This window comes from Schistocerca nitens, chromosome 1, assembly GCF_023898315.1.
Source record: "Schistocerca nitens isolate TAMUIC-IGC-003100 chromosome 1, iqSchNite1.1, whole genome shotgun sequence".
In the NCBI taxonomy this organism is placed as follows: Eukaryota; Metazoa; Arthropoda; class Insecta; order Orthoptera; family Acrididae; genus Schistocerca; species Schistocerca nitens.
The window spans coordinates 1,018,085,193-1,018,157,281 of NC_064614.1; the positions used below are offsets into that span (position 1 = coordinate 1,018,085,193).

The following is a 72,089-nucleotide window of genomic DNA, read 5'->3' on the forward strand; positions in this document are numbered from 1 at the left end:
TATCATATCCGTTACACTCTCACCACTTTTCACAATAATGCAAAACGAGCTGCTCTTATTTGAACTTTTCCCATGTCCTCCCTCAATCCTGTCTGTTACGGATCGCACACCACACACCAATACCCTAGCAGCGGACGGACATAATCAGTCCCTTTAGCAGATTCGTTGCAGCTTCTAAGAGTTCTACGAATTAAACGCAGTTTCTGATTCGCCTTTCCACGACATTTTCCATGTAATGCTTCCAATATAAGTTGTTTATAATCGTAATTACTACGCACTTAGTTGATCCGACAACCTTTACATTTGTATTATTTTGTGACCGACATTTAACGGATTCTTATTCTACTCAGGTGTAGGTCTTCGCAGATTTTATTGTTCAAGGCCAATTGCCGCTTTTCGCGCCATACAGATATCTCGTGTCAGTCACTGTGTAATTCATATTTTACTTTTAGTGTTTCGTTTCCTGATCTGACACCCTCAGCATCGCCAGATGTAATTCGTCGATATTCTATCACCCTTGTTTTACTTTTGTTGAAATTCATCTTATAGCTTGGTTTCAAAATGCTATCCATTTCTTTCAGCTGCTCTTCCAAGTTCTTTGACGTGTCTGACAGAATTACAGTGTCATCAGTCATCAGCAAACGTCACACTTTTTTATTTAAAAAATTTTTTTTTTACACACAGGTGGAATAATATCGGGTACAGTCTGCAACCGTGTCTCACCCTCTTTTCAACTACTGCTTCTCTTTCATGTCCTTCATAAATGCAGTCCTGTTCTGTGTAAGTTGTAAATTGCGTTCCGCTCCTGGTATTTTATTCCTGTTCCCGATAAAATTTCCAGGTGTGGTCCAATCAGCTTTCTTTAAATTTGCAAATGCTGTTACGTAGGATTATCTTTCTTTAACCTGTACACTATGGTAAGATGTAGGCAGGACGCCATCCGGAGTGATGTGGCAAGTGGCATGGCGCGCGGCGTGGCACAAGGCACGCATCTAGCGAGCAGCTTCAGATGAAACCATACACGGGTAAAGGCGCATCTTTTACTGAAGCCTGGCGCTATCTTACCTCACCAAACGTCAAAAACTTCGTGTATGGTATTACTACGATTTTCTGAAGCGAAATGAAATTGTAAAGTTTACGAAGTAGTCTAAAGAAGTTTCGCAGTTGAGATAATATTTGCATACTGGTTGAGTTTCACGTATACATTGTAGACTCGTGTTATGAGAAGAAGATATATATACATCTTTAAAGCTGACTGTAGTTTTCGAAAGAACACTCAAATGAAGAAAGACACTTGTTATTAACGATAAACAGATCACTTTCTACTTATGGGAACACTTTCATAGCGAGCATACTATTCGAAGAAAAGAAAAGCTGAATTTGTGGGAAACTGGCATCAGATTAATAAACCCAGTAACACCACTAAAGCAACGCGACTGGTTACTGTATGTATCAGAATATAATGAGAAATAAAGAATAACGCAAGTTTTATGCACTTACATTTTTAAAATTTTTCATAGACATTAAGATACTGAAGCATGTCTAGGTGACCAGTTCTCTCTGCGAACTGCTTTAACCAGGCACTTCGTAGTAGAACTTTCATTCTTAGAAATCTGAAATGTCGAAATAATTACGAGATAAGAAACAAAAATAACATAATTAACAGCAAGGTGGTTGCGTCATTGATTAAAAAAACATCATTCAGTTACGTCTGACAAAAAGAAGTTTGTTTAAATACTTAAAATAAACTGTGGTATTGAAACACTGGTGGTATTTCGGGTACGACAAACTGCAACGCAATTATTTAGACTCGCATACAGTACAAAATTAAGCAACATTGTTTTATCACTGCACAAAAAGTTATTTACACGTCCGTGAGACTCGTAACATGGTTGCGAGCGCAATGTGCGGCCATAGTGACACCAGTTATACTGTGTAGGTATTAACAGTCTAGTGCTGTACTCTTCTGCCTGTGGATGGACCACACACAGTCTAACGAAGCTGCATCAACTGACGCGACCTAACTGACAAGGGAACATTCCCAAGTCTAAATAAACTATCTTAATGAAACTTGGTAAGTATGTTCAGGTGGAAAAAATAATGCAGTACGTATTTTTTTGTATGTGCCAAATTTCACTTTTGAAGGGTAACACACCCCGACAGGTAATTTGGCAGGTTACGTTTAGAGGAAATGTAATCGAAACTTAAGTATAAAAATGTTTATCATATAAAAGGTGACATATAATTAACGTTTTTGAAAACTGTATAATCCAGTTTTTTCTAATTCGAAGTTTTGCAAAATGTCCCACCACCATTAATTAATTTTGGAAGATGAACACTTTTGTCATAACATAAATTAAAGAAGCTTTCGAACTACACACATCCAAGAGTACTTAAGCTGGTTTCTGAAACACCATTTCTGGAAAATATGCTGTACACACTGCGCTGTCAAAGTGTTTTCAACATACCTAATTAAAAAAATCTAAATGTTAACCATTATTATAATCATTTATTTTACTTGTGTTTATTTTAAATTGGTATTTTACGTTTTACATTCAATTTTTTATTTTTTACTTTACCATTTCACTTACATATATTTTATTAGTAGGAAATAATTAGTAATTCATTGTTATGATAAAAAATCATTAAAATAATGATGCGCATAAAATGGGCGAAATTTCTTCACATAATATACGCGATGTAGTAAAAAATATAAAACAAAAATCGGCAGGATTTCAAATTGTTGCGTGTGATCATCTAAATATCACTATTTGTATCAGACACATTTCTGTACATTGGTAAGCCTTGGCGAAGAGTACTGAGTATGTACTGGTGACAGGTTGAAGGGGCTGCACCGTGATTACATTGTTTCTCAAATGGAGATTGACACACAACAATTCAATAGAACTAATCTGACAGTCTTTTCATGAAGTTCTTCCAACATCGAAAGCTGTATACACCAACGGCTGTTTTTGCGCTGTCGAGCCCTTTTGGACCCCAAAGGGCTCATCAGATGAACAAGTTCATCGTCTTCAGGTACGATGCTCTAAACGTTTCTTTCACTTTGACTGCCCCAAGAACCTAACAATATTACAGCTTTTTCTTCCTCAATGGGACGAAAACGTCTTTCAAATATCATTTAACCTGGTCAGAGGTTTGTTTACCAGATTTCTATGCTGTCACAGGGACATCAGAGGCATCAAAAAGAAGATCTCGATACAAACTCAACATTATCTTTTTTTTAAAACTAGAAAAAGGCGGATGGTCTGTGTGAAAGAACCGTTTTGAGCGCCGTATCCGAGAACAGGGAGCTTGTTCATCTGGCGATCCCGAAGGGATCGACGGCGCAGGAACAGCCATGGTTACGTATAAGGCATTCGATCTTGGAAGAACTTTGTGAGGAGATTTTCACATGTGGTTCTGTTGAATGATTATGATGTCAGTTTCCACTTGAGAAAAATATAAGCTATAGTTACTAGCACACAATCAATTCTCTTCACCAAGGCTTAGCAATGTACTGAAATATACCTGATACAAATAAGGATATTTAGAGGATCTCCCGTGAAAATTTGAAATCTTGCTGAATTTTATTCCTTATAATTCACACCATCGTGTATATTAGAGGAAGAAATTTCGTTCTATTTATGTGTATGGTGTCAAAAAAGTTATGTTTTAACCATTTCTTCAGAAATTATGGCCATTGTAATGATTTGGTATCATGAAATTAGTTACTTATTATTTTTCATTAACATCTGTATGATTACTCATCAGTTAAGTGCTCGCAGGGGATTCATCGAACCTTCAAGTTATTTCTCTAGCGCCCCACTCAAGAATACGCGCGGGACAAATGAACATTTAAATGTTTCCGTACGGGCTCTGATTTCTCTTATTTTACTTTTATGATCATTCCTCTCTATGTAGGTGGGCACTGACAAAATATTTTCACTTTCTGATGGGGAAGCTGGTGATTGAAATTTCATGAGAAGATCCTCCGCAACGGAAAACACCTTTGTTTTAATGATTGGCAGCTCAATTCTAATACCATTTCGTGGCGCTCTCTCCCCTATTTCGCGACCGTACAATACGATCTGCCCTTCTTTGAACTTTTTCGCTGTCCTTCGTCGACTACCTGGTGCAGATCCCGCACCGCACAGCAGTAGTCCAGAGAGGGCAGACAAGCGTAGTGCAAGCGGAGAAGTTACCTGAGCGCATCCGACGTTACCTGAATGACACCATTCTAGGACGTAGGATGGAAAGAGGAGGAGCTGAAGATGAAATTCATCACCAGTGGCCTCCCAGATCTACAGACTCCACACTTTGTGACTTTTATCTGTGGGGTAACGTAAAAGATCCCCCTTTGCCTGATACTCTTGAATGTCTGCGACATAGCGTTGTTGAAGCTGTGAATTTGATAGCGAGAGTCAAGTTGCCTCATGCCTGGCAGGAAACGAGACACTGCTGTAATATTTGTAGTGTAACACATGGTGATCACATTGAATGCATAAAAATTTGAACCTTTCTCTTTCCAGGAATGTTGGAACTGAGTTTCTATCTTTTGTAGTTTCTAGGGAGTAAATGTTTGAAATCTGTTCCTTCTTTTTGTTTGTGGAAGAGAATGAAGAAATAGAACTAGGTAGACTTAAATAAGGTGGCTTTGTAAGAATACGTATGCAAAAATGTCGACTTTACATCGTAATGGATGTGGGAACGCACCATGTGATGATTTGCAATTATAAATAAGTCAGCTTTTTGTTAAAAGGAATGGTTTTAATTTATTTAATGAATTATCGTTTTCTGGACAGCCAGTCCCAGCTTCATATGCATCTTGAAATAAACATATAATCGACATCAGGTAATATTTTTCCTGGATGACAGCTGGCTGTCATCACCGAGCAACAAACGAGCTAGACCCGCGTCCTCATCGCGACTCAAAGTGACGTCGAGAGCAGACTGCTGTCTTTCAGTAGTGTATGTACATGCAGCAAGCTGGTAGTTATTTTCAGTGCAATTCCTGAAATCAACTGTGCGCCATCTCGAACATATACACCATCCGATCAAATTATCGGGACATCCCAATGTAATGCGGAATTTGCTACTAGATATCACTAGATGCAGACGCTTCAGATGAAATTAGTAGGTTTGCGTTGTGTTGTCGTGGAGAAGCAGTAACAGGAGAATGGGTCGTAGTGACTTAGAACGTGGAGTGGTCATTGTAACAGATCCATCATGACATTTCAACCCTTCTAAACCTGACCAAGTCGACTATTGGTGATGCGATTTCAAAATGCAAAGGAATAAACAGAACTGTTCCAGGGCCAAGGAGGCTCCCTCTACTGGCAGAGAGTTGCAAAAAATTGCACGAAATAAGTGGAAGGAATCACTCGTGAGTTCCGAAGTGTTACCAGCGGTCCAGCTACCAAAGTGGATGGGCGTAGGGAGTTAAAAGGACTGGGGTACAATGGTCGATCAGTTCCTCATAAGCCACGCATCTTTGTAGACAATGGTAAGCGATGTCAATGCTAAGCGACGCTTGACATGATGTAAACAGTGTGGAGTGGATAACTGGAAACTAAAGATTTGGAGTGATGAATTGCTCTATACCCTGTGGCAGTCTGACGGAACGGTTTGGGTTTGGCGAATACGTGGAGAATGTACCTGCCATCATGCGTAGTATCAACAGTGAAATACAGGCGGAGGTGGTGTTACGGTGTGGGGGTGATTGTCAAGATTAAGGTGTGATCTCCCTATTGAGCTTATGGAAACGCTAAATGCGAAAGAACATGAACAGAATACAGAAATAGTTCGGAGACGGTGGCTGTAACAGCATGAGAATGCACCCTGTCATAGAGCACCGGCTGTGAGGCAGTCAGCTGTGGAGAATAACATTCCTGAAATGGACTGGAGTTCCCAGAGTCCCGAACTGCAAGTAAGGGAACATACTCGAATTCGCTCCAGATCCCAGCGTCTGCCATGTCTACCTTCTACAGTTTCGTATCTTGAGGAAGAATGGGCTGTCATTCCCCCACAGACTTTCAGACACATTATTGAAAATATCTCCAGCATAGTTCAAGCCATCATGAAGAAGAGGGTGGACACACACCATAATAATACCCACTACTAAGGTGTCTGGATACTTTAGATCAGGTAGTGTACATCGGACGACGCAGACAGCAAGCACCTGCAGACACACTGTACTCGTGTGCTCAGAGTTCTATACTGAGATAGTACAGAGATCACTGCACACTACACACGTGCATCCGACGCTCAGCTATAAAGGTTTGTCGATAGGCGGTATCGCAGACTGGGGGTCGCAGTGGTCAAGGATAGGGACGGCACGACTGGTGTGGGCTTCTCTGATAGCCGTAACGTGGATGGCGCCTCCTGCCGGAGGGAGAGCGCAGGTCCATCCAGTCTGCAGGCAGCGCCGGCAACTACTGCAAACACACTGCTCACTGCTCACTGCTCACCAGCCTCTGGACACTCCAAGGTAAGGGCGCTGGCTGGCTAACCGCGTCTAGCTGAGGCTGCGTGCAGACCGGTCTGCGAAACTAGTCGTGCGTCGTGCGCTCTGAGACAGGAGCAAAACTCAGATCAGGTAATTATTTTCATAGCAAGGGCATCGCAGGAGGCGACTGGGAAGAAGAGGTGTTCCATAGCTTTATTGGTTTACTGCACGGGCCGCGGCTTACGAGGGCTTCGCCCACCCGAGGAGAGGTATCACTCATCGTCCACAGCACCAGTGAATGACATCCTTCGTTTCTTTCCGCATTCTAGGAGCAATGTTTTTTTCTACGATACGCTGCTCAGTACTCCCTTTTGGAGTGTTTCAGTAAATAAGAACTGTTAGAAATAGCAAAAATAAACGTGTTAAATGCTGCACCCAAAATTCAGTCGCGTAGTTGTTATAAACATACTACCAGGAAAAAAGCACGTGCCTTAAGCTCGCGACGTCGGAGAAAAGGGGTGGACAAAAGATTTGGAAACATTGCGAACACAGCACAGTACCATGCCTAACACGGTTAAAAGGGAGTTTAAAGGGAGTTAGAAAAAAAATTTGCAATTCTCGGAATAAAATGATGTATATATTACTTATAAACTCTCATGGGAAATATTTTACTTTATTTTTTAAAATATAATCTACACCGGTTGAAAGTGTTAAAATTTTTCCGTGCATTACTTCAAGATCTAATAAAATCGGTAATTTTTATATAGAAGGCTGTGGATTGCTGTGTTATATAGGTCATGTCCAGAAGAGGATGGGCACCACGTTGAGGAAGTTGAAACAAAGTTTGAGAGACAAGAAACTTTCTGATGGTAAAACCATAAGAGGCAAGCTGACAGACAAAATGATTGATGAACTACAGCAGTATTATGGGATGGCCATTAGAAATAATACTGAGGATTTGTTGAAAATGAAGCAGGCAGTAAGGGCTACCTTCTTCCACAGACTGTCAACTCATGAAAAACCAGTGCACCACCATCCTGGACCTGATTCATGGTGCAAATAACGCAGTGCCCAGTACTCAAACAGTTCATACAGCCATAAACATTCCTTCCCAGTTGCAGTCATGGATATCATAAGACCTATTTACAGAGACCTGGTTCAAATGGCTCTGAGCCCTATGGGACTTAACATCTGAGCTCATCAGTCCCCTAGAACTTAGAACTAATTAATCCTAACTAACCTAAGGACGACACACACATCCATGCCCGAGTCACGATTCGAACCTGCGACCGTAGCGGTCGCGCGGTTCCAAATCGAAGCGCCTAGAACCGCTCGGCCACTCCGGCCGGCTAGAGACCTGGCAAATCCTGAATTACTGAAGAAGTGTCTACACAGTTAGACTCAAAATCCCAGTGAGTCGTTCAATAATCTTACCAAAAAATGTTTTTGTCGGAATAAACACACTAAAGTGGGGGGCCAGTGAAGCAGTTACTACTTTTAAAGATTACAACATTGGCAGGGCGAAATTGCATCAGAGAACTTGAACGGATGGACTAGATTCACATTGATAAAGCAGAGTATGCAACACAATGGGCCACTTAGGAGTCCAGAACGAAGAAAAACTTGGAAAAGATGTAGAGGATGATATACAGTATGGTACAGGGTACTTCTGGGTACTAAAAATAAAAAATTAAACATCTATTAAGTGAGTTACAGTCTTTTGAAACTTAAGAAGCCGTTTCTGAAAATATACATTTTATGTTGCATTTTTCTCTAAATCTGAGTATTCACATTTTAAGGGAGTAATAACATACATATCCTGAGTCTACTAAACTAAAAGAAGAACATAATGTTATGTATTATTAAAATTATTTAGAATAACGTACAAAAAAGTACACAAAATTTTAACCATCTAATTAAAAAATTGTATTCCCGAAAACAGTGGCTGAAATGTAATTATTGTAGTTCAGTAGACTCAGAGCATACAGTTTAAAGTCCTGTAAAAGTTTCATGACAGTGGCTACAGTGGTTCCTGAAATACAGGGAAGCCTAGTCACTGAATTTAACATTATCGGGGTAGGGCGTTCCAACTCCCCTTAAGAAAACTGCTGGCATTCGAAACAGCTTTCTGATGTCTCGGAATGGATAAATACAGGTCCTGTATGATTACAGGTGAATCTTATACCAGTCATCCTGCAAAATAGTGGCAATTTTGGGTAACGATGATGGAAGTGGATAGTGATCACGCACTCTTCTCTCCAAAATAGATCACAAATCCTCAACAATGTTGAGATCTGATAACTGTGATGGCAGGGGAGATGCGACCATTTATCCTCGTGCTCATAAAACCAGTTCTGGGCGACGCGATTTGTGTGAACAGGGGACCTGTTGTCGTGGAACGCAGCATCGCCATTTGGGAACAAACATTGTACCAAGGGACGGACCTGATCAAGCAAAATGATCATACATTCTTGGCAATAATGTGAGCTTGCAGAATAAACATGGGGCTCATGGAATGCCAAGATATACACTCCTGGAAATTGAAATAAGAACACCGTGAATTCATTGTCCCAGGAAGGGGAAACTTTATTGACACATTCCTGGGGTCAGATACATCACATGATCACACTGACAGAACCACACGCACATAGACACAGGCAACAGAGCATGCACAATGTCGGCACTAGTACAGTGTATATCCACCTTTCGCAGCAATGCAGGCTGCTATTCTCCCATGGAGACGATCGTAGAGATGCTGGATGTAGTCCTGTGGAACGGCTTGCCATGCCATTTCCACCTGGCGCCTCAGTTGGACCAGCCTTCGTGCTGGACGTGCAGACCGCGTGAGACGACGCTTCATCCAGTCCCAAACATGCTCAATGGGGGACAGATCCGGAGATCTTGCTGGCCAGGGTAGTTGACTTACACCTTCTAGAGCACGTTGGGTGGCACGGGATACATGCGGACGTGCATTGTCCTGTTGGAACAGCACGTTCCCTTGCCGGTCTAGGAATGGTAGAACGATGGGTTCGATGACGGTTTGGATGTACCGTGCACTATTCAGTGTCCCCTCGACGATCACCAGTGGTGTACGGCCAGTGTAGGAGATCGCTCCCCACACCATGATGCCGGGTGTTGGCCCTGTGTGCCTCGGTCGTATGCAGTCCTGATTGTGGCGCTCACCTGCACGGCGCCAAACACGCATACGACCATCATTGGCACCAAGGCAGAAGCGACTCTCATCGCTGAAGACGACACGTCTCCATTCGTCCCTCCATTCACGCCTGTCGCGACACCACTGGAGGCGGGCTGCACGATGTTGGGGCGTGAGCGGAAGACGGCCTAACGGTGTGCGGGACCGTAGCCCAGCTTCATGGAGACGGTTGCGAATGGTCCTCGCCGATACCCCAGGAGCAACAGTGTCCCTAATTTGCTGGGAAGTGGCGGTGCGGTCCCCTACGGCACTGCGTAGGATCCTACGGTCTTGGCGTGCATCCGTGCGTCGCTGCGGTCCGGTCCCAGGTCGACGGGCACGTGCACCTTCCGCCGACCACTGGCGACAACATCGATGTACTGTGGAGACCTCACGCCCCACGTGTTGAGCAATTCGGCGGTACGTCCACCCGGCCTCCCGCATGCCCACTATACGCCCTCGCTCAAAGTCCGTCAACTGCACATACGGTTCACGTCCACGCTGTCGCGGCATGCTACCAGTGTTAAAGACTGCGATGGAGCTCCGTATGCCACGGCAAACTGGCTGACACTGACGGCGGCGGTGCACAAATGCTGCGCAGCTAGCGCCATTCGACGGCCAACACCGCGGTTCCTGGTGTGTCCGCTGTGCCGTGCGTATGATCATTGCTTGTACAGCCCTCTCGCAGTGTCCGGAGCAAGTATGGTGGGTCTGACACACCGGTGTCAATGTGTTCTTTTTTCCATTTCCAGGAGTGTATATAGCTACAACTTTTTCCAACTCTTACAGCGAATGGCTCGGCAACCAGTCTTGCAACCATGACTGTTTGTATCTTCACACGTAATGGCTGCCCAAATCGTCATGGAACCTCAGCCACGTTTCATTCTTGGGACGAAAACTCGGCCAGAAGTTGAAAACAGTGTGAAACAAGACTCACCCCACCAAATGACATTCTTCTGTTGCTCCATAAACCAAAACTCCGTCCGAACAGGCCTTGATGGCTCAACGGTACCGACCGGCCTCCGTGTCATCCTCAACCCATAGGTGTCACTGGATGCGGATATGGAGTGGCATGTAGTCAGTACACCGCTCCCCCAGCCATATGTCAGTTTACGAGACCGGAGCCGCTACTTCTCAATCAAGTAGCTCCACAGTTTGCCTCACAAGGGCTGAGTGCACCTCGCTTGCCAACAGCGCTCGGCAGACTGGATGGTCACCCATCCAAGTGCTAGCCCAGCCCGGCAGCGCTTAACTTCGATGAACTGACGGGAAACGGTTGCTCTACTGCTCCATAATCCTGCTTTATGGCTTCGACACCGTGTTTTCCTGTTACGGGCATGTTAGTAGTGGTACCGAGTGAGGTGGCGTCGCGGTTAGCACACTGGAGTCGCATTCGGGAAGATGACGGTTCAAATCCTTCTCCGGCCATCCTGATTTAGGTTTTCCGCGATTTCCGTAAATCGCTTCTGGCAAATGCCTGGATGGTTCCTTTGAAAGGGTACGCCCGGTTTCCTTCCCCATCCTTCCATAATCCGAGCTGGAGCTCCATATATAATGACCTCATTGTCGACGGGACGTTAAACACTAATCTCCTCCTCCTCCTCCTTGAGTAGTGGTTTCGGAATTCCAGGTTACCCTGAAATTCTCTGCTTATGGAGCTCCCTTCGTGTTGATTTGGTGCTGACAGAATTCCCAAGCGCTACATTCAGTCCTGCGCTGACTTTTGCAGCAGCCACCGTCTTATAGTTCGTCACAATTCCCTTCGACGGCCGTCCATCACGATCACTCAAGAAACAGTTTCGTCCACGTTGTGACTTAGGGTATGATGTTTTATCGCGTTCTCTGTATGCGGTAGAAAACTCCGATATACTGTCTCTGGAAACAGCAAACACTTCGGCTACCTTGTTCACAGAAGCACTCACCATTCGAGCACCAATAACGCTCCCACGTTCGAATGCACTTAGCTCCACATAATGCACTCACAGCTATACAGAACACCTCTCTGACCACAACAGACATTTGCAACGTATTAAGGACATTGCACAGGTACCTGTTGTGAATAATACAACAGCGCAACCGACTGCTTGTCTAGTATTTGTATCTATGTTAAAGCATGAATTTCTCGTTACATATTTTTGTCCAACCCCTGGACACTTCTAATGTTTCTGAAAGACAGTTTAGAGGCCCAGCCCGGCAATCGTCTGACGACCACCGCCATAAACATCCCCACCGGGTTGCCAAAGCTCTTTGTCAACCACTCGTCCTCAGTACACGATATAAATGCTCACTTGTACTGTAAAATAAGTTAAACAACCAGTTTATGATGCCAGAAATCCATTTCCAAGATTCCTACAGCAACATAAAATCTACTGTTACCGAAATTAAACTGAAAACTCTACAAGAAAACTACTTACCTAATCCAGCCGGTAGAATGCTTGCAACAAGTGGTAAGAGACTGCTGTAGTGAGAACCACTATTGTTGCTGTTATAGCCTTCAGTCCAGAGACTGGTTTGATGCAGCTCTCCATGCTACTCTATCCTGTGCAAGCTTCTTTATCTCCCAGTACCTACTGCAACCTACATCCTTCTGAATCTGTTTAGTGTATTCATCTCTTGGTCTCCCTCTACGATTTTTACCTTCCACGCTGCCCTCCAATACTAAATTGGTGATCCTGTGATGCCTCAGAATATGCCCTACCAACCGATTCCTTCTTCTAGTCGTGCCACAAATTTCTCTTCTCTCCAGTTCTATTCAATACATCCTCATTAGTTATGTGATCTACCCATTTAATCTTTAGCGTTCTTCTGTAGCACCACATTTCGAAAGCTTCTATTCTCTTCTTGTCTAAACTACTTATCGTCCAAGTTTCACTTCCATACATGGCTACACTCCATACAAATACTTTCAGAAACGACTTTCTGACACTTAAATCTATACTCGATGTTAACAAATTTCTCTTCTTCAGAAATGCTTTCCTTGCCATTGCCAGTCTACATTTTATATCATCTCTACTTGGACCATCATCAGTTATTTTGCTCCCCAAATAGCAAAACTCATTTACTACTTTAAGCATCTCAATCCCTAATCTAATTCCCGCAGCATCACCTAATTTAACTCGACTACATTCCATTATCCTCGTTTTGCTTTTGTTGATGTTCATCTTATATCCTCCTTTCAAGACACTGTCCATTCCGTTCAGCTGCTTTTTTAAGTCCTTTGCTGTCTCTGACAGAATTACAATGTCATCGGCGAACCTCAAAGTTTTTATTTCTTCTCCATGGATTTTAATTCCTACTCCAAATTTTTCTTTTGTTTCCTTTACTGCTTGCTCAATATACAGACTGAATAACATCTGGGATAGGCTACAACATTGTCTCACTCCCTTTCCAACCACTGCTTCCCTTTCACGTCCCTCGACTCTCATAACTGCCATCTGGTTTCTGCACAAATTGTAAATAGCCTTTCGGTCCCTGTATTTTACCCCTGCCACCTTCAGAATTTGAAAGAGAGTATTGCAGTCAACATTGTCAAAAGCTTTCTCTAAGTCTACAAATGCTAGTAACGTAGGTTTGCCTTTTCTTAATCTATTTTCTAAGATATGTCGTAGGGTCAGTATTGCCTCACGTGTTCCAACATTTCTACGGGATCCAAACTGATCTTCTCTGAGGTGGGCTTCTACCAGTTTTTCCATTCGTCTGTAAAGAATTCATGTTAGTATTTTGCAGCGGCGGCTTATTAAACTGATAGTTTGGTAATTTTCACATCTGTCAACACCTGCTTTCTTTGGGATTGGAATTATTATATTCTTCCTAAAGTCTGAGGTTATTTCGCCTGTCTCATACATCTTGCCCACTGGATGATTAGACCTTAATTCAGTGTAGGCCACAGGCGGAATGCCAAATGAGCAACGACCAAGGTGCAAAGCGATGAATACGTCTCCATTGTTGTTACTGTGCAACACCTCCGCTCTACAAGCCGTTCAAGTATACCGGGTGGTAACGGAGGGCCTGTAAACGAGAGGGATGCGGCTGGATGTGTACAGCAGTAGGTACATATCGCAGGATTTTATTTGATTACCTTGCGTTTTCTAAAACCGATGTTCGTCTCGTAGAGCAACATACACGGTCTTGGTTCCGTTTATGAAGTGATGGCTGAAACTCATCTGTCTACATTCCAGAAAAAAACATGTAAATTCATTTTAAAGGGCGTCATTAATTTATACAGCGGTATAATTCTTGCCACAACACTGTTCAAAGTACAATCACGAACCATTACACAACATTCCACATACTGACTGCTTCGTAAGTCACTGACGGAAACCCATTAATTATAATGTCGAGCACAGTTCCATATCACTGAATCAATATTAACGATCAATAATAACTATTCTTGGCAGTCAAGAGGCCTCTGCTTCAGATTAATAATCGTGACCCGTGACCTCAAAGACGTTTATCGTAAGCGGTAGTGGAGTATCTGTCTCGTGCTTTTTGACCAGTCATCGGGCCAGAAAAGCAGAACTATCACATTAGGTCATTTTACGATAAGCCACTGAGAAGTGGATTGTCACGCTTTAGTCAGCGATCAAGACGCAATAACGACCCAATGAGCTAGCCACAGTCTTGCTTGAAAAGTATTGCACAACATTAGGTTTTGCCCTGAGCCAATTTTCAATAAACATTACAACTAGCTACTGCGAATACGGCTAAAACTACATCGACATATATTGATGGTACATAACCCAGCTAACAAAATGGACTGTTTATTATGCTTTTGTAATAAGACATACATTTTACTGCTGTTAAATAAGATACGTGCGCATACTTCAGACCTTAAAAAATTAGTAAAACTTAGAAAAATTCTAGACTGAGGGACTGGAAGAATTGAGCTTAAGGTTATTTGATTAGAAAAGAAAAAAAAGAAGGAAGTTACAATAGAATATGTAAGATCCTACGACTAGTGCTATTCCAGATACATTAGTGCACTTCTAGCAACTCGCTCTTATGTGGCGTACTCATAGTGATTGACTGACTGTAGGAAACCTTGTCCGAAATAAAGGGGAGTCACTCCCTTAAGTCTGTCTACTATGATATTCTATTGTAAAGTCATGGTAGTGTGCTGTTTATGTAGTTAATATATTTCATTTTTGTCTGATTTCACTTTAACTTGGCTGTTGTATACGTAGCCGTGAGTTCTGCATCTACGACCTAGATGATAAATGCTTTGTTTGCCGGCTGTTAGCAGTCTGTCTATTGGTTATTAATATGATGGTGCGTGATCTATTTCTGCTACAATGTGTCTCTCATTAATTATGAATTGTTATTGTTAGAGTCTGTACTTTCGGCTGATACTCCCACGAGCCGATCTCTCTCATATGTACTTTCTTGTTTCTACATATTCGTCATATAGTCAATCAGATGAACCGTCAGCAGCTCTGTTTAGGCTTTGCCTATTGCTGGGGGTGTCTTAAGGATTCGTAGACGTCTTTTGTGACATTTGTTTTTCAGGAAAGCGCTCATTATTTAAGTATATGCTCAAGTGTACCCGGTTGCACACACGAACACTCCACACTCTGACCGAGGTCCACTCGGTGATGATGCACAGTGTATGGACCCTGTCCGGTCAAAAAAATGAACCATGCCACGATTGAGGTCTGCATAGAACATGTTCAACCGAATGTCGGAGGAAAAGGAGCATGCTCTACGTTGCCACGAACTAACTCGCCGCTGTTTCACACGCAAGTTGTCCGTTAAATCTTCCTCCGTAATTTCCATTACTTTTCCCAGTCTGCCCAATCTTCAGTCAGTCTGCTCATCACAGCTCCCTGGTGGATTGCTAGGTCGATAGGGTATGTTATGAGTACTAGCATAGTGCTCCTGCTGACACGATGTGAGCCTCTGATAATGTCAGCAGACAACGGCTCTGATCGTTGTGAGGCAGAGTCCGCCTGCCCATGTCCTTTCCGCGAGGAATACCAATGATTCACGCAAGGCCCAGTTATATATTTGTGTAGCACGAAGTGAAAATCTATAAGGGATTGTGCTGATGCGTGCGAGTTAGTGTAAAAAATTTCTGCTCTATCATTTGCTTGAAAAGCGTCAGTCCAATCTGTATCCCTAACTATTTGGTTACGCCTTATTTAGGAATGTTTCCATCGTACAGTTTTATAATCGGGTCTCCCTGCAGTTTTGCTTTTAGAAATATGCAGACTGTTTTGTCTGGGGCCACGGTGAGGGTGTTTCTCAGGCACCAATACCACCGACTTTGTTTTCTGGTTCGCTGACACCTCATTCAACTGATCACCAGCGTATGCGACAATCCCATCAGTGTTATGTCCTCATCCGTTTCAGTTAGGTGGCACGATTGAAAGATCCAAAAAGTTCGGCCCTCAGACTGAACCCTGCGGGCATCCGTTACTGATTCTCTTGATCATTTTCAGTTTTGGCTCCCATCATTCAACTACTCTTATAATTGAAGCTACGTCATGGGAACTGTGATCTCTGTTGTTATAAGCATACGACTACAAACACCGTCATTTATTAACGACTACCCCTTTCAATATGTAGTGTAGTGAGTTAGTTTCACGTCACTGATGACGAACTGTACTTTGCGGCGCCATGCTTGACGATGATCCACAGCGCATATTGAAACCGGTAGCCGTTAATGAAAGAAGTTGTGATCGAGAGGGTATTTGTTTATTCATCAACTACTCTATAGTTATAGTACCGTAGTCTAGAAGACTGTTGTACAGATTCGGTGGTACCCACAAATCGCTAACATCTCGAGCCACCAGAGGCTGTCAGATGTCCTTAGGATGTTTGCGTACTTGAGTTTGACATTCTGTGATAATTCTAGTTTCCTATTAATTGCATAATCAATCGACTTATTTTTTTACGTTACACGACCTTGTGATTGCCAGCCTGTTCTCAGTTACAAAGAAGCTGCTCCTGGATTAGCCAAGGTGTCGACCAGGCGAACTGACTTGTATGACTTCAAATTGGCCCGCTGTTTGTCCGATTTCTCGATGATCACTTCGTTTGCTAACTTCCAGGCTGCGGTACTCTTCCCAGTCTTAGGTCTTCATTTATTACATCCGTTAAACACGGGATAATCTGTGGCGCAACTCGTTTAAATGTGTCGGAGCGAATGATGTCTGGGCGTGGAGCTTTTCCCATTTTAAATTTTACTATGTCTTACGCCGCTTCTTTTTGTGCGAAGGACCAAGTGACATTCTTCGTCGTGTGTTCTGCTCCATCAGAACTCTTGAACTAGTGTGATTTGGATCACCTGTGTTGTGTTGGCATCAGAGAGTAACAACTAAAGTATATATTCCGCTGTACTTCTCCATCTTTACTTGTTTTGTTAATGTTATGGAAACTGTGTTGTATTGGTTTCCCACGTTTTCTTTCATCTGTATTGTAGAATACTCAGTATTGTAGAATACTCAGTATAATGTCGTTTATCGAAACTGAACTACACTTCTCGAACAATCACTATATACACACAAAAACAAATAACTTGTAGACGACCATTCATCAAGAGCGTCGGTGAGGTCCGTCGGAGCTGGTCCTAGCTTGGCGAGGAACTGGCTGTACTGCTGCTGCGCTGGCCTTACAAAACCGGCGGAGGTCGGCGGTGTACTCCAACTTTCCCTGTATCTGTGAGGCGACCTCTGCAGAAAAAGGTTTGCATTAGTCTCTAGCAAGTTCTGTTTGTTTTGAAGAATTGTTTTCCTCTTGGTTGAGCCTGCAAGTGCTTGTGTATGTTATTTGGTACACAGGGGTGCCTTGACTGTAGTCTGCCTGGCAGAGACCATCTATGGCAGACGTAACATATAGTGTTGTGTTTTTGATTTCATTGCTTACTACCTATTTCGTCAGACCAGTTTTTTCCTGTTATTTCTGTTTATCTGGACATATCTGCATGAGAATGCTTTCTGACTCAGCTATGGGATTTTATACGTATTTTTCATCTATTGCTCGCTGATATTTTGTTTCAGACCTGTTTCGAGCAGTTTTATTCCTTATGCATGCAGCTCAGTGTCAGGGAGATATAGCAGTCTATTTTCGTTGGATGTAATTTGTAGCTGTGTTCAGTGTTTGTTTAACTTCTAAAGCTGAAATGTTTCTTCTTTGGAGTTTTTCATTTTTTTATATCAGTGTATATGTATGACTTTCAACACTGCTAAGAAACTGGGAGAAAACAGCGCAAACGACATAGGTGGCAGGAGGTCAGCAGCGTGTAGTCACCTGGCCTGATCGTGGAGTTGGTTGACTTTACTGGTCTTACCTGTTCACAGCAGCTGGTACAAATTGAGAAACTGTTCAATGGTCCTGCGTGTGCAGCTATGGACCCGGCAGCCGCTTCCCAGTGGGCGGCGCAGACTGCCAGCATATGCCCCGTGGGCGGCGCCGCCGGCGCGCTGTTTGTGCAGCTGCTGGCCACGCTGGTGAGGGCGCAGTGCCTGCTGTCGGAGCGCAGCGCCTACCCGCCGGACACGGCGCTCCCGCTGCCGGAGTACGACTTCGTGGTGGTCGGCGCCGGGTCCGCTGGCTCCGCGGTGGCCGCCCGCCTCACGGAGAACCCCGAGTGGAAGGTGCTGCTGCTCGAGGCGGGGGGTGACCCGCCGCCCACCTCTGACATTCCCAGCTTCTACCCTCTGCTGGCGAAGACTGAGGTGCGTATCACCTGAGCAGCACCAGCTATTTTGCATAAACACAGAGGTTCCGAATGACTGCACCCAACAATGTATTGGGTTGTTGCATAAGTTGGTAACATTTTCCATCAAAATATGGTTCAATTGGCTTTGAGCACTATGGGACTTAACATCTGAGGTCATCAGTCCCCTAGAACTTAGAATTACTTAAACCTAACTAACCTAAGGACATCACACACATCCATGCCCGAGGCACAATTTGAAACTGCGACCGTAGCGGTCGCGCGGTTCCAGACTAAAGCGCCTAGATCCGCTTGGCCACAACGGACGACCCATCAGTTTTAATACACTACTGGCTATTAAAATTCCCACACCACGAAGATGACGTGCTACAGACGCGAAATTTAACCGACAGGAAGAAGATGCTGTGATATGCAAATGATTAGCTTTTCAGAGCATTCACACAAGGTTGGCGCCGGTGGCGACACCTACAACGTGCTGACATGAGGAAAGTTTCCAATCGATTTCTCATACACAAACACCAGTTGACCGGCGTTGCCTGGTGAAACGTTGTTGTGATGCCTCGTGTAAGGAGGAGAAATGCGTACCATCACGTTTCCGACTTTGAGAAACGTCGGATTGTAGCCTATCGCGACTGCGGATTATCGTATCGCGACATTGCTGCTCGCGTTGGTCGAGATCCAATGACTGTTAGCAGAATATGGGATCGGTGGGTTCAGGAGGGTAATACGAAACGCCGTGCTGGATCCCAACGACCTTGTATCACTAGCAGTCGAGATGACAGGCATCTTATCCGCATGGCTGTAACGGATCGTGCAGCCACGTCTCGATCCCTGATGGGGACGTTTGCAAGACAACAACCATCTGCACGAACAGTTCGACGACTTTTGCAGCAGCACGGACTAGCAGCTCGGAGACCATGGCTGCAGTTACCCTTGACGTTGCATCACAGACAGGAGCGCCTGCGATGGTGTACTCAACGATGAACCTAGGTGCACGAATGGCAAAACATCATTTTTTCGGATGAATCCAGCTTCTGTTTACAGCATCGTGATGGTCGCATCCGTGCTTGGCGACATCGGGGTGAACGCACATTGGAAGCGTGTATTCGTCATCTCCATACTGGCGTATCACCCGGCGTGATGGTATGGGGTGCCATTGGTTACACGTCTCGGTCATCTCTTGTTCGCATTGACGGCACTTTGAACAGTGGACGTTACATTTCAGATGTGTTACGACCCGTGCCACTACCCTTCATTCGATCCCTGCGAAAACCTACATTTCATCAGTATAATGCACGACCGCATGTTGCAGGTCCTGTACGGGTCTTTCCGGATACAGAAAATGTTCGACTGCTGCCCTGGCCAGCACATTCTCCAGATTTCTCACCAATTGAAAACGTCTGGTCAATGGTGGCCGAGCAACTGGCTCGTCACAATACGGCAGTCACTACTCTTTATGAACTGTGGTATCGTGTCGAAGCTGCATGGGCGGCTGTACCTGTACACGCCATCGAAGCTCTGTCTGACTCAATGGCCAGGCGTATCAAGACCGTTACTACGGCCAGAGGTGGTTGTTCTGGGTACTGATTTCTCAGGATCTATGCTCCCAAATTGCGTGAAAATGTAATCACATGTCAGTTCTAGTATAATATATTTGTCCAATGAATACCCATTTATCATCTGCATTTCTTCTTGGTGTATCAATTTTAATGGGCAGTAGTCTAAATACAACAGATACACATAAAAGAGACTTTAGTTATCAACAATTTATTCTCATTCATTATTTACAAGAGTCTGACAACGCAGAGGTAAATCTTCGACTCCGCGACTGTAGAAATCACGTGGTTTTGAGGCGAAGAACTCGTCGAGCCATGTTCGGAGCGCATTTTCACCCAAAAAGGAAGGTCCTTGAAGGCTGTCCGACAGAGAGAGGAAAAGGTGAATATCTGAGGGCGCAAGATCATTATTATTATTATTATTATTATTATTATTTTTTTTTTGACAGTGTAGCAGACTGCGGCCGAGCGCTATCGTGGAGATGCATCACCTCACGCAGCCTTCCTGATCGTTATTCTTGGACTGCGTGCGGAACACATCTAAACTGTTGACAGTAAATGACAGCAGTGATGGTTATACCTCGTGGAAGCTATTCGTAGTACACTACAGCGTCGCTGTTCGACCAGATGCATGACATTATCTTTTCCTGATTCGCGGAAGTCTTCATAGAGGGAGTTGCTGCTTTGGTTGGGATCAACCAATCCTTTCTTTTTCTTATCTTAGCATAAAGACACGATTTCTTGTCACCGGTAACGATACAGGATATGACTGGTCAGCGTTGTTCACGATCCAGCTGATGACGAACAAGCAGAGGTGCACATATAGCCACCCGGTGATTTTTGTGATTTTGACGTAGAGTATGCGGTACCCATACTCCCGATTTTTGAACCTTCCTCATTGCACGCAAATGTCGCACGATGGTGGAATGGTCACACTCCATCATATTTGCCATTTCTCGATACATTGATGTCGGTCATTGTGAATTAATGCGTTTAAACGATCTTCATCAAACCCCGATGGTTGAACGTGGAGAGACACTAATGTTAAAACGATCCTTCCTAAAAACGAGAAAAACATTTTCTCGCGGTGGTCTGTCCTGTGGCGTTATCCTCACATACGGACCAAATTTCTGCCTCCGCTGCTGTCACCCCTTTAGTGAATTCAAACAGAAGAATATATCGGAAATGTTCCGATTTCTCCACTTGGCACTGCATTTTCTAGTGTCCACAGCTCCACTCACTATTTTCAAATGACAAAATAGCAACACATAAACTCAAATACACTACTGGCTATTAAAATTGCTACACCAAGAGGAAATGCAGATGATAAACGGGTATTCATTGGACAAATATATTATACTAGAACTGTCATGTGATCACATTTTCACGCAATTTGGGTGCATAGATCCTGAGAAATCAGTACCCAGAACAACCATCTCTGGCCGTACTAACGTACCTGATTCACCTGGCCATTGAGTCAAACAGAGCGTGGATAGCGTGTACAGGTACAGATGCCCATGCAACTTCAACACGATACCACAGTTCATCAAGAGTAGTGACTGCCGTATTGTGACGAGCCAGTTGCTCGGCCACCATTGACCAGACGTTTTCAGTTAGTGAGAGATCTGGAGAATGTGCTGGCCAGGGCAGCAGTCGAACATTTTCTGTATCCAGAAAGGCCCGTACAAGACGTGCAACATGCGGTCGTGTATTATCCTGCTGAAATGTAGGGTTTTGCAGGGTTGGAATGAAGGCTAGAGCCACAGGTCGTAACACATCTGAAATGTAACGTCCACTGTTCAAAGTGCCGTCAGTGCGAATAAGAGGTGACCGAGACGTGTAACCAATGGCACCCCATATCATCATGCCGGGTGTTACGCCAGTATGGAGATGACGAATACACGCTTCCAATGTGCGTTCACCGCGATGTCGCCAAACAAGGATGCCACCATCATGATGCTGTAAACAGAAGCTGGATTCATCCGAAAAAATGACGTTTTGCCATTCGTGCACCCAGGTTCGTCGTCGAGCACACCATCGCAGGCGCTCCTGTCTGTGATGCAGCGTCAAGGGTAACCGCAGGCATGGTCCCAGAGCTGATACTCCATGCTGCTCCAAACGTCGTCGAACTGTTCGGGCAGATGGTTGTTGTCTTGCAAACGTCCCCATCTGTTGACTCAGGGATCGAGACGTGGCTGCACGATCCGTTACAGCCATGCGGATAAGATGCCTGTCATCTCGACTGCTAGTGATACGAGGCCGTTGGGATCCAGCACGGCGTTTCGTATTACCCTCCTGAACCCACCGATTCCATATTCTGCTAACAGTCATTGGATCTCGATCAACGCGAGCAGCAATGTCGCGATACGATAATCCGCAATCGCGATAGGCTACAATCCTACCTTTATCAAAGTCGGAAACGTGATGGTACGCATTTCTCCTCCGTACACGAGGCATCACAACAACGGTTCACCAAGCAACGCCGGTCAGCTGCTGTTTGTGTATGAGAAATCGGTTGGTAATGTTCCTCATGTCAGCACGTTGTAGGTGTCGCCACCGGCGCCAACCTTGTGTGAATGCTCTGAAAAGCTAATCATTTGCATATCACAGCATCTTCTTCCTGTCGGTTAAATTTCGCGTCTGTAGCACGTCATCTTCGTGGTGTAGCAATTTCAATGGCCAGTAGTGTAGCAACAGTGAACTTCAAATGAAGAAGACAGTCGATAAATAAACCCACAACAACTGGAATAGGAAATGCAAAACAAAAATGCTACGACGTTACACACCAACCTAATACTTCAGTAACTGACTCCCTGATTTCATGTGCACGACGGTGGCCAAGCTGCATTCCGCACCTCCTGACTCAGGTTGCGTCTTGGAGGGCAGGCTCTGAGTCTTACCTTTCAAGTCCTTCAATAACTGAGGACCGGAAATGGAAATTGTTCGAAGTCCCTTTCTCTCACAGAACGCGTTTTCAGTGCTATTATGTTCTCTGTACTCTGTTGCGTCTTGCTAGACTTGTTCCACGTGTCGAATCATGGACGAAATGTTTCAAACATTCATTACTAGATGGGGCCTGGTGCTTATACTAAGCGGTGCTTCCCAATGGAGTTCCAAGTACCATACATCAATGACTCCTACATTTAGTCTGGAACGATTTAAAGAGAAAACACACAAGTTTTTGGTAGTAGGGGCACCATTTTGGGTTGTGACAGAAATGTTGCAATTGTAGAGTAACGAACAAAAGCAAGCGAAGTCTTTGTTGCGCAAGGTTTACACAAGATTCTTGAGTCAACTGAAACTGTGAACCCTTTATCTGTTCTTCCAATGCATATATACTACTGGCCATTAAAATTGCTACACCAAGAAGAAATGCAGATGTTAAACGGGTATTCATTGGACAAATATATTAGAACTCACATATGATTACATTTTCACGCAATTTGGGTGCATAGATCCTGAGAAATCAGCACCCAGGGCAACCACCTCTGGCCGTAATAACGGCCTTGATACGCCTGGCCATTGAGTCAAACAGAGCTTGGATGGCGTGTACAGGTACAGCCGCCCATGCAGCTTCAACACGATACCACATTCATCAAGACTAGTGACTGGCGTATTGTGACGAACCAGTTGCTCGGCCACCATTGACCAGACGTTTTCAATTGGTGTGAGATCTGGAGAATGTGCTGGCCAGGGCAGCAGTCAAACATTGTCCGTATCCAGAAAGGCCCGTACAGGACCTGCAACATGCGGTCGTGCATTATCCTGCCCAAATTCAGGGTTTCGCAGGGATCGAATGAAGGGTAGAGCCACGGGTCGTAACACGTCTGAAATGTAACGTCCACTGTTCAAAGTGCCGTCAGTGCGAACAAGAGATGACCGAGACGTGTAACCAATGGCACCCCTTACCATCACGCCGGGTGATACGCCAGTATGGCGATGACGAATACACGCTTCCAATGTGCGTTCACCGCGATGTCGCCAAACACGGACGCGACCATCATGATGCTGTAAACAGAAGCTGGATTCATCCGAAAAAATGATATTTTGCCATTCGTGCACCCAGGTTTGTCGTTGAGTACACCATCGCAGCGTCAAGGGCAACGTCAAGGGTAACTGCAGCCATGGTCTCCGAGCTGCTAGTCCGTGCTGCTGCAATCGTCGTCGAACTGTTCGTGCAGATGGTTGTTGTCTTGCAAAACGTCCCCATTTCTTGACTCAGGGATCGAGACGTGGCTGCACGATCCGTTACAGCCATGCGGATAAGATGCCTGTCATCTCGACTGCTAGTGATACGAGGCCGTTGGGATCCAGCACGGCGTTTCGCATTACCATCCTGAACCCACCGATTCCATATTCAGCTAACAGTCATTGGATCTCGACCAACGCTAGCAGCAATGTCGCGATACGATAATCCGCAATCGCGATAGGCTACAATCCGACCTTTATCAAAGTCGGAAATGTGATGGATATATTTCTCCTACTTACACGAGGCATAACAACAACGTTTCAACAGGCGACGCCGGTCAACTGCTGTTTGTGTATGAGAAATCGGTTGGAAACTTTCCTCATGACATCACGTTGTAGGTGTCGCCACCGGCGCCAACCTTGTGTGAATGCTCTGAAAAGCTAATCACAGCATCTTCTTCCTGTCGGTCAAATTTCGCGTCTTTAGCACGTTATCTTCGTGGTTAGCCATTTTAATGGCCAGTAGTGTAACTAACGACTTCGATTTTGAAGATAGTGCCAATTTTTTTTTTCAATGTAGGCGTGCAAGATGTCAGAACACAGCATGAGCGAATTGTCTCGTACTCATCCGTCTCGAACCACTTTTAAAAATTCTTACTCTGGAACAGAAAACTCGAAAAATTTCCACGAAAGTCCATAGCGGATGTGAGCCATGCCCACTTCATCTGAAAGGGCAGCGATGCTAACCTGTTGCAGTCAGAAAGTCGCGTTGACGATGTTGCCATTTCTTCGTCAACAGCATAGGGATTTTTACGGTATTCATTGCAACATCTGATGAATGTCTTGTGTAAGAAAAAGAATTCAGTACTGAGACATATTTTTTTTTGAATTCAATTTTGTTGCTCTCTTACAGTGAAGTGGAAAGACTTATTATTGTTCGAGTATCTACATAATCTTTTAATTCCCATCGTAATACAGGAATTTAAAAAAAAATAATATATTTGTTTAAAGCAGACATATTCTGATTGAAACTGTCGATACGATTAACGTATCAGTCGTAGATACTTAACAAAATTAAAGAAACTTCGCAGTCAACAAACTGTCAATCAAACGTCTCGCATTATTTACATATACCGCCAATGAGAGACAGTCTAACAACTGTTGCGCCTTGTTCGACAGAAAGCCTATGACCGTGAGGTACTTGGTTAAAACGTAAGTTTATCTTCTAACAATTAACATCTCAACTATTACCATATTGCTCAAATGAAGTGAATATGTATTTAAGAACTTCCGCTCTTCACATACATGGCCGAGCGGATCTAGGCGCTACAGTCTGGAACCGCGCGACCGCTACGGTCGCATGTTCGAATCCTGCCTCGGGCGTGGATGTGTGTGATGTCCTTAGGTTAGTTAGGTTTAAGTAGTTCTAAGTTCTAGGGGACTCAGATGTTAAGTCCCATAGTGTTCAGAGCCATATCTTCACATACAAATTGCTTGTTATGAGCTCACAAATACTAAAGCTAATTCTAATTTGTTTGCCTAATACGAAACTCCGCGCGATGTTCGCTTTTTAATAAACACAGCTCATTCATTTGTCACAGTCCACGTACGCTTTTCCCTTTCTTGACGAATAAAATAACGTATAACTTACGAACCGTCACACTTTTCTTTCACTTTCTCCGCGCACACACCTTTAATTTAAGAGTCCAATAAATAACGTCCTTCAAACGAGATGTAATTACAATCTGCCACAGAACAGCTCACGGACATCCTTGGCTCCTTCCCAAATGTTGAATCTCCCGTACGCAATCTTTCTTTCACCTTCTGTCTTATACTCTCTGGACATCTTTCCGTAGTCTATAAGTAATTTCTACGTACACAGTATTTCAGGGAATAGTTCTTCGTCCCACACTAACACAATGCCCGCTCCATCCATAACACCCTTCATAACGTCGTCAGTTTCTCAGAATAGTTCCAGTTCAATTCCTTCTCGTTACAGTTCTTCCTTCGATCCCCATCACCTTGCGTCACATTCTAAGCATTAATTCTTCAAATGAAGTTACTTCTTCTTTACAACATTACATGACCGTCCCCACATCAATGGACTTCCTTCATCCTCAACTGTGTCTAATCTCGTACGTCGATTACAAAACACTGGTATTTATTTCTATCGAACGGGCATAATATTGACTATAGATATCTTAAAATTTACATCGCATAAATATACAAGAAAAGAATACATTTACAAATAATTATTCAAATAACAATATTAATTCACTAACACTTTGTTTTGTACATACAAAGATCTAAATAAATATGCAATAAATATACACTGGAAAGGCAGTTAACAAACAGAGAATATCGCCAAATTAACCCATACGTAAAACGAAAATCTCCATCTCATCATAGCTACGTTTCATGTATGCTTTTCTTTGTCACAATAGACCAAATATTTATGGTACCCCATTCTCCTGACGGCGATATAGTGATCTGTTACTTTGCTATTATAACAAGTTCAATATATTTTGTGTTGTTGAAGCCTTCTGCGACACTCTTTCCAACGGCACAGAAAAAGTAATGGATTCCATAAAATAAGTGAGTGTCGTAATTCGAGAGCTATAAACGTTAAGGTTACTTGCGTACGTCAGACAGTTTGCCACCCTGTTCGGTATAACTCAGCGAAATCCGCGCCTCCATATATTTACTCGCTCTGAGTATATTTTTGGCGAATGGCTCACCCTGTAGAGTGGTGGTCGTCCCACGTTTTTGTTCGATAGCCGATACTGACGCTCTGGAGCGGCACCGCGGGCCGCATGTGTACCGATATTATTATCAATTAGTAGCCTACCTAAATTAGTGTGTTACGAGCCACCAATACACTAGCTACAGTAAGGGTGCGATAGGCCGCCGGTCCCCGAGTACTGATCGTCAAAAGTCGGCACCATTGCAAAAATATTATTAATGTCGACTGTTCTTTGTTTCAGATTGCCGCCACACTCAGCAACCCAAAAATTGTGACATAATCGCCTGGCGAAATTTTATTGTCTGTGTGAGCAGATTAACTGTTTCACTACCTTGGAACACTTTTCAGAGATTCACCTATAGCCAGCCCTGTAACAAATATCTCATATATTTTCTTTTTCTGAAATTACTAAAATTGCTCTGGAAAACTAAGGTATTCCCAAATGTAAAAACATCGTTGAAGGTATAGCATGGTCATGTGCTCGGGAACAAGTATTCTATTGAAATTTAAAAGCAACGCAGTAGAGAAAATCTTGTCAGTACTGTCACAGAATTTTCCTACTACACACAAATAACAAATGAAATCAAATTAAGTAAAAGTACTATCGAAAACCAGTTAAAATTTAAATACATATTCAAACAGATTTCGGGATTGAAGCCGCTCGTCGTAAACTTCACTCCAGTAATTCAAGTGGACACCTGCCAGTCATCTTCAGGTGAGCCATTGAAGACTGACGGAGCGTTTTTCTTTATTGGATCTCGTTCCCGCCGCCCCAGAGGGGGGCGGGGGGGGGTGAGGGGCTGGCAGCAGCACAATACGCCGCTCTGCAGCCTACAGAAAAGGTGAAAAACAGAATCAGGAGATATCATAATAACAAAAACAGGCGATAAAACGGCGACTGTTAAAAACGGAAACATGGCGAAAGAGTTGCGAAGAAAATATAAAAACAAAGGGTCGGCGATGCTGATGAAAACACTTAGTGAATAGACATGCACAATTACAAAAACACGGCGACAGTCTGGTTTCTGTTCACAACAGTTAAAAACACACCTAGCGACTTTATGGTGACTGTTTGCAACGCTTAAAAAGGGAGACGCATAACACTGCACTATAGAGTATGAAGGCATAGGACAGATGAGGATGGGGAGGGAGGGGGGAGGAGAGTAAAAGCAAGAAAAATGGGGGGGGCAATGGTGGGAGAGGGCAGAGAAAAACGGGGGAAGCAGGGCGGACATGAGAAAGGTGTGGGGAAGGCAGTGGAGGGGAAAGAAAAAGGGACTCTGGGGGAGAGAATGGAGTCAAGGAGTGGGTAGGTGGAGAAAAAACAGGATGGAAATGGGGGGGGGGGAGTGGGAGCCCGGGAAAAGGACAGAAAGAGGGAGGGGGAGGTGAGGATCGTAGTTGATAGGAGGGACTGATGGAGGGGGCGAGGGCATCATCCAGGAGGGGAAGTTGATGGAAGCCACCCCAGGAAAGGAGACGGACGATGTGGAGGTGGAGGGTAGGGAGGACACAACGGGGAAGGTGCGGCAGCAGGCAGGGGTAGGAGAGGAGAGGAGCAACCAGGAAGTAGGTCATAGAGGATCCGCGTGGGGGACAGGAGGCATATGAGGCATATACAGAAGGCGAGGCAGAGTGCACGGCCTCGAGGATCTGGTGGGACATAGAATTTTGGGGGGGTAGGGGTCGGATATCCAGGCGGGACTGGTATAACAGACGATGGGATGGATTGGATTGGTAGGTGGAGACATTCACCTCTCCGCCTTATATAGTACTGTTGCCCATGTTTTACGGTGACAGAAGGTCCGCACCGCCTGGCGGCAGCGCCCTCGATGGTGGAACTGCAAGCATCTGCTGTCTTCGGCATTGCTGTTCGTCGCAGTTATCGTATTATTCCGGCGTCTTCGTCTGGAGCAAAACTCGGAGATGACGGGATTCCACGCATTATCTAGCTGGTAGCCACTGTCACGGTTCATTAGATTTTCCGCGACGCTTATTTCAAAGGATTCTTTTATAATGGAGTCCCGAAAAGATGTTGCTGTTGGCGAAAATTAATGTTTTGTCATACTCCATTGAATGTCCGTTGGAGATACAATGTTCTCCAACTGTAGACTTTCTGGCTTGCAGAAGACGAACGTAAAGTTTATGTTCAGTGCAAGGTCCTTCCATTGTGCTTGTTGTTTGTCCTCTATAGGCCATACCACACCGACAAGGTATTTCGTAAATTCCCGCCTTACGAAATAACGAATTATCCTTCACTGATCCCAGCAGGTCCGAAATCTTAGATGGTGGCCGGAAAATGACTTTCACATGAAAGTTGCTAAGGATCTTACTGTTTTGAAGGAAATATTTCCAACGAAGGGAAGAAAAGCTACAGATTTTGCTGACGCGTTCTCCTCTTTATCCACTTTCCGGTTCTTGGTTCTAGCTGAGAATTCCCTGTTCATTTGCCGGGTTGAGTTTATATTGTCTCTGGACACTGTCATTAAGTGTGCAAGCTCTTTAGGTAATCTATCTGCATCCGACACTGTATGGACCCTGTGTACAAGAGTTTTAAGCATAGTCATGGTTTCGGATGAGTGATGGCAACTCGAAAAGTACAAAGACAAATCAGTGTGAGTGGGCGAACGGTAAGCAGAATGTCCCAGAGAGCCGTCACTCTTCCATCAAATCAAGACATCCAGGAATGGGAGAAAACCATCTTTCTCTAATTCCGTAGCACATTGCATATTCTCATAATGGAGTTAACACGATGTAAAGAGTCCATTTACTTATCTTCTCTGTGGAGGCACATTACGAAAGTATCACCCACATACCTCCAAAAAACAGTTGTTTTAAGAACTGGCGATTCAAATGCTGTTTCCTCAAAGTCCTCAGATGGCTCAGATGGCTCTGAGCACTATGAGACTTAAGTTCTAAGCTCATCAGTCCGCTAGAACTTAGAACTATTTAAATCTAACTAACCTAAGGACATCACACACATCCATGCCCTCGGCAGGATTCGAACCTGCGACCGTAGCGGTCGCGCGGTTCCAGACTGTAGCGCCTAGAACCTCTCGGCCACTCCGGCCGGCTCGAAGTCCTCCATACAGAAATTAGCCACCAGGAGAGACTAGGCGCTACCCAGGGCGGCACTGTAAGTCTGTTCAAAATATTGTTGGTTAAACACAAAATATGTTAAGGAAAGAGTGAGCCGAAAAAAAGCAGTGATGTCCGACTGAAACTGTTTACCAATCAGTGCCAAGTAATCAGCAGAGGTACCTTTGTAAAAAGAGATACTACATCAAAACTCACTAAAAGATCCGAACTGTTTAGGTGGAGAGCCCCCAGTCTGAAGACGAAATCGGCAGAGTTCCTTGTATGATGTGCACATTTGCCAACCAATGGTCTCAGCAAGAAAGCAAGATGTTTGGCTAAATCATATGTTGGGGCATCAATATTACTCACTATTAGTCGTAAAGGAAGACCTTCTATGTGCACTTTAGGAAGACCATACAGCCTTGGTGGTACGCTGCCATGTGGTCTTAACCACTTGAAGGTCTCTAGAGGTAACGAGGAAGAATTCAGGAGTGTACACGTCTTTTGTTGCACACATGTTGTAGGGTCGTGATCAATCTTTCTGTACAGAAATACCTTTAACTTCAAGCTGTGAGTTCATAAAATACTATGAACTCAGTTTTAATGTACTGATATATTCCTATTTTTGAATGAAATTTGAACCAAAAGTGAACATCGCAATCTGACTAACTTTTAGGTCGTATGTTGTAGTTGTCAAGAACATTCTTATAGCACAACAATAACGAAACATTTTTCTTGTGGCATCGTTCGAACACGAAATATCCTTTGAGCAAACTCCTTCCAGAGTGCTGTACAGGGAGAATGGATCAAAGCTCGGTTGTTAAACAACCAAGTACTGATCCGGAGTCTGGGGTTCGATCCAGTCAGTGCTGAGATTTTAATACCGGTTGTCACTTCTTCCACCTCTGGCAACATTTGTTACTGTGGAAAATGACGAGCAGCTTCATGGTTCGCAATGATCGCTAAATTGTAGTTCATAACTGGCTGGGTGAAGGCAGCGGGGCGCCACCTTCTCTAAGATCATTCCAGGTAAAGCACTGTGGTGGCACTAAACGTTGTTTTACGTAATTCCTGCACCAAAGAAAACGAAGTAAGTATTCGAGAATTCGAATGAAAAATAATTGCCAATGTGAGTAACTTAGAAGTATACATCCACGATGTAGCGTTGCAACTCTAGTAACTTAATAAAGGTTAGTCTTACGGTCCAAACTGTATAGCAATTAGGTTCCTTTCGGAGTATACTGATATGATAGCTCCATACTTAGCAATCATATACAACCGCTCGCTTGACGAAAGACCGTACCTAACGAATGGAAAGTTGCGCATATCACAACAGTGCTTAAGAAATGAAATAGGAGTATCCCACAGAATTACAGACCTACATCACTGACAGCGATTTGCGGCAAGATTTTGGAACATTATGAATTATCTATAAGATAACAAGCTATTGGCACACGGAGTCAGCACGGATTAAGAACAGATCTCTCATGTGCAACACAAATGGTTCAAATGGCTCTGAGCACTATGGGACTTAACACCTGAGGTCATTAGCCCCCTAGAACTTAGAACTAACCTAAGGGCATTACACACATCCATGTCCGAGGCAGGATTCGAACCTGCGATCGTAGCGGTCGCGCGGTTTCAGACTGAAGCGTGTGCAACAGAACTAGCTCTCTTTTCTCATGAAGTAATGCGTGCTATGTCAGATTGATACTATGTTTCTAGATTTCCAAAAGGCTTTTGCTACCGGTCCTTACAAGCGGCTTCTAATTAAATTTCGTGCTTTGGAGTATTATGTCAGTTGTACGACTGTTTCGCGATTTCATGTCGGTAAGGTTATAGTTCGTAGTAATTGACGGAAAATCATCGAGTAAAAGAGAATCGATATGTGGCGTTCTCCAAGGAAGTGTTACAAGCCGTCTGCTGTTCCTAATCTATACAAATGGTTTAGGAATAAATCAGTGCAGCCCTCTTAGATCGTTTGTAGATGACGCTGTCTTTTACTGTCTGGAAAAGTCATCAGAAGATAAAAACCAATGGCAAAATGATTTAGGCAGTAGATCTACGAGGTGGCAAAAGAGGCAGTTGACCCCAAATAATGAAATGCGTGGGTCATCCACATGAGTACTGAAAGGAATTCAGTCTAAAGGCTGTCAATTAAACTAAATACCTATGGATTACAATTAGAAATAACTTATACTGTAACGATCAGATCGATATCGTGGGGAAAGCGAACCAAAGACTGCGTCTTATTGGCAGGCCTCTACTACAGAGAGTGCCTACACTACGCCTGTCCATCATCTGCTCTAGTGTTGGTACGTTGTACGGGATCTTTACCATATAGGATTGACGGAGGGTATTAAAAAAATATTTAGATCCACAGATGAGTTCATTTTGCTCTACCGCGAAATAGGGGAGAGAGTGTCACAGGTATGACACCCAAGTTGAGCTGAAAATAATTAAAACAGAGACGTTTTTCGTTGCAGCGAGATCTTCTCGCGAAATCTAAGTTGCCAACTTTTTCCTCCGAATACGAAAATAGTTGACAACGACCTACAAAGGAAGAAATGATCATCGTAATAAAATAAGAGAAATCAGAGCTCACATGGAAAGATTTACTGTTCGTTTTTCCCATGCGCTGTTCGAGAGCGGAATGGTATAGAAATAGTGTGAAAGGGGCTCAATGAACTTCCTGCCAGGTACTTATGTAGGCATCGCAGAGTAGCCATGTAAATTATTAATTTTAATTTTAATAATTTTAATAATGAGACTGGCCGGTGTGGCAGAGCGGTTCTAGGCGCTTCAGTCCGGAACCGCGCTGCTGCTACGGTCGCAGGTTCGAATCCTGCTTCGGGCATGGATGTGTGTGATGTCCTTAGGTTAGTTAGGTTTAAGTAGTTCTAAGTCTAGGGGACTGATGACCTCAGATGTTAAGTCTCATAGTTGGGGGGTTGGACCAGACAGTGAGGTCATCGGTCTCATCGGATTAGGGAAGGACGGGGAAGGAAGTCGGCCGTACCCTTTCAAAGGAACCATCCCGGCATTTGCCTGGAGTGATTTAGAGAAATCACGGAAAACCTAAATCAGGATGGCCGGACGCGGGATTGAACCGTCGTCCTCCCGAATGCGAGTCCAGTGTGCTAGCCACTAAGTCCCATAGTGCTCAGAGCCATTTGACCCATTTTTTTAAAATAATGAACAGCCTCAGTTGCACCGTTTACCTAGAATTTACCTAGGTTTCAGTCGGGATAACCTTCTTCAGAGCACTCGTGGCTGCCGCACCGCAGTCGGGAAGTAGGGCCGAGGCAGTGCCAGGTAAGTTTTACAGTTTGACGATAATTTATGGATTTGTATTTTTAGCTTGACGATGTCCACTATGGACAAACGGTAGATACTGTTATTCTGAAGAAGGTTGGTTTATCCCGACTGAAACCTAGGTAAATTCTAGGTAAACGGTGTAACTGAGGCTGTTCATTGTTAAAATTAAAATTAATATTTATACAGTTGTTGACAGGGCCGGGGAATATTGAATATATTAATAGCCATGTAAATGGAATTCTGTTGGTAACAACCTCTGGGCTGATGAGAGCTTTACCTCTATGGAGGGATAAGGTAGTTGACTAGAGCAGCAGGAAACGACACACGGATCTGTCAACAAACAAGTCACCTGACCTAAGTGTTCGCGAGGTGCGGCAGCCCTGTTGTATAGTCCGTCGGTAAACTGAAGAGCGAGCGAGCGAGTCCCCACTCTGCCCAACCCAGCTACGCCACGAGGCCCTTCTACAGGCAGTTTCACAACGTACTACCGGCCCTGCCGCGGCGCGCGCTTTTAAATCTGTGGCGACGCCGTGTACAGATACGTCCCGGTTGCGTTTATTTTTAGACAAATGCGTTAAGACCATAAGGAATATAAAAGACGATAGCTTCTTCCGAAACACAACATTTTATAGTAAATAATATTAACATAAAAACGGAAGTCAGGACTCTACTACAAACATAGAACCGAATGCCTGTTTATGTGAATGTACGTTCGTCTATTGCTATTAGTAAAACGAACCCATATAATGCAAGCAATCTGTAGAATTTAAGGATTGTTCTTACTTTGTGTTTCTACTAAGAGGTAGAAGTTTTCTTTGAAGGGCTGCATTGAAACTTAACACTTCTTACAACTTAAAAAGTACCAGGAATTTATAATTTTTTTGTTGTTGTATTAGTTCGATTTGCACTACTTTCTGTCACTGTCTTCGTAAACATGTCAGGAAAGTATGTGTACAATGTTATGTATATTGGGTATTTACTCTTTTGTCGGCTGTCAAAAAGGTTACATGTGTTTTGGTCGCATCAACGATTATTTGTTCTGTAATAAACCGGATTAGAGAATCTGTATTACATTTTTTTATAAGAATGGAATAAAATGTATGAAAATTTTAGAAATGTTAAATATTACTTTTGGTGAGTCTGTTATGAGTAAACCAAGGGCATACAAGTGGTATAAACATTTCAAAGTAGGCCTTAAAGGACAGCGATTTTACAAGCGTGGATGAGATTAAAAATGCACAGTTACGAGACCTATAAACTATCCCCAGGAAACAGTTCCTAAAGTGTTTTGGGAACTGGAAAAAGACTGGCATTAGTGTATAGTATGTAATGGGGAATATTTTGAAGAGGACAACATTGATGTTGATTGACAAAGTTCTTACCAAAAAATAAAAATTAATGTGTGAACGCACCTCGTATGTCAAACCTCTTACTTAGATGTCCAGAACCGGTATACATGTTCCAAAGGAAATTTCAGCAGTGTTTAGAGCAGCTAATGCGCACATATTTTAAGCAATGTGTCTTAGAATCAGGTGAGTAGTAACCGAGATAGAGATTTAGCGACAGAATACATTTAAATGCTGCAGTTCCACAAGCATAAAAGGCTTTACGTTATTTTGAAACTGTCTATAACGATGGGTTTCTTCCAAAATTATTAGTTTTCTTTCGTGACGATTCCAGTAAAGGACGCAGCTTATTTTCGCGTTCCTTCCTTATGCGTCCTATTGTGGCGAGGCTGACCCTTGCAAAAAATTGCAGCCGCTTGATTTGGACTGGTAATATTAGCCAACAGTTCTTTTTGTGTCGCCTCTTTAACACACGTTATATTAACATTGGAGACGATTGAACGCTAGCCGGCCGGTGTGGCCGTGCGGTTCTACGCGCTTCACTCTGGAACCGCGTGACCGCTACGGTCGCAGGTTCGAATACTGCCTCGGGCATGGAAGTGTGTGATGTCCTTAGGTTAGTTAGGTTTAAGTAGTTCTAAGTTCTAGGGGACTGATGACCACAGATGTTAAGTCGCATAGTGCTCAGAGCAATTTGTACCATTTGACCACACGTTATAATACGAGGGCTATCCACAAAGTACATTACGTTTTGGAATTAAAAATAAATAAAGTATTGGAAATTTTTTTATTATATACAGATGAAAGCCACACTTAAATACTACTTTTCTACATAGTTGCCATTTAAATTAAGGCACTTATCGTAGCGATGGACGAGCTTAGAAATTCCTTCGTCGTAAAATTCGGCCGCCTGCGCCTTCAACTACGTGGTTACCTCTTCTTGAAGCTGTGCGTCGTCATCAAAACGCTGCATAGCCAACCACTTCTTCATTGCTGGGAATAAGTGGAAGTCGCTCGGTGCCAGGTCGGGACTGTACGGCTGATGAGGAAACAACTCTCACTTAAAAGATTTGAGAACTTCACGAGTGGCATTTGCCGTGTGGGCCCGGGCGTTGTCGTGAATCAGTAAGATCTTTGAGCCCAACTTTCCCCTGCGCTTGTTTTGTATTGCTCTTCTGAGGTTGTGCAGAGTTTGGCAATACCTTTGAGAGTTTATTGTAGTGTCTCTTTCCAGGAAATCGACAAAAATCACACCTTTTCTGTCCCAAAAGAAGAGGTAACCACGTGATTGAAGGCGCAGGCGGCCGAATTTTACGACGAAGGAATTTCCAAGCTCGTCCATCGCTACGATAAGTACCTTAATTTAAATGGCAACTATGTAGAAAAGCAGTATTTAAGTGTGGCTTTCATCTGTAGACAATAAAAAAAATTTCCAACACTTTATTTATTTTTAATTCCAAAACGTAATGTACTTTGGGGATAGCCCTCGTAATATTAGAGACGATTCAACGCTCGTTACCCCGCAAATACTTCTTCGTATTCTGTACATTTTCTTGCAATGCTAGGCGATTATCCATCACTTCTGGATACCGAAGTATATCAGTGAGTACACAGAGTTAACTGCCTGACACTGACAGCACGCCGACCTACGCCGCTAAAGGGGCAACTGATTTTGGGTGCCCCTGTAGGCCGGTGGCAGGGTTCTTCCGGGAAAGGCCACTTCTCCCACCAAAAGCGCTGCTCGCTCTTGAGTTTACAGACGGACTATACGAGGCTTGGTCGTGTTGCAGGTGGACTGGGCCTACCTGACCGAGCCAGACGGGCGGTCGTGTCTGGCGTTCAAGGGCGGGCGCTGCCCGATGCCGCGCGGCAAGGCTCTGGGCGGCACCAGCGCGCTCCACGCCATGATCCACATCCGCGGCAGCCCTCAGGACTACGACGCCTGGGCCGCGCTGGGCAACGACGGCTGGGCATACCGGGACGTCCTCCCGTTCTTCAAGAAGCTGGAGGCCTTCGACGAGAAGGAGCTGAAGAGGAGGCCGCACACTGAGTCCGTCCACGGCCGCGAAGGTGCCATCCGGGCTACAAAGTCAGAGTCCCCACTTCCCTTCACGGTCGCTCTGGAAGAGGCAGCCCGAGAGCTGGGGTTCACAATTATCCAGGACTACAGCGCCGAGCCGAACCTGGGGTTCGGACACGTACCTTGCAACATCGAGAACGGCATCAGGTGGAGTGCCGCTCGAGGGTACCTAGCGCCAGCCAAGGATAGGAAGAACCTGCACGTCGCCAAGTCCGCGTACGCGACGAAGGTGCTCGTCGATCCTAAGACAAAGGAGGCATATGGTGTACAGTTTGTAAAAAACGGCGAGGTGAAGGAAGTTAGAGCTAAGAAGGAGGTTATCGTTTCGGCAGGAGCTATCGACACCCCTCACATACTGATGCACTCGGGAATAGGACCGAAGGACCACCTGGAGGAGTTCGGCATAACTGTAATAAAGGATCTGAAAGTCGGATACAATCTACAGGACCACCAGGTTTACTCTGGGCTCTACTACACGAGGGAGCCTCCGCCGAAGAAGTCGCTCGAGGGCGCCGCCTTCGAGTACCTGTTGAACAGGACGGGGTTCTTGTCGGCCAGCAGGACCAGCACGTTTACAGGATTCGTCCGGACGGATCGGGCGCCTCCCAACCGAGTCGGGCTCCCGGAGTTGGACTCGCCGAGCTACCCGGACGTGCAGATGCACTACTCGTACGTGGAGCGAGGACAGTCGGGCACGCTGGCCGAGTTCTACAACTACGGGGAGGAGGCGGCGGCGGCCCTGGCGCGGCTGACGGAGCGCGACGACGCGCTGCTGGCGATGCCGACGCTGCTGGCGCCGACGAGCCGCGGCCGCGTGCGTCTGGCCGGCGCCGACCCGCGCCTGCGGCCGCTCGTCCAGGCGGGCTACTACGCCGACCCGCGCGACCTCGACAACCACGTGGCCGGCGTCGCGTTCGCGCACCGCGTGGGCGCCACGCGGGCGATGCGCGCCGCCGGCTACTCGGTGCGCGACCTGCCGCTGGCGGCGTGCGCCGACCGGCCGCCGCTGACGGAGGACTACTGGCGCTGCGCGCTGCCGCACCTCGCGACGACGCTCTTCCACCCGGTGGGCACCGCCAAGATGGGGCCGGCCGGCGACGCCGACGCCGTCGTCGACCCGCAGCTGCGCGTCCACGGCGTGCGCAACCTGCGCGTGGCCGACGCGTCCGTAATGCCGCTGATCGTGCGCTGCAACACCAACGTGCCGGCCATCATGATCGGCGAGAAGTGCGCCCACATGGTCGCCCAGCACTGGCGCCGCCGCGACGACGCTCACCCGCTCAAGGAGGAGCTGTGAAGGGACAACCTTTCCCGTATGCCAGTCAAGATAACCGTTTCACGTAATTTCGTCCTCATCAGACCATATTTGTAGTGACACAGTAACCTATCTTACAGCTAATCTACAGCGTGTTTCATATTTCATGTTACACGTTTCTAAGGGTTGTAGAAGGCACTTAAGGAGATCAGTTTTTACATAGGAACTCATGTTCTGAAACGTAATACGAAGACACTACAGAGCGTCAAAGTTAATAGGTGCCGGTGTCTATACAGGGTGTTAGAAAAAGGTACGGCCAAACTTTCAGGAAACATTCCTCACACAAAGAAAGGAAATATGTTATGTGGACATGTGCCCGGCAACGCTTACTTTCCATGTTAGAGCTCATTTTATTACTTCTCATCAAATCACATTAATCGTGGAATAGAAACACACAGCAACAGAACGTACCAGCGTGACTTCAAACACTTTGTTACAGGAAATGTTCAAAAGTCCACCGTTAGCGAGGATACATGCATCCACCCTCCGTCGCATTGAATCCCTGATGCGCTGATGCAGCCCTGGAGAATGTACCGGGGTTACGTAGACAACAGCTTTCAAATGCCCCCATAAATGAAAGTCGAGAGGGTTGAGGTCAGGAGAGCGTGGAGGCCATGGAATTGGTCCGCCTCTACCAATCCATCGGTCACCGAATCTGTTGAGAAGCGTACGAACACTTCGACTGAAATGTGCAGGAGCTCTATCGTGCATGAACCACATGTTGTGTCGTACTGGTAAAGGCACATGTTCTAGCAGCACTGGTAGAGTATCCAGTATGAAATCATGATAACGTGGTCCATTGAGCGTAAGTGGAACGAAACTAAAATGAGCTCTAACATGGAAAGTAAGCGTTTCCGGACACATGTCCACATAACATCTTTTCTTTATTTGTGTGTGAGGAATGTTTCCTGAAAATTTGGCCGTACCTTTTTGTAACACCCTGTATACAGGATGAAAAGTATTTAAACCGACAAACTCTGGGAGGTTGTAGGGGACATCAAAACAAATATTTTTCCCTAATGTCATTTTTCCCTATGAGGGGTTTTTAAACCAGTAGAGGAAGATTTCTCTGGCGGCAAATTAATTAAACCAACAAACACTTTTCCATTTTTTTATGACCAAGAGACAACACATTAACATAGCCCAGTTTCAATTACAGTAGATTTTTTTCAAAAATGCCTCCATTGACACGTAAACAAAGGTTACACCGTCGGATCATGTTCTGTCCGACACGGGCCAAACAGCCCCAGGAGTATCCTGAATTGTTCCTGCTGCTGCTACTATCTGGGCAACCAGATCCTCTTCTGATGCAACAGGGGTTGCGTAAACAAGGTTGCGCATCTCTCACCACACAGAAAAGTCCAGAGGGGACATACCTGGGGATCGAGCAGGCCATGGTACAGGACCACCTCTGGCAATCCACGTTTCTGGGAACGGTCGGTCCAGGAATCGACGCACACGACGACTGAGATGTGCCGGCGCCCGTCGTCTTGGAACCACATTCGTTGTCTTGTAGGGAGCGGGACGCTCTCCAGCAATTCTGTCAACGCTCTGGCGAGAAAATTGTAATTGTGCCTGTCATTTAATGGCCTAGGTAGCGGATAAGGCCGAATTAAATAGTCCCCAACAACACCGACCCAAACATTAACGAAGAACCGCACTTGATGAGCGCTAGTAACTGTGGCATGTGGGTTATATCCTCACTCCAAACATGCGAATTGTGCATGTTGAAGACTCCATCAAGCCCGAACTTTGCTTCATCGGTAAACAACACAGAGGATGGAAATGTAGGATGCATTTCACAGTGTCCCAGGTAGCACTGCGAAAACTGTGCTCTGGGTGGATAATCAACTGGTTCCAGGTTGTGGACACGCTGTAAGTGAAATGGACGTAACAATTGCTCTCGAAGGACTGTTCTTACATTCGTCTGATTCGTCCCCATGTTACGTGCAATTGCACGAGTGCTGATTGAAGGATCCCGCTCCACATGCTGCAAGACAGCTTCCTCAAATTGCAACGTTCTTACCGTGCGACGGCGTCCCCGTCCAGGTAATCTGCTAAATGACCCGGTCTCACGCAGACGTTGGTATACAGCAGCAAATGGCGTATGATGCGGGATACGGCGATTAGGATATTGTTGTTGATAAACCCGCTGTGCAGCTCGTCCGTTGTGGTGCGCTACGTAGTTCGCACCAACCACATCAGTGTACTCACCTCAGATGTATCGCTCCATTAGTAAACAGAGACAATCCACTACTACACTGGTGGACACCAGTTGCCTACCACTGAAGAGCGTAATACACCCTCTAACAACTGAAGATCGTAATACGGCCTCTAACAACCGAAGAGCGTAATACGGCGTCCACCAGTTTAAATACTCCTCATAGGAAAAAATGTTTGTTTTGATGTCCCCTACAACCTCCTAGAGTTTTTCGGTTTAAATACTTTTCACCTTGTACGCGTGCATATACAGGGTGATCACGTGATGATGTTACAAACTTTCTAGGATGATGGAGAAGGATTAATGTATCAATTTGAGGTAAGGGCCTCTGTTGGTTGGTTGATTTGGGGAAAGGGGACCAAACAACGAGGTCATCGGTCCCAAGTTAGGGAGTCGAAATTTACAAGCGAAAACGGTTCTGATACGTCTGACAGTGGAATATATGTTTCGGCACCGTTGCTGTTAAGATTGTAGGGTAGTCAGCTTTCAGAGGTGGTAGTATGGACCAAAACAAGAAAAAAAGTCCATTAAACATGGGCTCTAAAACGCATACCTTAAGAGCTATGAGCACTTGTTGAATAGATGTACTGGGACAGAATCAGGGTATCGTATACCGTATCCTATACTTGAGACGAATCCAGAAAGTTTATTAATTTGTGAATCAGACTTAACCAGGGGTTGAATTAAATTATGCCTCCATATGAAAGCACATTTTCTGTTTTTCACCAACACGGAGGACCATCCTACAATCGCCCTTTTGTATTATTTTGTATTTCTGATATGTGGAGTTCAAAATCAAATACACCTCTCCCGAAGCAGTTCGATGCAACTCTCAAAAATTCTGGAGAAAATAGACTTGTAAATTTTCCGGCCTTGCTTAAGATGCTAAACTAATATAGAACGTTTTGACGAACAGTGTGTCTCTCTAGTTGCGTGCTTGTACGCTGCTTGGAGACCTGGGTTCGATTCATGGTAGATTGGAATTTTTAAAGAAAGGCACACGTTCTATGAGCATTTTACGTGAAGCATAGAATGAAAAATGGTAGAAATAATATAGTTTGTAATTTTTTTTCACTATACAGTCTTGATTAACAATCTTGTATAAAAGACCCGTCACTAAGAATTTTAATGAAAACTGTAAGTTTGTGTATAGTATATAGTTAGAAATAAAGAGACTTGGATCTTTCATAAAAATGTCTATTAGATGTGTTAATTACCACATATTTCATAAATTTAATATTTAAATGACATAGGTATTCGAACTGAATACAAAAAACGGAAAAAATAGTAACCAAAATGAAACTCTATACATTTCTTCTTTTGTACTGTAGTTGTCAGTTCTTTTATTTTCAAGAACTGATGCAGTCGCACCGGCCAGTTCGAGAAGTATGTCGATAACGTATCTCGAAAAATTTGGTGTTCTTCTTTTGTTTTCAACTTCACCAAACATAGACGAACGCACTAGTAGCGAGATATAAACGCTTCTGCTTTTTGACTAAAGTGAGATTATGTGACAATGATTGTCTAGAAAACTTAGTATATAAGCGGCTGTGTGCAAATTCGTATCTCTAACATCTTTGCATTTCCGGTGTGCCTTCTACTCAAATACACGGAGCAAACAGCTATCAAACGTGTGATTGACTGCCGACGGATTTCTGACCGGCAATTAATCACAGAGATATTTTAAACGCTGATTAACCGCAGTCACAGGACCTTGCTTATTTTGCTGGACTCAGCTACGGGTGTCTCTCCTAACAGTCGTCATGTGCGTTTCCTTTGTGTTTCAGGAGATATTTGAAATTTTGTTATTGCTCGAGTCGCCCCAAATAAGTACTGCTCGTCACAAGTATCTTGCAAACGCTCAGTGGCAACGGAAAGCGTCGGTTTGTTTCCAATTATAAGCAAAATGATGTACCAAGCGAAATTGTTTCTGCCCACGCGGCAGAGCGATACCAAATCAGCCTAGTGCGATATTCGTTTTATCGATATGTGTTACCGTAATAGTGGCAGTAAACAGAAAGAATAGTCAGTAGGAAAAAAAAAAACCAACAGATCTCATATATATATATGTGATTGGGAAATTGACAATGTTTCTTTGTTTCAGTAAGATGGGAACTGTGTAACTATGAGTATGTTTGAACGTGTCAGACTGTGTCGGAGACCGGTATTCTTGAAATAATAAACAGCTTTCGACTCAGTGGTACAAGGGAAGAGTTGTCTTTCTTTTATGTTCAATCTGACGCCATAGGGGGTGTATGAAATTCCATTTTCACAGATCAGTCACATTAACTGGTCCCGAAGACAGAGCGCTGTTGTTCTGTCACTAGATAAGTTCAGTAATTTTTATCGTCAATAACGTGCGACGCACTCAATGTATTCCTAGTATTAGTTATCAAACGTAAGGCCTTCACATTTTGTACCTGGGTTGTGACTCAACCGTTCAATATTTGCAGAAAGTCATATTTATGTACCACCAAGAGCTGCTGATAAAATAAAATTTTATTTTCTATCTGTTTCGATTTGTGTCATAAATATTCATAATTCATTTAACTTTGGGCCGCATGAATCTGCGAAGAAAACAGAGAACACTCCTGTTACTAGCCGGCCGCGGTGGCCGAGCGGTTCTAGGCGCTCCAGTTCGGAACCGCGCTGCTGCTACGGTCGCAGGTGTGAATCCTGCTTCGGGCATGGATGTGTGTGATGTCCTTAGGTTTAAGTAGTTCTAAGTCTAGGGGACTGATGACCTCAGATGTTGAGTCCCATAGTGCTGAGAGCCATTTGAACCATTTGAATTTCTGTTACTCGACTCTGCTTTAAATATCGACAGCTAAAAACGTTCAGCGTACTATATCTTTGCATCGACTTGTAAAAAGTAGGGCTGGGCAAACGATACTAGAGCTCGAAAGGGCTCGACATTGCCCTGTACACCGCAGCGTTCGATACCGTATCGAGATTTTTCGAACAACCACGTGACATTTGACTCGTGCGGTGCGAGTGCAAGGGATACGCTAGAAACAATGATTTATCCACAACCATAAGCTATGGCTCTGCTTGAAATTCTACAATTTCGTGAAATACTGGAAGAAATAGTACTATACATCTTCCTTTGATCCACTTTCCTCATTTTCTGACACTTCATGTTCTGTTCCTTAATCATGTCCGCTATCAAGTATACAGTCATCTCTTCAGTGTATGACTGAACTTCACACAAACAAGTGATCAAATTCATGTCCTAAGTAAAGAAGAGCAATAAGATTGAGTTTCCAGAGCGAGAGCAAGAAATATATACTACTCGTGAATAAGGTTTTCTCTGAAAATTATTTCCATCTGTTGGTTCATGGCCGGTCGCAGTGGCCGAGCGGTTCCAGGCGCTTCAGTCCGGAACCGCGCAACTTCTAAGGTCTCAGGTTCGAATCCTGCCTCGGGCATGGATGTGTGTGATGTCCTTAGGTTAGTTAGGTTTAAGTAGTTCTAAGTTCTAGGGGATTGATGACCTCAGATGTTAAGTCCCATAGTACTCAGAACCATTTGAACCATTTTGTTGGTTCATGAGCCCACTCGTTTAGTAAATGCTTGTGAAAACACACTTGACCTCTTAGCAACAAATAATCCAGAGCTAATAATGACAATCAACACGGATACAGGGATTAGTGAACACAGGGTCGTCGTAGTAGTAGTGAGACTGAAAGTTAAAACTCTCAAATCGTCCAAAAATAAACGAAAAATATTCGTAGTTAAAAAAACAGATAAAAATTCGCTTGACGCCTTCCTGAGAGACAATCTCCAATCCTTCCAAATTAACAATGTGCTGGTAAGAGTAGACTAGAGGTGGCTTGAATTCAAAGAAATAGTATCGTCAGCAGTTGAGAGATTTATACCAAATAAACTAACAAGCGACGGAGCTGATCGCCTTCGGCATACAAAACGGGTCAGAACACTGTTGCAGAAACAACGAAAAAAGCATGCCAAATTTAAACGTACACAAAATCTCCAAGATTGGCTGTATTTTAAAGAAGCTTGAAATTTAGCGTGGACTTCAATGCGAGATGCTTATACTAGTTCCCAGCACGAAACTTCTTCTCGAAACCTGGCAGAAAATCCAAAGAGATTCTCGTCGTGCATAAATTATATTAGCGGCAAGACACGATCAATGTCTTCTCTACGCGATAGCTATGGAAATACTATCGATGAAAGTGCTGCTAAAGCAGAGTTACTAAACACGGCCTTCCGAAATTCCTTCACCAAAGAAGAGGAAATAAATATTCTAGAATTAGAATAGAGAACAGCTGCCAACATGAGTAACTTAGAAGTAGATATCCTCGGAGTAGTGAAGCAACTTAAATTACTTAATAAAAGCAAGTTTTCCGATGCAGACTGTATGCCAATTAGGTTCCTTTCAGAGTATGCTGATGCTCTAGCTCCATACTTAAAACTCATATACAACCGTTCGCTCGACGAAAGATCCGCACCTAAGATCTGGGAAGCTTCGCAGATGACACCAATATTCAAGAATGGTAGTAGGAGTAATTCACTAAATTACAGGCCCGTATCATTAACGCTAGAGGATTTTGGAACATATATTGTGATCGAACATTATGAATTACCTCGAAGAAAACGGTCTATTGTCACACAGTCAACATGGATTTAGAAAACATCGTTCTTAAGAACCACAACTAGCTCTTTACTCTCATGAAGTGTCAGTCCTAGTGGCAAGGGATTTCAAATTGATTCCGTATTTCTGGATTTCCAGAAGGCTTTTGACACTGTACCACACAAGCGACTTGCAGTCAGATTGCATTGTCATGGAACATCGTCTCAATTAGTCCTGTCAGACAGCTCACAGTTCATAGTATTTGACGGAAAGTCATCGAGTAAAACAGAAGTTCCCCAAGGTAGTGTTATAAGCCCTTTGCTGTTTCTTAACTATAAAAATGATTTAGGACACAATCCGAGGAAAAGTCTTCGGTTGTTTTCACATCATGTTGTCGTATATCGCCTAGTACAGTTAACAAAAGATCAAAACAAATCGGAAAACGAATTAGAGAAGATAGCTGTACGGTTAGAAAATTAGCAACTTACCCCAAATAATGAAAAGTGTGAGGTCATTCACATGAGTGCTAAAAGGAATCCGTTAAACTTCGGTTACACGATAAATTAGTCAAATCTAGAGGTCGTAATTACAGTCGCGAACAATTTAAACTGGGGAGCACAAATAGAAAATGTGGGACGGGCGAAGCAAAGAGTGCGTTTTATTGTAGAACACTTAGCAGCTTGCCTACACTATGCTTGTCTGTCCTCTTTCGGAGTACTGCTGCACGATGAGGGATCCTCACCAGATGGGATTAACGGAGTACATTGAGAAAGTTCAAAGAAGGGCAGCACGTTTAGCGTTACCGAGAAATAGGGGGGAGAGTGTTACTGACATTATAGACGTTTTGGTGTGGACATCATTGAAACAAAAGCGTTTTTCGATGCGGTGTAATCTTCTCACGAAATTTCAATCATCAACTTTCTCCTCCGAACGCAAAAATATTTTGTTGACGACGACCTACATAGGGATGATCGACCATCATAACAAAATAAGGGAAATCAGCGCTCGCACGGAAAGATATAGGCGTTCGTTTATTCCGCGCGCTGTTCGAGACTGGAATAGAAAACTATTATGAACGTGGTTCGATGAACCTTCTACCAAGCACTTAAGTGTGATATTCAGAGTATCCATGTAGATGTATATGTAGATGTGGGTGACATGAGTGATCGACTAAGCTCTCGGTGTAGCATGCCACGGAATGAAATTTTTTTGACTAACTATGAACTGAAACGAAATCTTCTGTGTGCAAAGGATTGAAACTGTAGATGCGTTGGATGGATGTTGCTTGTAATGTCGATGGTCCGTTGATTCTGAGTTAAGGAGAAAACTGGGATGAGATTTGCTGGCTGTCCGTAAAGATTAGCTGTGGTATTTATGCTAATGAGCTCACTCTCCTGATGTTGTTGCTGCTGCTTATGCTACGTCGTTCGGTGATAAATCACCCAACGTGACTGCAACTTAATGTGGGAGCTGGGATAAGGTACTGATGTAAAACTGACGTTGCAGGTAGTTTAACATTCCAACTGATGTTGGGCGGCGTAGATACAACACATTGGGAATGGCTGAAGGCAATGGTGACGGCTTCTTCCAGTAAGCTACATTTACATTTGGCCCCAACACCACCTCATACTCAAAGAAGGGTCCATGAACTTTAATTCCAACATTCTCCAAAGGCTAGTTCAAAAAGGTTGAGAGGAATTTACTAGATTATTTCTTCTACGTGAATGAAATAAGGAACTTGAAGCAGCTTGCTCTGTGCTAAAATTTAAATTAATGCGGATGAGTAGGAACAACAGTGTTACAGTGTTAGAAAAGAGTGTTAGTGGTGTGCTGCCAGACGCAGTCTCATTGATTAAATATCCCGGTGTAACGTTACAAAGCGAGATGAAATGGAACAAGCAGGTAAGGTCGTGTATACGGAAGGCAAATGGTCGAGATCGGTTTATTAGGAGGATCGTCGGGAAATGCAGCCCATCTATAAAGGAAACCGCGTACAGAGCTCTTGTGTGACCCATTCTTGAACACTGCTCGAGTTTTCAGGATCCCCACCATCACAGGTTGAAGGAAGACAAGCAAGTAATTCTGAGGAATGCTGCTAGATTTGTTAGCGGTAAGTTCGATGAACACGCGAGTACTACGGAGGTGCTTCGTGAATTCAAATGGGACCCTCTGGAGGAAAGACGTCATTCTTTTCGTGAAACACTAATGAGAAACTTAAAAATAGGTATTTGCGCCACAGTGCTGAAAGGTCCTACCGCTTCCAACACATATCTCCCATAAGGACCACGAAGACAAGACAAATCAGAGTACACGTGGTCTAGGGATAGCGACTTTGATTAGTTATCAAAGCGTCCTCGGTCCCGGGTTCGAACTCTGCCACTGCTTGCATCTTGAATAAAATTCTTCAACAATGGCGGCCGATGACTTCTAGCATAACAATGACACTCATCCTGCCAGCGACCTTGTCAAACACGGCGGAGATGCGGACCGAGATTCAGTGCACTCTCTTATCCTCGGAGTGAGAAACTGCCCTTAAAGGCGGAAGAATCAGCAATGATATGAGGATGCAGAAGGCAATGGAACTACTGCATTAAAGACGCGTAACGTGTATCTACAGGACATGTGGCCTGTAACTGAAAAAGTGTCATGATAATAATCTCTCCATTCGCAAAAGATTCCGGACCAGTCCACCATTCGGATTTCCTGGAGGGGACTGTAAACGGGAGGGAACCATGAGAAAAAGTTTGAATAAACAAAAAAAGGATAACGTTCTACGAGGTGGGACGTGGATGGTAGAAGATCGAATGTGGTAGAAAATCTAAAAAGCGAAATGCTAAGGCAATGGTCAATGGTCAGTGAAGTGAAACGGAAAGTGGGCAAGGATTTCTGGTTAGATGAGTATAGGGTAATATCAACAGCAGCAGAAAATGGTATATCGACAGTGGAATTCGTTATGAACAGGAAGGTAGGGCAGGTAGTGAATTACTGTGAACATTTCAGTGATAGGATTGTTATCACCAGAATCGACAACAAACCAACACATATAACAATATTTTAGTTATACATGCCAACGTCGCAAGAAGAAGATGAAGAAAAAGAGAAAAATTATGTGAGGATATTGAACGGGTAATCCAGTACGTAAAGAGAGATAAAAATCTAATACTCATGGGGGATTGGAATGCGGCTGTAAGGAAAGGAGTAGAAGAAAGGGTAATGGAACACCCTGGGGTTGGTACTAGGGATGAGAAAGGAGAACGACTGATTGAATTCTGTAATAAATGCCCTTTTTTCCAGTGCTAGTCTGCTTTTGATGTCCTTGCTCCGTCAGCCATTGGTTATTTCGCTGTCTAGGTAGCAGAATTCCTTAACTTCATCTACTTCCTGACGATCAATCCTGATGTTAACGTCCTGGCTGTTCTCGTTTCTGCTATTTCTCATACCTTTTTTCTTTCGTCGATTTATTGTCAATCCACATAATGTACTCATTAGACTCTCCATTCCGTTCACCAGATCATGTAATTCTTCTTCACTTTCACTTAGGATGGCAATGTCATCAGTGAATCGTTTCATTGATACCCTTTCACCTTGAATTTTAATTCCACTTCTGAACCTTCCTTTTACTTCCATCATAGCTTCTTCGATGTACAGATTGAACAGTAAGGACGAAAGACTACATCCCTGTCTTACATCCGTTTTAATTAGAGCGTTTCGTTCTTGGTCGTTCACTCTTATTATTCCCTCTTGGTTCTTGTACATATTGCGTATTACTCGTCTCTCCCTACAGCTTACCCCTGTTTTTTCTCAGAATTTTGAACATCTTGCACCATTTTACATTGTCGAGCGCTTTTTCGAGGTCGACAAATCCTATGAACGAGTCCTGATTTTTCTTTAGTCTTGCTTCCATTACCAATCGCAACGTCAGAATTGCCTCTGTGGTCCTTTACCTTTCCTACAGCCAAACTCATCTAACACATCTTCAATTTTCTTTTCCACTCTTCTGTATTTATTCTTGTTAGCAACTTGAAAGCATGAGTTGTTAAGCTGATTGTGCGATAATTCTCGCACTTGTTACCACTTTCAGTCTTTGGAACTGTTTGGACGATATTTTTCTGAAAGTCAGAGGTTATATTGCCAGACTCATACATTCTACACACCAACGTGAATAGTCGTTCTGTTGCCGCTTCCTCTAATGATTTTAGAAATTCTGATGAAATGTTATCTAAGGACTATCGCTTCTGCCTGATTTGATCTTAGGTCCAAAGCTCTCTTAAATTCTGTTTCAAATACTGGATTCCCCGTCTCTTCTAAATCGACTCCTGTTTCTTCTTCTATCACACCAGACAAATCTTCCTCCTTATAGAGGTCTTCAGTGCTCTCTTTCCACCTACCCGCTATCTCCTCTGGATTTAACAACGCAATCCCTGTTGCACTCTTAATGTTACCATCCATGCTTTTAATTTCATCCAAGGTTGTTTTCACTTTCCTTTACGCTGAGTCAGTCCTTCCGACAATCATTTCTTTTTCGATTTCCACACATTTTTCATGCAGCCATTTCGTCTTAGTTTCCCTGCAATTCCTATTTTTTCACTCCTCGGCAACTTATGTATCTGTATTCCTGATTTTCCCTGAACATTTTTGTACTTCCTTCTTTTGTCCATCAACTGAAGTATTTCTTCCTTTACCCATGGTTTCTTCGCGGTTGTCTTCTTTGTATCTACGTTTTTTTTCCAACTTCTGTGATTGTTCTTTTTAGAGATGTCCATTGGTCTCCAAATGTACTGCCTACTGAGCTACTCCTTACTGCTCTATCTATAGCCTTGGAGAACTTCAAGCGTATCTCGTGGTTCCTTAGTATTTCTGTATTCCTCTTATTTGAGTACTGATTCTTCCTGACTAGTCTCTTAAACTTCAGCCTACTCTTCATCACTATTACGTTATGATCTGAGTCTGTGTCTGCTCCTGGGTAAGCCTTACAGTCCAGTATCTGTCTGACCATGATGTAATCTAACTGAAATCTTCCCGGTGTCGCCCGGCCTTTTGCAGTATACCTCCTTCTCTTGTAATTTTTGAACCGAACTCAATTGTTTGTCTCCTCTCTCATTCCTTGTCCCAAGTCCATATTCTCCTGTAACCTTTTCTTCTACTCCTTCACCTACAACTGTATTCCAGTCCACCATGACTATTTGATTTTCATCTCCCTTTATGTATTATATTACCTTTCAATATCCTTATATTCTTTCTCTACCTCTTCATCTTCAGCTTGTGACGTCGGCATGTGTACCTGAACTATCGTTGTCGGTGTTGGTTTGCTGTCGATTCTGTTAAGAATAACCCAATCACTAAACTGTTCACAGTAACACACTCGTTGCCTTACCTTCCCATTTATAACGAATCCTACTCCCGTTATACCATTTTGGGCTGCTGTTGATATTATCCTGCTGATATTACCCTATATTCATCCGACTAGAATAGTTTGTCTTCCTTCCATTAGACTTCACTGACCCCTACCATATCTAGATTGAGCCTTACCGTTTCATCTTTCAGGTTTTCTAGCTTTCCTACCACGTTCAGGCTTCTGACATTCCACGCCACGACTCGTCGAACATTATCCATTCGTTTATTATTCAATCATTTTCTCATGGTCACCTCCCCCTTGGTAGTCCCCTCCCAGAGATCCGAATGGGGGCTATTGCGGAATCTTTTGCCAATGGTGAGATCATCATGACCCGTTTTCAATTATAAGCCACATGTCCTGTGGATACATGTTACTTGTCTTTAATGCAGTGGTTTCCTTTGCCTTCTGCATCCTCACGCCGTTCATAATTGCTCATTCTTCCGCCTTAGGGGTAATTTCCCGCCACAAGGGCAAGAGAGTGCCCTGAATTTCCGTCCGCTTCTCGCCCTCTTTGACAAGGCCGTTGACAGAATGAGGGTGACTTCTCTTGGCGGAAGTCTTCGGCCGCCAATACTGAGTATTAATCAGAATTTAAGCAGCTGCGGGTTTTGAATCCGGGACCGACGACATTTTGTTTGTTACTCAAAGACGCTATCCAGAGACCACGGGTATCGCACCTGGAAGACACTTGTCAGGAGGAAACAATGCGCAAATTAATGGGACATGTAAGTACTATCGAATCGAGAGATACGTTTGAAGATCTCCGAGGCTATAGATACCGCGATATGGAATAGCTCAGTAGCCAGTATAGGTGAAGAGGAATAGACTTCATTAAAAAGGGCAATCACAAAAGTTGGAAAGAAAAACATACGTATAAAGAAGGTAACTCTGGGGAACAAAAGAAATACTTCAGTCGATCGACGAAAGAATGAAGTACAAAAATGTGCAGGGAAATTCCCGAATACAGAAATACAAGTCACTCAGGAATTAAATAAATAGGAAGTGCGGGGAAGCTAACACGAAATGGCTGGAAGAAAATGGTGAGGAACCGAAAAAGAAATGATTGTTGGGAGGACTGACTCAGCATACAGAAAAGTCAAAACAGCTTTGTGTGAAATTACAAACAATGGTGGTAACATTAATATTGAAAGGGAATCCCACTCTTAATTGCAGAGAAGAGAGCGGATAGGCGGAGAAAGTCGATTGAAGGTTTCTATGAAGAATAAGACTTGTCTGATGTGATAGATGGAGAAATAGAATCGATCGGTAAGAGATAGGGGATCCAGAAATAGAATCAGAATTTTGAAGAGCTCTGGAAGACATAAAACCAAAATGAGGCAGAAGAAACAGAACCATTTTATCGGAATTTCTAAAATTATTTGGGGTAGTGTCAACAGAACGATTATGCACGTTGATGTGTGAATGTATGAGACTTGCGACATACCAACAGACTTTCGGAAAAACATCACCCACACAATTCCGAAGAATGCAAGACCGACAAGTACGAGATTTTTCGCACAATCAACTTGACAGCTCATGCATCCAATAATTTTTCGGACATTTTCATGGAGACCAGCGGTCTAGAAAATGGACACAAACAATCTCGACCACAGAAACATTTATTTTGTGGTAATTGGTTTCGGTTGACGTTCATGGAGTTAAAGCACCCGCTTCATTCACCGTCACCATCTATATCATGATACGAGGATTGTCAGAAAGTGACCAAAACCGGTTACCACAAAATTAAAGTTTTTGTAGTCGAGACTGTTTGTGTCCATTTTCATGCATCCAAACTCCTGACAAGAATAATATGCAGGAAAATGGAAAATGGAGTAGCTATTACATGACGATTAGTTTGGCCTTCAAGACAGGCAAAGATACCGGAGATGTAGCTCTGACGTTGCGGTTCATAATGTAAGAAAGATTTAAAAAAAGCTGGAGGAAGCGTTCGATAATGACAAATGGTGCAACATGTTTGAAATCCTGAGAAAAATAAGTGTAAGCTATTGGGAAAGATGGGTTATATGCAATACGTACAAGAACAAAAATTGGAACCGTAAAACAGGAAGACAAAGACCGAAGAGCATGAATTAAAACGGTGTCAGACAATGATGAGTGTCTCGCCCAAGCTGTGCGGAACGAAGTGCAATGTTTAATAATGGTGTAAGTTAGAGATTTAGTCTTTCGTCCCTGCTGTTGAGTCTATACGCCGAAGAAGCAATGACGGAAATAAAAAAGAGGGATTAAAATTCAAGGTGAGACGTTGTCAACGTTAAGATTCGCTGATGACATTGCTATTCTTCAGATAAAGGGAAGATGAATTACAGGACCTGGTGAATGGAATGAACAGTCATATGAGTGCATAATATGAGTTGAGTAAATATAAGACAGACGAAAATAATGACAAGTAGCAGAAATTATAACAGCGAGAAAATTAACATAAAATTGTTGATAACTAAGTAGATGACGTTAAGGAATTCTGTTACCTAGGCAGCAAAATTATCCATTACAGGCAGAGCAAGGAAGTCATAAAAAGCAAACTAACACTGGCAAAAAGGGCATTCCTGGCCAAGAGAAGTCTACTTGTATCAAATACCTGAAGAAGAAATTTCTAAAAATGTACGTTTGGAGCACAGCATTGTATGGCAGTGGGTCATGGACTGTGGGAAAACCGGAGCAGAAGAGAACTGAAGTATATGAGATGTGGTGCTACAGAATAATGTTAAAAATTAGGTGGACTGATAAGGTAAGGAATAAGGAGGTTCCCCGCAAAATCGGCGAGGGAAAGAACATATGGAAAACACTGACAAGAAGAGGGGACGGGATGATAGGACATCTCTCAAGACGTCAGGGAACAGCTTCCATTTTACTAGAGGGAGCTGTAGAGAGTAAAAGTTGTAAAGGAAGACAGAAATATATGAAACAAATAATTGAGGGCGTAGGTTGGAAGTGCTACTCTGACATGAAAAGGTTGACTCAGGAGAGGAATTCATGGAGGGCCGCATCAAACCAGTGAGAGGACTGACGAAAAAAAAGGTAACATGTAGAAAGTAGTTTTTCCATGCTCGATTTGCAGTTGGTATGGAAAATGGGAAAGGGAAAGAATAGCAGTGGTAGTAAGTACCGTCCATATGAGTCGTATTGTGGCTTGAAATGTGTAGATATAGATTTTAGCTAATGTATAGAAAGTAGAAGCTTGCCTCAGAGCCAGTTATATGTAACCAGTTGCTGTGGTTGCTGGTAAAGGAACCCGTTCACAGCCCGATTGGTCTGCTGACCCATCCACAGACTCGTCCGACTGTACGTGGTCACCGGCGACTGCTTGGTGGATCCTACCCGCCTGCATTAACATGGACCGTGGGACTGCACGTAGCTGAGGGGGCAAGCAGGTAGGGGTCCACCGACCGACCCGACGGAGCCGGATCAAGAACCTGGCCGCGAGCCCTTCGGCCTCACCCAGGTGAACGGGACGCGGCAGACCCAGTCGCCGGACGAGTCCGTGGACGCGTCCGGTTGTCTGTGGTTTCTGGTAAGGGCTTCCTGGTACGGGTAGCTCACTCACTCGGTTGCTTGATCGCTCGTTCTTTCGTCATACAACGTACGTCGAGACAAGAACGAGCCGAAAATTTCATTTCTCAACAGGACAGAGTAACACAGCGCTGGCACCTGTACATAAGGGCATTTTATGAACGTGATCTCTTCAAGGCGGACTGACAGTAAGGAACGTACAGATCTCACATTGCAAAAAAATGGTTCAAATGGCTCTGAGCACTATGGGACTCAACTGCTGTGGTCATCAGTCCCCTAGAACTTAGAACTACTTAAACCTAACTAACCTAAGGACATCACACACATCCATGCCCGAGGCAGGATTCGAACCTGCGACCGCAGCATCTCACATTGCACCACTGGCCTCGAACAGCGCCTGATCTCATGGTATGTAACTACTTTTGTGAAGGTTTGTCAAAGACTTAATATGTGTGCGTTTCCGTCCGACAACTTTGGATGAACTGCACCGCCCTGTAGCAACAGTGGTGAATATGGTAACTAAAGACGTACTAACAATAGTACGGGAAGAATATGACTTTCATCTGGATGCTTTTCATACGTCCGGTGTAGGGAAAATTTACGTCTGTGAAAGACAAACGAAAAGTTTGAATCTAAACGTACCGTAATTGTAAGAAATACCCCATATATACACATGCATAAAAAATCGAATGATTCTTTTAAAAATGAGAACTTTTTAGTCCTATACATAAATTAAAAGTTTCCTCTAGTATTTATCTTAATTCATGTAGAACATATAGTCCAGTGAAGCTGGATCAATCTTTTTGAAACACCCAATATATCGCAAAGATGTACCTTTTATGTTGATCGTCAGATTACAGATGTACATACATCCAAACGCCCGACTTAAACGTAACGGAGAATTTGTGCTTGGGCTTACAGCAGAGAATATCATAATGACTACATGTACAAATAATATGAAATTCCCCTGGGAACAATACACAGGCAATGCGAATACAGCTGTGTGCAAATACACACGTCGAAAAAAGTTTTGCATCACCTCGGTTCCGAGAGATCCGGAACCTGTACAGAAAATTAGAATAGAATTCAACATAAACATAATTTCAGCCCTTTTTCAAAAAGTGGTTCAAATGGCTCTGAACACTATGGGACTTAACATCTCAGGTCATCAGTCCCCTAGAACTTAGAACTACTTAATCCTAACTAACCTAAGGACATCACACACTTTCATGCCAGAGGCAGGATTCGAACCTGCGACCGTAGCGGTTGCGCGGTTCCAGACTGAAGCGCCTATAACTTCTCGGACACACCGGTCGGCTCAGCCCTTTTTATTGCTCATAAAAACCACACATTGAATGTTGTACCACCATAGAGCGATACCCTGAGAGGTGGTGGTCCAGATTGCTGTACACACTGGTATCTCTAATACTGAGTAGCACGTCCTCTTTCATTGATGCACGCCTGTATTCGTCGTGGCACACTATCCACAAGTTCATCTAGACACTGTTGGTCCAGTTTGTCCCACTCCTCAACGGCGATTCGGAGTAGATCCTTCAGAGTTGTTTCAATCTATCCCAGGCATGTTCGATAGGTTTCATGTCTGGAGAACATGCTGGCCACTCTAGTCGGGCGATGTCGTTATCCTGAAGGAAGTCATTCACAAGATGTGCACGATGGCGGCACGAATTGTCGTCCATGAAGACCAATGCGTCGCCATTATGCTGCCGATATGGTTGCACTATCGGTCGGAGGATAGCATTCACGTATCGTACAACCGTTACGGCGCCTTCCATAACCATCGACGGTGTACGTCGGCCCAACATAATACCACCCCAAAACAGCACGAACCTCCACCTTGCTGCACTCGCTGGACCGTGTATCTAAGGCGTTCAGCCTGACCAGGCTGGCTCCAAACACCTCTCCGAAGATTGTCTGGTTGAAGGCACATGCGACACTCATCGGTGAAACGATGCCAGTCCTGAGCGGTCCATTCGGCACGTTGTTGGGCCCATCTATACCGCGCTGCATGGTGTCTTGGTTGCAAAGATGGACCTCGCCATGGACGTCGGTAGTGAACTTGCGCATCATGCAGCCCACTGCACCCAGTTTGAGTCGTAACAAGACGTCCTGTGGCTGCACGTAAAGTATTATTCAACGTGGTGGCGTTGCTATCAGGGTTCCTCCGAGCCGTAATCCGTAGGTAGCGGTCATTCACTGCAGTAGTGGCGCTTGGGCGGCCTGAGCGAGGAATGTCATCGACAGTTCCTGTCTGTCTCTATCTTCTCCATGTCCGAATAACATCGCTGTGGCTCACCCAGGGACGCCCGTACATTTTCCTTGTTGTGAGCACTTCTTGGCACAAAGTAACAATGGGGACGCGATCGAACCGCGGTATTGACGTCTAGGCATGGTTGAGCCACAGACAACACGAGCCGTGTACCTCCTTCCTGGTGGAATGACTGGATCTGATCGGCTGTCGGATCCCGTCCGTCTAATAGGCGCTGCTCACGTTGGTTGTTTACATCTTTGGGTTGGTTTAGTGACATCTCTGAACAGTCAAAGGGACAGTGTCTGTGAAACAATATCCACAGTCAACGTCTATCTTCAGCAGTTCTGGGAACCGCGGTTATGCAAAACCTTTTTTGATGTGTGTAGTAGCTCGTTGAAGATACTCCATAGCGGGTCATACTGAGACACTGAATTGTCGTCGCTTTGTCCAACACTGGGTGCATATATAGACCCAAAGTCTGTAGGAAGAATGAGGGATTGTTAGAGTTTTACGACCCTTTAGTGACAATATCAGTAGAGATAGAGCGTTGACCCAAATCAGATGTAGTTGAAAGGAAGGAACGGGCGATATTCTTGTTGAAGGATGGGTCGTGGTGTATTTAGAAAAATACACAAAGGACCCAAGTATTGATGTCCATTCCTCTTAGGAATGTGTTTGCAGTCTTTTTCGTTCCTCTACTGCGCCATCGCTATGGCTTCGTCACGTTCTCACTTACCAAGCGAAAGTCACTCTGTCTAACTCAGCTAAACAGTCAACTTAAATACTCCCATACTCTGGTATGATGACCAGCGGCAGACTTGAGATTCGAGCAAAATTAAGTTGGTTGTCCTTGACTCGCAGTTGCACGCTTCTATTGACGTGGTGTTAGTCTGTAGAAGTTTCCAACTTGAGTATTTCAACTTATTCATGTGACTCAACTGTCTAGTGGTATCTGCCTTCACGAAAGGCATGCATCCGTTCAAGGAAATCTCTTTCGTATGGTAGTAGCGTATATTTATCTGGCTGCACAAGTGACTGTATCTTTCCGCCTGTAACTGCGGATTAGGCTTTATAGATTTGTGGAATTGAGGTCCTTGATATCTGCGTACGTTCTAAGCGACTTTGGCACTCTTCTTCCTCGTAAATTATTTTCAGTTCAGTTACCTATTACTGAATTATTTCATGAGAGCGAAGTAATTAACAATACATAATTCCAAAGGGTTTTCGCTAACCGGTTTTTGTCAGTCTCTGTTTAACCGAAAAAGTATTCTATAGAAAAGAGTGAAAATTGTTTCTTTCACGAGCAGATCTTATCTATGATTATTTTTAATTAAGTTCCGTGTTTTGAATTTAGGTTGTTGCCATGTGATTTTCAGGAAATTTTAAAAGGGTTTTGAGAAGGAATGTTTTGCTTTGCAACGGAGTGTACGACACGTGTAGCTTCCAAATAGATTATAACCTTGTACCTAACTGGGGACTCGAACAAAGTTCTTTCCAGTGATTCTACGAACTGCACTCTATAAACATGCCGACGGCCAACGTCACTGATGTTTCATAACAAGGAAGTAGCCTTTTCAAACAGCCCGTCCTTTGTCTGATCTGGGGTGTGTCTTTCCTTATAAATAACTCAAGTTCCAGTGAATCACTTTTCTTTTCTTATTCACTCGTTCCAACACGCAAGTTCAAACGACGGCAGCGGCTGAGTCACGAAAGGCGTGTCCGCTCCACCAAAGCAGCCTCCGCGTATTGTACTCCTGCAGATGTACAGAGTCATGTGTGGCACTATGAGTGCACTAAACCGTTGTTAAGCTCTATATGTCTGCTGTCCACAATTACGAAGAAATGGTGCCCTTACGTGGTGGGAGAACTAGATACAATTTTACACTCAGTATCCGCTTTTATTGTGTGGTGCGTTGCGAACAAAAGTGACCGTATCAGTTTCATATGTTCCTGGCGAGTGAATCACTGTTAGGGATGTATTGTGTCCTTCCACAATCGCAGGAGAGTTGTTTGGGATTTAACTCATAACGATGAGAAATGGAACGAGAGTTACACGCAGTAAAATCAATCATTTCGCTTACACCAGACCCTGTGCCAAATGTAAGTTGACGATGACCAGAGCGGCATGAGATAAAACTCTTCAGTGATCTCGGGAGCCCATTTCAAGTAGTATATGATTTGTCAATGACGTGTGGCTGAAACATTTGCAGCTTCGCAGTGACCAGACTGCCACTCGGAGACTGCGTCTGTAATCGGGTGCCATTCAACCAACTTCTGATGTAAGACTAGCTTACCTTAAAGTATTAACAAAAAGAAACGAACTATTGTTAAACTAAATATTCACATAATTTTATAATCATTTAGTAAAAATGTTCACATTACAGATTAAATAAAACAGGAACCCATTGATGATGGCACAGTGGTGCTGAAACATGTTTGGGAACTTGGAAAAAACGGTGTTTTGCATAAATGGCGAATCCAACAATTCTTACCTTAACCATTAGTTATGTAATTTTTTGCTATTTTTCATTTCTAGAATGGTAAACCTCACAATCAGTTCACACTCTGAATTCTTTTAAACTTATATTCTAGAGATTGTTGTTGTTGTCGTCTTCAGTCAAATGGTTCAAATGGCTCTGAACACTATGAGACTTTACATCGGAGGTCATCAGTCCCCTAGAACTTAGAACTAAATACACCTAACTAACCTAAGGACATCACACACATCCATGCCCGAGGCAGGATTCTAACCTGCGACCTTAGCGGTCGAACGGTTCTGGACTGAAGCGCCTAGAACCGCTCGGCCACATCGGTCGGCTGGTTTCAGTCTAATGATTTAATACAGCTCTCCATGCAACTCTATCCTGTGCAAGCCTCTTCATCTCCGAGTAACAACTACAACCTACATCCTTCTAAATCTGCACACCGTACTTACCTTTTGGTCTCCCTCTAAGATTTTAACCCCCCCCCCCCCCACCCTCTCCACGCTTCTCTCCAGTACTAAATTGGTGATCCCTTGATATCTCACAATGTGTCCTACCAACCGATCCCTTCTTCTGGCCAGGTTGTGTCACAAATTTATTTTCTCCCCATTTGTATTCAGTACCTCCTCACTATTACGTGATGTACCTATCTAACCTTCAACATCCTTCTGTAGCACCACATTTCAAAAGCTTTTATTCTCATCTTGTCTAAACTGTATATCGTTCATGTTTCACTTCCATACATGATTATACCCCATATAAATACTTTCAGAAAAGACTTCCTAACACTTAAACCTATACTCGATTTTTAAAAATTTCTCTTCTTGAGAAATGCCTTTCTTACCATTTCCACTCTTCGTTTTATATCCTCTTTCGAACGTCATCAGTTTTTTTGCTGCCCAAATGGTAAAACGCATCTACTACTTTAAGTGTCTCATTTCATAATTGAATTCCTCAACATGTAACCTCCACCCTCACTTATCGACCTTAATGACAGTGAAAAATCAAACCGCGTGTACCTAATGGAAATTTGGGAAAAGCAGTCGTCACCGAAGTTAATCTGTCGGTAAAGAGGGAGGAAGGGTCACATCTAAATGAAAGGAAAAATGCAAATGAAATTGGTGAAAATTAATTTTGAAAAAGGGTAAAGTTAATAAAGAAAGTAAATGTGTAACTCCGCCATTGCCGGTCCCAAGCCCGGATCCTCATCTTACAAGTGATGAGGGAGGAGGAGGGGGAGGAGTAACAACCTCGTAAAAAAACCTGGGTCCATCTGGCTCCGGATGGTAGCACCCTGTGAGGGCCCCTGCCTAGGGTTACGGGTGAAAACCGGTCAACGGTCTCATAGGCGGATGAGGAATTTTTAACTCCCAACGGCTGAGAGAGCGGAGGAACCAAAAATCTATAACTGCAAGCGTCTGTACCCAGATTGGGCGGCTTGTGGGCAGCGTCTGTTCCTCATGTTAGAGGCGGCTGTTTCAAGAAACCTTCTAACGCTAACAACGTTAGTCGTATTCCTGGTAGGTTACGCAAGTAATCTCCCCAACTTTGAAGAATTTCAACAGTTACAATCTTAACGCATGATGGACATGTCTTTCAATAGCGAAACTACCCCAGGTGGCCAATCCACCGTCGGCAACGACGCAAGCAGACCCAAGGATTCTGGGGAGTCTGCAACACCATGCAAATCCAACAAGATTAAACCCAGAAAAATCTTCAACATAGCAACTCTCAACATAAACTCCCTTCTCAAAGTGGGAAAACTTAAGCACCTTACAGACCAGTTACACACGGAAGACATACAAATTGTGGCACTACAAGAAACTCGCTTCACTGATGAAAACACATTTGAATCAAACAAATTCAGAATATTTAAAGGAAAACCTGGAAAAATTGTAATGAAGAAATGCCCTCAGCTTGGCACAGCTTTTGCTGTAAACACAAAAATTCTGAACTCTGTCGAACATTTTTGATCAACATCATCGAGAACATCTTTCCTCACTTTTCGATGTGCAAATAAAAAATACACATTAATCAATGTTCACGCTCCCACAAATGACAAAAATAATTCTAAAAATAGGCAAGAAACAGATGAATTCTGGGAAAACCTTAAGGATCATATATCAGAAATCCCAGAAAACAATGCAAAAATACTTCTAGGAGATTTTAACGCTCAGATTGGAAAAGAAAAGAAATTCCGCGATATTGTCGGCAACTTTCCCGCACACAAACGAACCAACAAAAATGGAGAAAGGTTAATTATGCTCTGTAAGCAGTTTAAACTCAAGCTAATGTCAACACGTTTTAAACATCTTCCCAGAAAACAAAAAACCTGGGTATCTCCGATAAAGAGTATCGGAGAATTTCAAATAGATCACGTTGCCATCTCCTCCAAATGTGAAAAAGAAATATTGAACACACGTGTCCGAAAATCTCTAAACCTCGATTCCGATCACTATCTCACGAAAATAAAAACTAAACTGATCCCACAAAACAAACAGAAAAGCAGAAACGGTGAATATAAAAACAGAAATAAAATAAATTTTGATCTTACAACCCTGAGAAATTACAACCTTAAGTCCAACTCTAACCTCAAGGATTTTCAGAAAAAACTAAAGACATTCTCCCCTTCACAAAACCTCCAAGAATTTCAGAACAACTTGATTGAGGCAACAGAAACAACCTTTCCAAAAAATAGCAAACCGAGACACCCGTGGTGGGACAGCAACTGTAATGAAGTTCTGCATGAAAGACTTAAAGCCTGGAAAAAGTGGAACTCACATAAAACTGAAAACAACTTTAATGAATTTAAGCAAGCCAGAAAGAATGCCAAAACATTCAACCAGAAACTCCGAGGATACCAGTCCCCTTGCCTAAACCTTATGAGAAATAATAAGACTCTCGCCACCAACAATACTGAAAACTGTGAAATCCTGGCTGAATATTTTGAGACACTCCTAAACTGCCAAACACCCATCCAGACTCTCAGTTTTACGCAACCAGAAACATTACCAACACATTCAACACCTCCGACACGAGAGGAAATCACAAACATAATCAAAAATCTCAAAAACAGGAAAGCATGTGGAGAAGACACAATTACAAGCTTGGGGGAGAAACATCAGTAGAAGCACTACACAGAGAAATGAACAAGTATGGGAAACCAAGAAAATCCCAAGTCACTGGAAAGCTTCCCTAATTCACCCTTTGTTTAAAAAAGGTGACAAAAGGGATGTTAACAACTATCGTGGAATATCGCTTCTCCCAGTCCCATACAAAATTCTATCAAAAGCCCTGCTCAATCGTGTATCACCAATTATAGAGGGAAAACTTGGAGAATGTCAAGCTGGCTTCAGACCAGGAAGATCCTGCGCCGAACAAATTTTTAACCTCAAAACAACAATGAACTATTTATCTACAAGGAGCAAGAAATATTTCATAACATTCATTGATTTCAAAAAAGCTTATGACTCAATCGATAGGGACACACTCATCAAAACACTACGAGAATATGAAATAGATGAAACAACAATCACCATAATCAAAGAAACATTAACAAATACAACATCAAAAGTAAAATTCCAAGGAGAAATTTCACGGCATTTCGAGGTCAAAACCGGCGTCAGATAAGGAGATGCGCTGTCCCCGGTACTCTTCAACTGTGTTCTGGATAAAGTCATAGCAGAATGGAGAAAACTCACGCAAAAACATGGAGTTGAGAAAGTCCAAATTGGAGGGAAGTGCTACAAATCCATTGAAACCAACTGTTTTGCCTTCTCTGACGATCTCGCCTGTTTAGCTTACACACAAAAAGACACAATAAAACAAATAGAATTACTTAAAGGAACTGCTGAAAAAGCAGGCTTGCAAATTTCATTTGAAAAGACAGAAATCATTACAAATATCAAAAATTCACCAAAGAAAATAACTACGAAATACGGGAAAATACAGGTATCTAAACATTTTAAATATCTTGGTGAACTAATTCAGCCTGTGGCAAAAGGTCATCCAGCCTGCAGGGCTAGAATACAAAAACTAGAGACAGCAACTCACTACTGCAGACAAATGTATTCAAAAAAATGTATATCCAAAAACATTAAACTCAGACACTACCAGACTGTCATTAGACCGCAGATACTATATGCATCAGAAACACTGGCAAATTTTACATACGCGGAACAGATAGAAAATCGTGAAAGAAGAATTGTGAGGACAATTCTTGGACACAGGAAAATAACAGATGATCAAGGCAAGCCTGTATACAGACTAAAAAGCAACAAAGATGTGTATACGAAGTGCAGCAAAATTACAGACGAAATTAGAAAAAGAAGGTGCTCCTTTTATGCTCACATCATGAGGATGAACCCGAATAGGATTACAAAACAAATATTTTCGTACATCGCAAATCTAAAAAATAAAAATTTATGTAACAGCAAAACGTAACCCTTCACAACTTATCACAGTATTTTGCCTGTTACTTAACTTTTTATCAACACAGAAAGAGATCTAAAAGAAATGGACATAGATCAGGAAACAATATTTAACAGAAACATTTTTAGAAAAAAAAACTGAATTCATTCCCGGGTTTCTGTGTGAAAATTAAGAAGACTTGTGGAACTAAATGGTCTGAAGAGAGAAAAGCCGCCTTCAGCGCAAGAATGAAAGAAGTGTGGACTGAGAGAAAGAAGACTTCCCAGAAGCGCAAGAAATAACTGTTTTCACGGTCTTTAACGGCCAAATATGTATAATAATAATAATAATAAAGTAAATATGTGGTTGTTACGTTAACAATTAACTGGCGTTAGTTAGATATTTGAGATTTGGGGAAAATTACGGTCGCCAGTCCTATAGACAACTACTATAGTAACTGCAAAAGAAAGGTTAATGCACATATAATTAGCACTAAAAGCATGGCAACTGAATGGTGACACGTGTTGTGTGAAAACTGAATGTAATAAAATTCGCTACACTCTGACTTAATTCAGCAAAAGAATTAATAAAACCGGAAAATCGAAAGTTAAGTTAGTGACTGAATTTAATATTGAACTTTGTTTCTGAAACACTACGATGTTAAATAAAATAGGTTAGTCTTGGGCTACCTCAACAATCATCTCAAAAGCAACTTGAATCTACGCAATTTAGAAACAAGAGATTTAACTTTGAACTTGAATTAAATGATTTTGAACAATTAACAATAGTAAAATTTAGTACGTACCAAGCTGAGCTGCAGTCACATGTAAGCTAAAATATGGTAACAAAACTCGCACTCTTAATTTGTGCTTGTGAAACCTAAATATAGTTCTGTTTGGTTATTGTAGCCAGCTATGAATACTTTAACTCAACTTTGAAATTAAAGCAGTGAAATGGAATGATATTACTTTAATGCTGGCGTTTGAATTTCAACGACACTCGGGTTCATTTCGGAAAAGGAAGGGACCCTGCTTGGTAATGCAATTAGGACAATGAGCAACAAAGGTTCATGCTAACTTGCTGTATTTTAGTGATGCAAATGGAACAGTTTGAAAAGCTGAGGTCTGCCATACAGTTCCAAAACTTTACGTGCTTTCAGTCTTCCTTGTTGGTTGATTGAAGGTTTGAAGTCATCGATTGAGGAGGTGGCGACAATCACTCATTGTGGATGTTGGCGCCACTTCTTCTCGACACGGTCACCAGGCGAAACGGGCTCTTGATGTCTGCCAGCTAATGTTTCCTGTCCGCGACTCCGTGCCAGAAACTCTCATAGCAAGTCGAGCGCAATCACATGCTGCCAAACCCCGAAAGCGCGGCAACTCGCGGGAGCGTCACACAACACACCAGCTCCACCGCCCTACTCCAGCCAGACTCTCCTCTGCCCGCACTCCACGCAGCTGAGTTAACACTACCCAAGATACTAAACACTTTGGTTCTCCACACGACCTATCGATGTAATCGTTCGATAGCATAGTTTTCCCTAGGCAAGACCCAGCGTAAAAATACAAATAATATTTACAAAACAAACCAATATTGCAAAACAATTACAATATATAAAGGCACAGAATTGTCATTTCTGCAGGTAACAAAATAAGGAAAAAATTTATAGTACAATAGATGGAAATAGGACGATATGCATTTCCGGCGTTACAAACATCACCTGATTTAATTCGACTACATTCCATTATCCTCGTTTTACTTTTGTTGATGTTCATATTATATCATCCTTTCAAGACACTGTCCATTCCATTCAACTGCGCTGCCAAGTCCTTTGCTGTCTCTGAGAGCATTATAGTGTCATCGGCAGACCTCAAAGTGTTTATTTCTTCTCCCTGGACTTTAACTCTTAATACAATTTTTCCTTTTGTTTTCTTTATTTCTTGCTAAATGTATAGATTGAATAACACATGGTTAGACTACAACCCCCTTCTCAACCAGGGCTTCTCTTTCATGCCCCTCGACTATTATAACTCTCATCTAGTTTCTGTAAAACTTGTAAATAGCCTTTCGCTCCCTGTATTTTACGCCTGCCACCTTTAAAATTTAAAAGAGAGTATTCTAAACATCATTGTCTTAACCTATCTTCTACGATAAGTCGTAGGGTCAGTTTACCTCCCGTGTTCCTACATTTCTCCGGAATGTGAACTGATCTTCCTGGAAATCGGCTTCTGCCAGTTTTTCATTTCTTCTGTGAAGAATTCATGTTAGTATTTTGCAGCTGTGACTTATTTAACTGATAATTCGGTAATTTTCGTACCTGTCAGCACCCGCTTTCTTTTGAATTGCAGTTATTATACGAGGGCTATTCGGAAAGTAAAGAACGATATGTCCCGAAATGGTAACCACAGTGAAAATCAAAACTGTTTTATTTGCAACAGTTAGCTACAACTTCCAGCTACTTATCTTCATAGTCGCAGATCCGACTTAGACGTTTGTCGTAGTGTTCTACCAACTTTCCGATACCCTCGTTACAGAAGGCAACCGCCAGTGCTTTCCGCCAATTCTCTACGCTGGCCTACAGCTCGTTGTCTATGCCAAAATGTTGTCTTCATAGCCAGCGGTTCATGTGAGCAGAGACGAAACTCAGAGGGAGACAATTACGGGCTGTATTGTGGGTAATCAAACATTTCCAATTGAAAACGATGCTGGAGCATCTTCATTGCCCCTGCAGAATGCGGCTGAAAATTGTCTCTAAGAAGAAAACGCAGGTCAGTTATGTAATGTTGGCTGCATAGCTTCAGGCGAAATTTCTCACCAGGTCCTCGTACTTGGCGAGAGATACTATTGTTCTAGGTATCTTTATGTGCTCCCTATGTGCTCAGAACTAAAAAGAAGGGAGTAACAAGATCGATGGGCGTACTAGAGACACTGCCCAACAGACCTATGCAAAACCTCATCTGATTTTCACTGTGGTTTCCATTTCGTGACCGATCGTTCCTCACTTTCCTAATAACCCTCGTATTATTCTTGAAGTATGAGGTTATTTGATCTGTCTCAAACATCTTGCTCACAAGATGGAAGAGTTTTGTCATGGCTGCCTCTCTCAAGGCTATCATTAATTCTATGTCTACTCCTGGGACCTTGTTTCGATTTAGGTCTCTCAGTGTTCTGTCAAATTCTTCAAGTAGTATCGTACCTCCCATCTGAGCTTCATCTACGTCTTCCTCCATTTCCATGCTTTTGCCCTCAAGTACATCTCCATTGTGTAGACCCTCTATATACTCTTTCAACCTTTCTGCTTTCCCTTCTTTGATTAAGACTGGTTTTCCACTGAGCTCTTGTTATTCATACAGGTGGTTCTCTTTTCTCCAAAGGTCTCTTTAAGTTTGCTCTAAGCGGCGTCTATCTTTCCCGTAGTTGGTAGTGTACAGGGTACCCTCTGCCACGCACCGTACAGTGGCTTGCGGCGTATCTATGTAGATGTAGATTACATATGCTCCTTACATTTCTCCTCTAGCCATTCCTGCTTAGTCATTTTGCACTTCCTGTCGATCTCATTTTTTGGCATTTGTATTCCCTTACACCAGCTTCATTTACTCCATTTTTATATTTTCTCCTTTCATCAATTAAATTCAATATCTCTTGTTACCCAGGGATTTGTACTAGTCCTCGTCTTTTTACCTACTTTATCCTCTGCTGCCTTTACCATTTCATCTCTAAAAGCTACCTGTCTTTCTACTGCATTCCTTTCCCACGTTCTTGTCCATTGTGCCCTAATGTTCACTATGAAGCTCTCTACAACCTCTGGTTATTTCAGTTTATCCAGGTCACATCTCCTTAAATTCCTTCCTTTTTGCAATTTCTGGATTGATGTTACAAGGCCAGATCAGTCAATCATTCACGCTGTTGCCCCTGCAACTACTGAGGAGGCAGCTGCCTCCCTTCAGGAACCACACGTTTGTCTGGTCTCTCAACAGATATCTGTCCGTTGTAGTTGCACCTGCGATACGGATATCTGTATCGCTGAGGCACGTTAGTCTCCCCACCAACAGTAGGATCCATGGTTCATGGGGGGGGGGGGGGGGGGGGGAGGGAATCTATAGGTACCAGCAATCAGTTGAATACCAAACAGTACACATAACTTTAGATTGTGAGTGCTTCTCCTGGACTTGCAATTATACTTTCAAGAATTATTCTGTAACGTACTCAAGCGCATGTAGTTTCGTATTCTAGTTTGACTTTCTAATTCCGTTTTCTGGTATTTTACTGTCTCTCATTTTTTTTTTAACAAATCATCTATCGATAAGTTGCTGAGAAGTCGAAACCTGATATCTAAGGCTGAAAATTACAATAAAAGACTTCAAATACTCTAAGTATAACATTTTTCCAGTTCCATTCCGTAAGTTACGAACATAATGTCTGTAAAATACCCATCTATACCTTCATTGTAGCTAAAACACATCCACACACAAATTTTTTTTAGCTGTACGATTACGTGGAGCTAAGAGAGTGACACCTTGTGAGTAGGACAGAAGTTCCAACAATTTGCTTTAGCTGTAGGATTACGTGGAGCCTATAGGGTGACAAATATTGTGAATACGGTGGATATCCCAATAATTTACACTTTAGATCCTCCAGCTTTCCACTGGCGAAAGCAGCGTTCATTACCCTAACGGAAACTGACTTTTTACTTTGTATGAAATCTGCTTCGTAAGTCTGCAGGAGAGCCACTTGCCAATTTATGAGTCTGGGAAAATTTCAGAGTGTGGTTGCTAAAGCCGTGCTAGTAAAGAAGTCCCTCTCTCCTCCCTCCGTTTCGCTCACATGACCGCACGAGGCGACGCTTTTGTGGACTCCAGGAGATGAATTTAAATACACTATGATATCAAAAGTATCCGGAAACCTGGCGGAAAATGATTTACAAATTCGTAGTACTCTCCATCTGCAATGCTGGAATTCAATATGGTGTTGGCCCACCCTTAGCCATGATGACAGTTTACATTCTCTCGGGAATACGTTCAATCAGGTGTTGGAAGGTTTCTTGGGGAATGGCACCCATTCTTCACGGAGTATCGATGTCGGTCGGTGAGGCCTGGCACGAAGCTGGCGTTCCAAAACATCCTAATGGTGTTCTATAGGACTCAGGTCAGGGTTCTGTGCAGGCCAGTCCATTACAGGGATGTTATTGTCGTGTAACCTCTCCACTACAGGCCGTGCATTATGAACAGGTGCTCGATCGTATTGAAAGATGCAATCGCCATCTCCGAATTGGTCTTAAACAGTGGGAACAAGAAGGTGCTTAAAACATCAATGTAAGCCTGCACTGTGACAGTGCCACGCAAAACAACAAGGGGTGCAAGACCCCTCCATGAAAAACACGACCATACCATAATACCATCGTCTCCGAATTTTATTCTTGGCACTACTCACGCTGGCATATGACGTTCACCGGGCATTCGTCATACTCACACCCTGCCATCGGATCGCCACATTGTGTACCGTGATTCGTCACTCCACACTGTTGAATCGTCCAATGTTTACGCTCCTTACACCAAGCGAGGCGTCATTTGGCATTTATCGACGTGATGTGTGGCTTACGAGCAGCCGCTCGACCATAAAACGCAAGTTTTCTCACCTCTCGCCTGACTGTCGTAGTACTTGCAGTGGATCCTGATGTAGTCTGGAATTCCTGTGTGATGGTCCGGATAGATGTCTGCCTGTTACATATTACGATGCTCTTCAACTGTCAGCGGTCTCTATCAATCAACAGACGAAGTCGGCCTGTACGCTTTTGTGCTGTACGTGACCCTTCACGTTTCCACTTCACTATCGCATCGGAAACGGTTGGCCTAGGGATGTTTAGGACCGTGGAATTCTCGCGTACAGACGTATGACACAAGTGACACCCAATCACCTGACCACGTACGAAGTCCGTGAGTTCCGCGGAGCGCCCCATTCTGCTCTCTGACGATGTCAAATGACTGCTTGAGGTCGCTGATATTGGACACCTGACAGTAGGTGGCAGCACAATGTACCTAATATGACAAACGTATGTTTTTGGGGGTGTCTGGATACTTCTGATCACATAGTGTACGTGCAGCTCGAGAAAGACTAGTAGTGAAGAGCTATCATAAACGATGAGCTGTTTAAAGAGGTATGTTATTAAGTTTTGCAAGATACCACGACACTATATGACTCACCGCATGTTTGAGATCTCTAACAACCGAACTGTTGATCATACAATGTAGACTTTCACGGCCGGTAATGACTTCATTTAAGACTTTCAGGCTGGTGGTCGAGGCATGAAACTTTCCCCTAACGTTTCATTTCCGACTGCTGGAGACATCTCTAGAGGCAGTTCGCCACTTTACCTCTGAATATGTCTCCCGCAATCGGAGATGAAACATTAGCGGGAAGTTTCATGCTTCGACGATGGCCTGTCAGCCTCGCAATTTGAAGTGGAGAACCGAACTGCTGGTTGTGTTGGACACATTAATGGCACCGGCAAAATTTCGTTTGTGTATAGTCGTCTCAATCTCTCAGTGTCATAAAACTCAATGAATGGCCGTATACAAATGAAGTTTGCCAAGAGTCATTAGCTCGTTGAATAGAACAACCAGTTCGGGAAATAAACGTAAGTACACTTAGTAAAAGAGTAACTTGTCAGGCAGTGACTCGAGTTTCTTGCGAGCCAGGAACAATAACAGAGTGCTGATTTTTTTTATGCTCTTTCGGGCTATACTCTTGTGAGCCAAACTGAGGAGCCACTTGATTAAGAAGTAGGGCTCCGGTCTCGTAACCTGCCATACGGCCGGGGGAACGGTATGCTGACCACATGCCCCTCCATATCCGCATTCATTGACGCCTGTGGGCTGAGGATGACACGGCGGCCGGTCGGTACGGTTGGCTTTCATGGCCTGTTCGGGTGGAGTTTAGTTTTCTTGGATTATACTCTGTGTTGAGCATTTGTGACGAGTTAAGAGTTTATTATAGATTGGAACTCAAATTTTGATTCAGGCCTTATGCGAACAATGTGCTATGAATTACACCATCGGAGCACATCTCAAGGTCGCATTCATAATTTCAACTTGGCACTATTTACACTCCATATTTTCCAAATGCATCTCTTCTCGAGCTCGAAGGACGAGCTCCCCTGGGGCCATGGATAAAGAATTAGACTTATCAGTAGCTTGAGGGAAGATACTAGCTGACTTACATTTACTCTTTAGCTAAATGTATGGTGCGATGAACATTGTGCACAGATGGCGCAATCGGCAGCGCGTTACCGACCAAATACAAGGATTTGGATTCGACTCCAGGCTGCCGTACAGTTTCATCTCGTCACTAATATTCAGTACTGGTTATATCCGTTACGTGTTGTGAGGTGGTGATTGAGATTTTAGCATACCCCTTAAGAAGCTACAGGGAAGGGAAATTCCCCATAATACCAAGAAATGTGAAACAATCTAGGTCACACAACAAGGTCTTACTAACACTGATATACTAGAGGTACCCAATTAAGCATGAAAATATGGGTACCATGACTCACATGGACATAGTAATGAATTCAGAGATATTACTATGAGAGGAAACTAATGGTCCTTGTAAAAATTAGGTTTACTGCCATTAGACATCAGACAAGATGATTTACCCACTGAATCAAGGGATTGCAAATACAAAGGGAACACATAAATGAACAAACTGAAACTATATCGCGAATACGGTCAATGACTGTGAAAAAGGTTAGTGATTTAAAGGAAAGGTTCTGGAAAGGCATGAATGAACACCAACAATTTCGCCAAAGTGCATGGCGGGTGCAACTAGCTGACTATGAAAGTTAGAGCTGCGAAATGAGACTCTGATACAAATTAACTAACTTCGTGCCCCCCTCGCCTCTTGCAACAACGATGCATTCTTACCCTATTATTATTATTGATTTAAGCCTACTAAAGAGTGCTTATGACTAGTTCTTCTTCGCTGCTCTCTTCCGCTCCCAATATCTATTGAGCCCTGCTGATAATTTCTCTTTCCTCTCCTCTGAAAGGAGCTTCCGATGTTTAGGGTATCTAGGTGGTGGGGCCCAAGACTTTACCATAGCATAAAATTTGGAACGCTCTTCTACCTCAAGATCAGAGATCCCAGTCGAATCCAACTCATTTAGTGCTTCAATAAGCCACAGGCTTCCAGGCTTGTAGCTTTTAACCAGTGAGAAGATCTTCTTGGTAAGCCTGTTGTTCATTCGTTGTAGGTGCCCATAGAACTTGAGCCCCTACGTCGCATACTGGTGTTGGCTGCTTCTAACTGTTGATACAGTTCAGATTTAGATTTCAATAGGTAGGTTCCATCTGGAAGCAATCTCGGGCCATGAATTTTTCTGAGAATACGTCTTTCGGCTTTCTCCAGGTCATCTATTGTGCCTTTTCTTTTCATCAAGAGGGTCTCTGCGGCATACGGAAACTGTGGTCTGACAGCAGTTCTGTAGTGACAGACCTTAGCATTCTTCGAAATGCACTTCGTGTTGTACAGATTGTGGGACAGGTGGTATGCTGCGTTGAGTTTGTTACACCTTCCTAAGATGGAGATGCTGTCTCTGCCATTGGGGTGGACCCATTCACCAAGATAACGAAAGCGATTGACCCTCCCAATCGTTCCATGTATAGCCGTCAAAGGGGTGTTACTGGAGATCCGGTTCTCAAAGTATTTGGTCTTGTTATACGACATTTGTAACCCTGACTTCACTTCTATATCATGGAGGCCTTGGAAAGTAATGACAGTATCAAAAATGGTTCAAATGGCTCTGAGCACTATGGGACTTAACTTCTGAGGTCATCAGTCCCCTAAAACTTAGAACTACTTAAACCTAACTAACCTAAGGACATCACACACATCCATGCCCGAGGCAGGATTCAAACCTGCGATCGTAGCGGTCGCGCGGCTCCAGACTGTAGCGCCTGGAACCGCTCGGCCACCCCGGCTGGCCATGACAGTATCCTTAGAGTTGTTGGTTAAGATTCCATGTCATCAGCTCAAGCAAAGCACCTTTTCTCGATCTTCGGGTCCCGGCTCCTGTGGTAACTGGTTTGATTCCTAGATTCCTCAGCGTACATTACCAGGTTTTATGACTTTATCAAGCACCAGATTAAGCAGATTGGGTGATGGACCGTCATCCTGTCGTACTCCCGTTTTGATGTTGAAACTCCGAGATATTTCTCCTCTGAACTTCACCTTTGAGGTTGTATCCGTGGGAGTCTGT

General features: G+C 43.5%; 1 protein-coding gene across 1 annotated transcript; it reads left to right on the forward strand.

Annotated features, from left to right (window-relative positions):
- Positions 1–6,379: 6,379 nt before the first annotated feature.
- LOC126221430 (glucose dehydrogenase [FAD, quinone]-like) lies at positions 6,380–42,677 on the forward strand. Its single transcript, XM_049942178.1, has 3 exons — positions 6,380–6,487; positions 17,982–18,313; positions 36,335–42,677. Exons 2-3 carry the CDS (start codon positions 17,984–17,986, stop codon positions 37,919–37,921), a joined length of 1,917 nt encoding a protein of 638 aa, XP_049798135.1. The 5' UTR covers positions 6,380–6,487; positions 17,982–17,983; the 3' UTR covers positions 37,922–42,677.
- Positions 42,678–72,089: the final 29,412 nt, after the last annotated feature.

Coding starts and splice junctions, on each gene's coding strand:
- LOC126221430 (XM_049942178.1), top strand. CDS start 17,984: ATGGACCCGGCAGCCGCTTCCCAGTGGGCGGCGCAGACTGCCAGCATA. Junction 18,314..36,334: donor CTCTGCTGGCGAAGACTGAG/GTGCGTATCACC, acceptor GTCGTGTTGCAG/GTGGACTGGGCCTACCTGAC.